The sequence below is a fragment of the Malus domestica genome, chromosome 17, assembly GCF_042453785.1.
Source record: "Malus domestica chromosome 17, GDT2T_hap1".
NCBI classification, from domain to species: domain Eukaryota; kingdom Viridiplantae; phylum Streptophyta; class Magnoliopsida; order Rosales; family Rosaceae; genus Malus; species Malus domestica.
The window spans coordinates 21,638,980-21,707,238 of record NC_091677.1 but is presented as its reverse complement, the minus strand read 5'-3'; the positions used below and the strand labels follow the sequence as shown (position 1 = coordinate 21,707,238).

The 68,259-nt window shown below is 38.4% G+C and overlaps 2 protein-coding genes and 1 long non-coding RNA gene across 7 annotated transcripts; all 3 read left to right on the top strand.

Moving 5' to 3' along the window:
* Positions 1–14,435: 14,435 nt before the first annotated feature.
* LOC114822525 (uncharacterized) lies at positions 14,436–28,356 on the top strand. Of its 5 annotated transcripts, none has more exons than XM_070816727.1 (4): positions 14,436–14,681; positions 14,778–14,824; positions 14,953–14,980; positions 15,857–28,356. In XM_070816727.1, the coding sequence occupies exon 4, from the start codon at positions 20,191–20,193 to the stop codon at positions 27,496–27,498; it is 7,308 nt and encodes a 2,435-aa protein (XP_070672828.1). In that variant the 5' UTR covers positions 14,436–14,681; positions 14,778–14,824; positions 14,953–14,980; positions 15,857–20,190; the 3' UTR covers positions 27,499–28,356. The 5 variants fall into 5 exon arrangements, with proteins under 5 accessions (XP_070672828.1, XP_070672827.1, XP_070672826.1 ...); XM_070816726.1 differs by having other exon boundaries at positions 14,953–17,324; positions 17,508–28,356; XM_070816725.1 differs by having other exon boundaries at positions 14,953–18,181; positions 18,675–28,356.
* A 128-nt stretch (positions 28,357–28,484) lies between these two features.
* LOC108174731 (serine/threonine-protein kinase 54) lies at positions 28,485–29,599 on the top strand. Its single transcript, XM_017336095.3, has one exon. It carries the CDS (start codon positions 28,525–28,527, stop codon positions 29,494–29,496), a length of 972 nt encoding a protein of 323 aa, XP_017191584.3. The 5' UTR covers positions 28,485–28,524; the 3' UTR covers positions 29,497–29,599.
* A 734-nt stretch (positions 29,600–30,333) lies between these two features.
* LOC139193842 (uncharacterized) lies at positions 30,334–46,669 on the top strand. Its single transcript, XR_011578346.1, has 4 exons — positions 30,334–34,549; positions 34,641–34,764; positions 44,752–44,883; positions 45,300–46,669. It is a non-coding gene; the product is annotated as an uncharacterized lncRNA (long non-coding RNA).
* Positions 46,670–68,259: the final 21,590 nt, after the last annotated feature.

Sequence of the window (68,259 nt, the reverse complement as noted above, 5' to 3'; positions counted from 1 at the left end):
GGAATTGAGCATACTAAATTTGTGTCTAAATTAGGCTCGTATATCAAATTGTGCGTTCCAGTTGTAGTATCATGTTGAGGATTCAATTTCTATAATAAAATTTGGTAAAGTTGAATTTACAACCTAGGGGGTGTATTGTATATGGTGTTTGATGGACTTTGCTTGTTTTTGAAATTTAGGTGTATTTAATACCACATTTTAAGGAGTCAATAAAAGTCACTCTGTATTGGATAAAGACTTTTATGACTCTAGAAAGTCTATGAAAATTTTGTGGCATTCAATTATGACTTTTTGCAAGTTACAAAATTCTAAGTGTACTTAAAATTTCATTGATTTTAAAGGATTTTAATAGACTTTGAGTGGTTATAGTATGTTTATTGTCATTTCAAATCCAACATCCACCCTTAAAATTTTGATGGATTTCATTTTTTTTCATTTTGATAATATACTCCACCATCCACTATAATGTAATGTTTATCCTTCCACCACCATGCTGCCACCACCACCTTACCGTGACCATCTCTCCAGCCCAACCGTCACCATTATCATGATCATCTCTCCAGACCTCCTCGACTACTACCACCTTACCATGGCCGTCACCATTGTCCCATTTTCACCACCATACCACAACCTCCTATGACTACCTTTTTATTATCATCATCACCCCTACCATGACCACCACTGATATCATCTTTATTATGACCGCCACCTCTACCACCATCATCACTACCGCCCCAACCCTACTCCACCACCCCAACCCGCCACTATTTCCACCCGTATGATTATCGTAATGACCAAAGACACTACTTTACTACCAACATATTGCCAAAAATCACCACATGGCACTTCCACAATCTCATAAGACCATTTTGTCATGGTCATAATCATCATTTCAAATAGTGTGAAATGTTTGAAAATAACCGTACTTTATTAATAGATTGGTTATTAAAAAGTCCATAACAATCCACATAACTCTATTATTCCATGATCAAAGTCTCAAAAACTCTATTAAAGTCCATGTAGAATTCAATCGACATACACATGGATTCTATGTAAGTGATGCAGTATATAATATTGAAAAAAGGGAACAAACTCTAGAACACAATAAATCCTTAATTTTTGTTGATTCTCATAGATGAGAATATCCAAGAACAAAGGAAACCTATGCCATGTTGATTCCTACAGAATACCCAAATTGATAGAACGAAAGAGAGTAAACTCTTACTTGTAATTTGACATCCAAAAGTTGTCTTGATGTTCATCCCCCATCCCATGCATTGAACTCATCACCCAAATTAATTTGATGCATGAACCCAATTTATCCCAATACAATGAGCCTAGTACAAAATACTTATGATGGCTCTTAGATAATCCTAGTACATGGAATATTATTTAAGCCAAAATTACTTTTTAATGCACTGTATGGACTTCCTCGTACATGAATATCACAATTATTCATGTATGTAAATGCTACTTTCTCTACATCACCAAGTCAAGTATACTTCTTCAAAATCTATGTGTTCATAATTCTATGAAAATCCATCAAACTCAATATACAATTCATTCCCCCCTAAGCTTAAATTATATTTGACTTTGTTGATAGGGCTAATCGATGCTCTCTAACGCGCTCATAATTTAAATGAATTGGTGTTTAACCCCTCAAGGTTGTGGTCCTAGTTATGAAGGGCTACAAATTTTTGAATTAAGTCTATTCAAACGTTTCATCATTTAGATTGATGTCTTTCACGGAAATTTTCTTTTGTTTGGTTCACATTGCAGCTAGACGAATTTTCCAGCCCAAACGCGGAAGCTTTTATATCGACGAGCACTGGAGTTATCGCATCCCATACTCGTAACTAGGCCAATGAGATGACCCATCGCCTTGCATGGTTCGCATTGAGGTGGAGGGATTTTGGTCGTGGTTCAAGGAACCACCGGTTTTGTTAGCTGATTTTTTTGTGATTGCATATAATGGTGAGGAGACTGGTCTTTGGTCTTCGGCCTCTTTTTGGTCTATTCTATTGTGTACTCAGCCCTTTTTTTTTTTTCCTGAAACGAAATTCTATGGCTGCTCTTCAAAAACTTTTTTGTTTTTGTTTTAGATCGGATCACTTTAACCACAAGTTTAATTATTAAAAATTCTTGCATTGTCACGATGAGTTTGTTGGATTGCTCTTTAACTATTATTGATCATCACACAACTTGTAATTGATGAATAATTATATGTAAGTATTTTCGTTATTTAGAATAATTATTGATCATCACATAACTTGTAATTGATGAATGATTATATGTAAGATTTTTTTTTTGTAATTTAGAATATAAAATTATCTCACATATTTAAGAAATGATGAATTTTTGGGGACCAATAAGTAGTTAGGATAGATTTTATTTCAACTAGACGTAGGGCTAGTTTGGTATTGTTGTGTTTAAAAAAAAATTGTTCTACTGTACTGTGAAAATAAATAACTATAAAATAAAGTTGAGTGTTTAGTAAATTTTTTTTTTGTAAAAGTACTTTTAATAAAAAAAAATGTGTTCGGTAAATTTTTTCTGTTAATTGCCTTGAATATGTTAAATGACTAAAAATGTATGATATTTAATGTGATATAATAATTATCAAAGACAAAAATGTAAGGGTAGAAATTGTAATTTTGTAAAATATGTGAGGGTATACTTGCTATTTGAAAATTTCATTAAATGAGCATTGATTACCATGTTTTAAAAAAAAACACTCATTTTGGAAATATGGTAGACCCTTTATGCTTTTCTATGTTTTTCTACTTTCATTGACAGCAATTTAAAAAAAAAAATTTATAACCAAAACACATTTAATATTTTAAATTTTTTAATAAGTTGTGTTTTTTAAAGTACCACGATCCCAAACCAACCTGTAGACTATTGAATAAAAGGGAAAGAAAAAAAAACAAGATGCAGTTTGAAAATGAAGTTTGGATCAAAATATTAAGAGAAAAAAAAAAGATTTAGATTGAAAATTAAGTTTTGATCAAGATGTTAATAATTGCTATTAACCAAACAATTAAAATAATTTCCAAAATACTTCTATAAAAAGGGGCGAGGGTAAAATAATTGCTAAACGAAGGCTGGTTTTGGGAAAGGAGGATGGGCACAAGTTGCGAAGAGCTGGCAAAGAGAACGACAGTTGGCCGGGTCCCACGAATATGGCGCCAATGTCTCAAAAACTCGCCGCCGGCGATTCCAAGGTCATATGGATGAAAATTCGTTGACTCTGGCCTATTGACCACCGAGTCACCGACAGTGACACATTTTAAGGTACTTAGTGTTCACACCAAGTTAAAATACAACAAAAAATTCAGAGCCGTTTGTTTACATGGAAGATGGAACAAAGGGAATCTAACCTAGTGATGAATGAGTGGAGATATTTACACTCGAGTAATACTAGATATATCAATTTATAGATTAAATTCTCAAATCAAATAATATGTTACCAATAATAAATAAGTACGTTAATCAATACTTAAGTAATAACTTAATTATCAACTTCAATGTCACGTCGTTTACAAATTTAGAAGTTTTTTTGCTCATCACCATAAGTATGGTGTATACTCACCATATACATAATCATTTGTTACGTGTACTTTCACTAATCAACATTCAATGACATAAACATAAATTCATCAATCATATGACATGTACAAAACTAGATAGTCTCCTTATCATTTTCCAAAACGAATTAATCTTCATAACAATTCTCTTTTTGTCTCATGTGAATGGAAAGTTATTCAACATAATAAAATAATTTTGAATAAACTAAAAAATTAATCACATCCATGGCTTATTGTTTTATATAAAAGAAAAAAATAACTCTTGACTCTTTAAAAAATTGTAAGGATGAAAGTGTTAGGCTTCAGAGATGGTCCAACAGTCTGCTATTAATTATATTGATATTTTATTTAACTTAACTACCAGTACTTCAATAGGCTTATAATTTTATCATAAAAAAAGTTGGTACGATTAGTAGTGAAACTAGTTGATATAATATATATATATATATATATATATATATGTCCATCATATTTCTGATATGAAACGTTGTTCAACAGAAAATAAGGGGAAACAATCATAATTTAATTTTTAATTACAACATTTGCTTTTTCGCCGATTGGCTAGGAACATGATCTAAAATTTGGATAGTGTCACCGAAATTTCCAATTAATCCTTTAACAATTTATTTAAGAAATATGAGACATCAAATCGTCTGTGTACCTCATTTACTGATTAATAAGAAGTTAATAAAAATTAGATTTATAAATACGTATCAGTTAATGATTAGGATCACAGAAAAGTCACACTCATTTTTAATGCAAAAGATTTGATCTACACGCATGCATATCTCGTGATCATCTCTCTAGAGCTGATCACTACAGTAGTATCGCAGGTAGGAAATACCTGCCCGTTGCTAGGCGATCTTCTAATTGAAGGGAATAAAATCGGAGAGGTTGGGATTTGACTGGGTAGGACCGCAAGTGGGTAGGAGACAAACTGTAAATAAAATATTAATGATTATTGGGTGCATCGTGCATGGGACAGAGTCATGCACAGCAGCGCGAGAGAGAGAGAGAGAGAGATACTAACCTGGAGCAAACGCCAGAAGATATGATATTAGTAAAACCCTAATCCCCCAAAAGAGGAACACTAATTATTACCTACTATAACTGTGTAATGCCGTACTATCTGCTTTTTTTTACATGTCCTTTCAATCTTCCACCCTTTTCTTTTTTCACGTGGGTTAGGGTTCTTGCCAAGGGGTGTCCTCATGTTTTGTGTGTCACGGTTAAAGCACGTTAATATTTTATATTTTTTTTATATAGATAATAAGACAAAAAAGAATAGTAATATAACATGTTGACGTGATTTAACTGTGACCATACAAACAGGAGGACACGAGAAATAGGAGGGCAGAGAATTTGCCTCCTCTTGCCAAATAGCCTCCATCTCATTTTAGAAATTAACAACTAGTACGATATAATTACATTACTTTTCATTTTTAAATGAGATAGATCTTAGGTTCAATTATCGTCAAAGATAAATTTGAATTATATTATTACTAATCCATTATGAGATTTAGTTCACTTCTTCACTCTCTTAATATATATAATATCATTTGTTAAAAAAAAATAAATTAAGAAGTTAACACTTCATGGCTGAATTTTAGAGTTATGTCCAACAAGTATTTTGAAAATCTCTCTGCATCCTTGAGGAGCTAGGTAGAACTCATCTAATTATTGTTTAATCTATTCTTTATTGTTTACCAGATCAGTTAAAACTACTAAAAAGTTGAAATTATTTAGCCATTTTACTTAACACACGCAATATGAAATTTCTCTCCATATTTTAAAAAATAAATAATATTAGGTAGACTAAATTTATAAATTATGTGATGTAGCATTAAAAAAAAGTACGTTAACTAGCATTTAAGTAATAACAATTACCCTTTGAAAAATGATTTGCATACTATTTTCACTTCTTGCATGCTTCTTGTTTGAACTAACTTAGATTGAACAAATTAAAAGATAATAAACAATTATAATATTTAAGAGAAGTATACACGAAGTGAAAAGAGTGCAAAATTAAGAATAAATACGAAAATTCAAATCATATGCCCCATCATTTTCTACAATCATCCGAATGCGAGTTTTTCACAAGTAATTCTCCTATGTTTGAATGCAGTATACAATTCAAGTTTTAAATAAAAAATATTTCTAACAAGCTCATCGAGTAATATTTACTATTCATCCATGAGTAGTGCTATACTTATAATTTATTTATACCATTACTTGTACTATCTTTCTAATAAAAGTAGAGCCTCCAAATGCATGTAAGTCTCATCTTTATTAAAAAAGTGTTATAAATAAATAATAAAAATTATACTTTTGCTTATCAGTATTATGAAACGGGCTTGAAAGAAACGAAAATTCCTAAAGATACCGTTTGGTACGCAGACGGGACGGAACATGATGGATGGAATGGGACGGGACGGGAAGGAACAAAGATTTCTTGTCATGTTTGGTACTGGCAAGATGGAACAGAACGGAACGAGATTAAATGACTAATTTACCCTTTTTATTTGTCTGTCTCTCTCCCGTTTCTCTGCTTTCTCTTCTTCCGTATGTGTTCTTCGCATGCCCAGATTGTTCCCAGTAAAAATCAATCTCAGTAAATCAAACCCATACTTTCTCTTCATTTGATTTTCTTTCTCTTCAATTAAAACCCATATTTCTCTTTTTTTTTAATTTCTTTCTCTTCAAACCAGACATAGAAAAATCCCAAATTATTATTATTTTTTTTCAATTTACAGAGGCTTCGTTGAAGTGTCGGAGAAGAAGGTGGAGCGCGGAGGTGATGGCACCAGAGAAGAAGGTGGAGTGGGACGGAACTATGAGCGCCTGCAAAACCCTAGTCCGTACATCTCTCTCCTTAATAACCTCCACCTTCCGAACCAATCGAACCACCGTCTCTCTCCTCCATTCCCCCTCCCTCCTCTTCACTCCGTGGACTCAACCCTAGAATCGCCGGAGAACCCGACTTAGGAAACAGTGGAAGAGCTTATGAGGAAGAAAAACGAGGTCGCGCGCCTGATGAAAATGGAACACCGCCACGAGTTTGCACACTATTGTCGTTCTGTGGGACACGCATTCCACATAATTTTTGCGCATTCCACATGGGACGGAACGCGTCCGTCCCATCCCACGTACCAAACGCACCCAAACGTTAACCTAATTGCTTAGGCATCCAGCAGTGAAGAAAACCAAACACAATGATGGGACCCGTTCGGCAAGCTGGATGCTGGGAGCATGTGGATTTGGTTTGGTTTAGTATCTGTGTACTCAAGTAATTTATTGTATGAATTAAAATTAATCATTATTTTTGTACTAAGCAATCAAAATCCAGACTGGCCGCCTTGTACTTGAGAATATTTCTAAGCTTGCATTGCTGATTTGATACATGAATCTCTGCCCAAGGCCCCACTACTTTTGGATCTTGTCTATGTTTTGGCTTTACGTTTCAAATACGAAAATAATTTACACATTTTATTTAACTTTTTACATTTGTTGGGTTTGATTTATTCAATTTTATGATAAATCTCTTTCTTGTAAATATTGTAGCAATGCTTTATTGCGTGTATCAAATTTGTTAATCTTATTTACTCTTAAGTATATATGAAGTGCTGTTACATCATCTATTAAAAAACTAAAACCAAAATATTCTTAAGTGTTTGGACTTAAATTAGGCATTGGGCCTGCTCAAGGCCCACCTCGTTGAAATCACTAAATTTTTTTATTGGGTATTTAATTTTGGAACATGTGAACAGTGTGTGGACCAAAGTTTAAAGGGTGCTTTATGAACGGCAACACTGAAGGATGGTTGTTCAGTTGCGTTTTACAGAGAAAAAAGTGTTTTTTAATGGCAATTTTGTAGTTCAAGAGGATCAAAACTCAAGTATCCAAGTGGAAACTCATCCTTAATCACATCAATCACTTGGACAAGCAGGACTGAACTGAGAACTTATTCTACAAGAAAGAAGCAATTATGTAAAAGGTAGCGGAAAGGTTGAAGAAAAGGACACTTAACTCAACATACAAAAAGATCTTTTTTTTTTTTTGGACAAGCAACGATAGATTGGTATTTCATTAATCATCTCAAACAATACATAAGTGCCAATTGGGTATAAAACTCCAGTGACCAAGAAAATGATCTGGAGGTGAATTTGCTCAAACAAGACAACATAGTAAACCCCTTAGCAACTACCACATGTATGAAAACTTCACAAGCCACCCATATAACAGACTTGTATTAGCAATTGTAAAAAGGTCACTGTCGAATAGCGAGGCCACATAAAGTCATCGCGGAAGCAAGACCACATAAAGTCATCGTAGGTAGACGAGACCATATAACACATCACTAAATGTGCAAACTATATCCAGCCATCGTTGCAGTGAGGCCACAACACTCACTAGGCGAGACAACATAACTAACTAAGCAACACTAAATTAAACTAATCTAAATCAAACTAAACCAGACTACTCCAAACAAACTACAGACTACTTCGAGAACGGAACCACATGTCGCCTAATTCGTGGATGGATACAAAACCTAGACAAGAGCCACTTGCAATGGCACAAAATGAATCTCCACCCTCAACAATTCAAAACAAGCAGCAGAGCCGCAAATATTGAAACTCAGGTCGGAGATTCCAGATCTGAAATTTTCATGCGACGAGGCTGCCACAAATGGTGCAACCTCCAGATTAGCATACCCAAGGCTATGGTGCTGCGGCGCAGAGGTGTTGTAGTGGTGCACAAGGTGTCACAACATATTTGGGCGTAGAAGGCAGGGTACCACAGAAAACGTCGATGAGAGTACCATAACACCGAATCAGGTAGACGGAAGTGGATCCGAACCATCAACAATCCCAATCCGAACCCTAGACCCGAATCAAACCCAAATCAAGAAACTGAGAAGGGCAAAACCTGGATCTGGGTAGGAGACACGAAGCCCTAGAACTGTAGTACACAAAATGGTAGGAAAGAACAAACATGAGGGAGAAAAGAAATCGTGTTGAAACTGAGATGGGGGAAGAAGGTTGGAGGAGGAGCGGAAGGGAGGAGAAGGAAAGCTAAGTGAGGAGAGGAAAGAAAGGGAAGCTAGAGGGAGACATGGATGGGTTGCTACCGTCCCCAAGCCATGGCAAGAGGCCGGCGGCAAAAAGACTTCAACAAAGCTATGCATCCTACTTTTTCATATATTCCTTTTGTATTCCAAGCACTCTTTATATTTATAGCTCTGCTGCTTCCCTTATAGTATCAATTTTTAGTAATAGAATTTTCTTTCTTAAACATATTCTATGCTTGCAAGAACTTGCTCGATTGGCTGTTAAACTTGTTCGAAAGGTTTAAACTTTGTCTGAATACTTGAATTTGTCATTTATTTCCACAATTTATTGCTCTTTTAGTTAACATTTGGCAAGTCTTTGCAAGTTCCTTATATTCAATGTTTCACTTATTCTCTATTTTGCTTTACTTTCTGTCGTTCTCTTTACATAAGGGTTACAAATTGACTTGGACTAGTTCTAGGCAGTTTGTGGGTTTTTCTTTGCATGAACATAAGGAAAATATAAAGCCATTGTCACCAAGGCATATAAAAGAAACTAACATAGATTTAACCCCTCCTCATGGTACAATCTTTTTATAAGAAGCTTAATTTACTTGTGGTGAAAGCAAATGACCTAAAAACAAACAAACTAATCAATCATTTGTTGGTCTTAGCCAACAGTGGCACGCCTGAAAAATAAATGTGTAAGAGAGCCTAGGAGCATGCTAGAGGTTTTGCTAAGGCACCTTCAAATTAACACATAATTCATCTTATTATGTGTGCGGATCTCACAACCAACACTAAGCGTCACAGGTAAAACCCATGAAAATTATGTCTAGTGATACTCGGTGGGATCATGAGTTCAAATTTTATATTAATAATTATTGAGGACAACAAGAGGAAGAAAAGCTTATCAAAACAAAAATGAAGGAGCATTTTGTTCTTTCAGTGACATTACTTGGAGCTTTATGTCTGCAAAAAGTACTTACCAAAGTTCTTCAATTGCATGTTAGTGAATCTTTCATTTTTTTAGCTTCAATACGGCATCTCCTTTAGCCAAAAAAAAAAAAAAATAAAGGTTTAAGATTCCATTATGAAACTAATTGGCAATATAGAAAGTAGCTTAAATCCTTATATATATGTCTATGCAAGATCCTTTCTTCCATATATGTGAAATTCATTCTCAATAGTTTTATATCTTTTATTCGGATTGCTAGGTCTCGAGCTATTTATTTATTTATTTATTATTATTATTATTATTAGGGTAATTCTATTAACACCCCACAATCTTACGAAGACACCCCACATTTAAGTTTGTCATGTGAACTTCCTCTTTTACCCCTATTTGAATTAAGGTGAGGAAACAAAAAAAATCCAACCATCCAATTATTTGCCGGTAGCCTACCATCTCTTACCCATCCACTTCCCATGGCACCACCTTCTCTAAAGCTCATATTCTTGTTCAAAAAGCTCATCTTCTTGTTCGAAAGAATTCTCTGTAATTGATATTTGGCATCAATTGTCAAGACAACTAGTGCTTGTTGATTTGATATATGCTTCTGCACTTCTAATTTTCATTTTGTAGCTGCATGTTTCTACAATTCTCTGCGAGTATAAAACCTCTAAAATTTGGGGATTTTCATTGCTTAATTGAAGTGAAGGACTAGTGCATTCTTTTTTATTTTCTTTGGAAACGGGGTTGTCGTCTTTGTTGAAATGCGGCTCTTCGATTCCGATTCCGATTCCGATTCCACCGCTGGCCTTCTCCGTGGCCGTCGAGCTTTTCAATACATTCGTGAGCTTAATTGAATTTCCTCTATTTCCACAAAGTTAAAGCTTCCTCTTGAGCTTAATAAAAAAAAATTAAGCCTGATTCTCTACCTATTATATAATCAATTTTCTCTCTGCAATCAATTTCAAGACCGAAAAGGGCAAAGAGGGTGGTGAGGGTGCAAGTTGAGAGGTGGGTTAGGGGTGATGGGGGCTGAGATGAGTTTTGGGGGATTAGGAATTGGGGGTTTGTGGTGAGAGTGTTGTTGAGGGTTTAAGGGAGAGTAGGGATTGGGTTGTATTGGATTTGGTTTTGAATCCGAGAGTGGGAGTAGGAGAGAAGAAGGGTTTGAATTTAGGGTTTGGTTTCAGGTTTGAATTCAGAGTTTGGTTTAAACTGAGAGGCCCACTCTTTTGTATTTAATTTGGACATAAAAATGTATTATTTTAAATAAAAAAAATAATTTGAATGGCACAAGTGGACTGCCACGTCAACAAATATATGGACCCTCTATTTGCCAAATCATCACTTAACAGCCAATTTGACGGAATCACTAACGGAGGTCTAACATGGCAACGAATTCATAAATTGAGGTATGACATTGCAATGTTTAAAACATGAGGTATGAAATTGTGGTGCAACCCTTAGTTGAGGTAATTTTATGTAATTTACCCAATTTTTTTAAAATTTTTAAATGTACACATATTCAGATGTACCAATTTATTATATGTAAAACGTGCCAATTTTTTAAAACTTATATGGGTACATTCTTTTTCACCAATTTGAGAAGCAAAAAATAGTCAAGAAAAATATGGAGGTGACATGTGGATTTTTGGGTAAAAAGACAAAATTATACTCAAGACACACCGGAACTCCCACGCGCAAGCAGCGGACAATAATGGCTCAATCAAGGTCAAAGGTGATCAAAATAGGTATTTATTCAAAACCTAATTCATCAATCCTCATTATATCCTCCCCACAAGGTAACTCCCAATTATTCTTTCAAATTAGGATTGATTACCAAAATTAATTGATTAATTTTCTAATTGATTTCAAAATATTATTTTGACATAATATCTTGCAATTAGAGCCAAACCACCAAAAGTGGCTGGACCCATTTTCTCCAAAGAGGGCCAGCCATACCCCTATAAATAGCCCTTATTTCTCCAAAAAATATAGTCCAATTCACTTCTAAAATTCTCCAATTTCTCTAAACACTTTTCCCTCAAATTCTAACTTTAGCATCGGAGGTTGTTCGGCCAAAGCCCGCCCCCCCCCCCCCCCAAAAAAAAATCATTGTGGGCGCGTGAGACTCTTGGCCTTGATTTTGCAGGTGCATTTTCGTCCAAGAAGAAGAAGGCGGAAATTTGCATCCACAGTATCCATGTCAAGTTTATTAGAAGAAATTTACTAGTGTTATTAACCTTAATTCTATTTTTTTTTTGTGGTTTTGAAGAATATACCCATGGTTCGGGTTTGAAGAAACTACCAAACGTTTTATGGTACTATAATTTTTAGTTAATTTTCATGAATATACCCATGTTTATATATATATATATATATATATATATATATATATATATATATATAGGAAGCTGTTATTAACACTCCTAAAATCTCAATCCACACTTCTTCTATATTTTTAACTTATCTATTTTAATTCTTTTAATGTGATTTCCGATTTTGCCTTTATATTGTTTTTAATGTGCACAAAATTTTGAAAACCTCATTAAGTATAATTTTGATGACTTAAATAAATTGTAGATTTTGAGCATGTTTTTCTTTTCTTGAAAGCCTTACTAATCTTTCATTTGAAATTGATTTTGCTTACAAAACAAAATTGGAGGGATTTCTGGTAGATTTGTTTATTTTTTCTAGATTTGCTCCAATAATGAAAAAAATTGATACAAATTAAATCAGAAACAATGACCCCAGATTTGAAGTTCTACACAAAAGAGAGAACAATTTCCAAAATCTGAACACTATTACTAGAATCCCAAACAGATCCTTGAAAAATATCAAAAGGAAACAAAATATGATAAAATATAATTTGAATTTCAAATCGCATAACAAATAACAATCAATGTAAGTAAAATCCAAAGCAGCAGCCATCAACCCAATGGAAAAAAACTCCAACACTTAATTTCCCGCGAAAACAATGAAGAACAAAAAATGAGTGGGAAGGTGTAAGTAGGCTCATTGTTTATGGTAGATTTGATACAGAAACAAAAAAAAATTATACAAAATAAAATTGTTGCTAAGCGAAGGCAACAAGTAATCTTTCTAAAATACAACATAGTAGTTTGTGGTGTCATAGTTCGTATCTTGAACATCACAATGAGAAATAATCTCAAGTTTTTTCCTTTCTGAAATTTTAACCATGGAAAAATTAAACAACTCACAAGAACTAAACATAACATCCAAACAAAAAAAGAGAGTTCCATTGAATCGTTCTCGATCATGTCCAAATTCTCTGTATGGATTTCAACAGCTTAGCTATATATATATATATATATGTGTGTGTGTGTGTGTGTGTGTGTGTGTGTGTGTTCAGAATGGTTGTGTTAGTCACATAAACCTGAAGCATGTTTCCATTTTCATGATAATCACACTCTAATTCTTATGTAGGCCTTAGAGTCTTTTGCACATAAGGTCCACTGGAAAACCTCAAAGTAAACAATTGTAAAGCCGACTTGCTTCTAGAGCACAGAAGGTCTTTACAACTCCCTATAAATATTTATGTCATCATACTTAATGAGGTTTTCAAGATTGTAGACTTTAAAAGTAATATAAGGGTAAAATCGAGAAATCACATTAACAGAATTAAAATAGATAAATTAAAAATATTTTTTAAATGGGGATTAGCTGTGGGCCCATTCCACATTGAACTTCAACGATTCGAACCGTTTATTTTGTAAGTCTCGATTTATAGATCATCCTTGAAAAAATTCAATTCAATCCAAAACCATTTGCCTATTTAATTATCAACATAAAATTTCATTGTTTCTTATATAACAAAGTATTCATTAATTTTTTTTAACCCAATTAGATGTCTTAAATATTTCTGATTTGGCTAATATTTTGCAAGGATGATCTATGAGGTGTAACTTGAAAAATAAACGGTTCGGATCGTTAAAGTTTGATGTGGTGTGGACCCCACAAATAATGCTCATTTTTTTTTTAAAATGGGGATCCCTTCCCTTAAAGGCTTCCTATATATATATATATATATATATATATATATATATATATATATATATATATATATATATATATATATATCCTTTAACAAGAGGGATCCCCATTTTTCTAAAAAAATGGGGAGCACCCTCTTGGCTGTTGGATTAGCTTTAATAAAATTGTATGGTTGAGATTAAAATCTTCTTTATCCTTTTTTTCCTTTTCTTTTTTTTTTCTTTTCCCTATTTCCTTTTTATTTTATGGTTCTCTCCTCTTCCTTGCTACACAGACCTTCACTATTTTAGGTGAATAAATTGGATATTGGGTTGAACAATTAGGGTTTATATTTTTCGAATTCTAAACACCAAAAACCTATTTCCGTTCTGATTTGGGATGGTTTCAGTTTCGAATGAGTCCATAAATTTGGTGGTTTTCTTTCGGGGTTTTAGGGTAAAAACCTCACTACAAGAATAGTGATTATTAGGGGTGGTGGATTAGAGATGGATATAATGATTTGCCCCTATTAATCTTTATTAGGGGTACAAATATAGATTTTTCTCTATTAATTGTAATAGGGGCCAAACAATAAATGCCCCTATTAGTGTTACCACTTTTAGGGGCGAAAAAAAACCACATGTACAAAATTTAGTTATTAGTGGCAGATAAATGAGCCTCTAATATATATATTTTTAACTTAAATTATTTTTTAATTTAATAATTTACATTAGAAGCATTTATCTCCTTATATTTAACTTGTTTTTCTTAATTATTAATCAAATAAATAAGACATTTATCAAAACCTTAATTCTAGGATAACCAACACACACATTCCCCATATTTCTCTCTTGATCTTCTTTCACGGCACAAACTCCTCATCTCCACTTGTTGATTCTTCATACCACATTCCATTTTTCTTGTTCCTTCATATTCTTCTTCTCATCTCCATTTTTCTTGTTCCTTCATATTTTTATCCTCCTTCTTCACTTTTTGTTCTAGATTTTATATTGTTTTCTCTTCATTTCTATTCTTTCTTAATTTTCTACCTTTCAATATTCCTTTTGATGAGTCTAATATATCAAAAGAGAGATTTAAAAAGGTTTGTAGTAGAGAAAAAAACTAAACTTATTTAGTAAAAAACTAAACTTTTTTAGTTTGATTGAAGTTTTTTTTCTCTCAAACTGTTGTTTTGCAGGTAAATTTGATGGTTGCGTGTGAAAATTTGGAAGTGAAATTAGTTAGGTGTGTTCTTCATACATATTTTTTTTCAATTTATTTTTGTATAATATTAGGCGTGTTATCAAAATGATAAATTACATCATAAACCCCTATTGACTTAATTTAGGTTTGATTATTTGTTTGTTTTGCAGGTTTTATTTTCTTGATGTTTTGTGAATGGTAGGTACATAATTTGATTGTTTTAGTTTGTTCGTTTCTTTTCATGGTTGTGAGATCTACATAATTTGAATGTTTCGGTTCTTATTTTTTCTAAAAATAGTTTTACTCTAATTTGCTTTTACCTTCTGTGGTGTATCTACAAGATGGATCATGGAAGACACATGCTTTTAACTTTTCATCATTTCGGTATTTGAGATGCAGAAGATTGATTAGACATATAAATTTTGTTTAGACTACCATTTGTATCTAATAGGCTTAAACTTCATCATGTTACTTGTACCATTGGTATATAGTCAATGAAGTATGAATCATTTTAATATTAATTTTTTTTATTGACAGTTTATTTTTTCGTCTAGGGTGGTGGGGGAAAATAATAATAATCGTAAACATATTTGACCCTAAAAAACGTTTTTAATTAATATAATTCCCAAAATGCAATAATAATAAATATAAATGCATTAAATATATAATAAAGTAGGGGCCTTAATAATCGCCCCTAATACTACAAAACTATTAGGGGCGGAAATAAGTGCTTATTTGCACCTATTTATTAATAGCAACACTCTTTTTAGGTGCAATTTCAATATCCGCCACTCCTAACTATTAGGTGCGGAAATCCTCAAATTTTGCCCCTTATTTCTAATTAATAGGTGCAAATGCATTGGTCTCTACTTGTTCATAGTTTTGTAGTGCCTTTTGAGTTCTAATTCAAATTGGTTACAAATTTGAATGGGTCCATAAATTTGGTGTTTTCTTTCAGGTTTTAAGATAAAGACCTTTTGATTTCTAATTCAAATTTGCTTACAGATTTGAATGGAATAAATTAATAGAGTATGAACTTAGGACCTTATAACCTTTTGGGTTTTGATTTTGCAGGGAAAGCCACCAATTGGCAAGGACTTGCTATTGAGGTTGCCATTTTCATTACTAATTAAATTGTTTTCCATTTGCTTTTACTTATTAAATTGACTGTGTATATGCCATATCTTGCCAATCATGCCATTTGCAATACTTGTTTGAACATTTGCTTTCTATTGAGGCTACCATTTGCTTTTGAGTATATTTCTTAGATATAGTTGATCCTTTGGTGTTCTTCCCACTAGAAAATTATCTATCAAACAACGCGAATGATTTTGCTTGTCACATTTTTTTTGCAAGAGCCCTTCAAGTATTTACTATGAATATGGACTATTCATGAATAATCACTTGCTGCTTGATCAAGCAGGAGCCTTTCAAGTCTTTACTTATCGATTTGTGTAAATTGGTATTGTTTTTCATTGTGTATGAGAAGCATTGTAAAAGAATTGGATTGATATTCATGAAATCAAAAAAGGCATTTGATGTCTTCCAAGTTGCCTCCAAAGTTGGTATGCTATTGTTCGTTGTCATTGAAATATAAATTTAAGAATAAAGTCATACAAAATACTTGAATTCCTTCAAGTTCATGCAATTCCTCCAAATTCATAGAATAAACTTATACAAAGCAGAGGAACCCCATTAACACAGGAACAAAAAAATGAGATTAGCTTCCTGTAGATATTGAGTGCTCATCATCTTGTAGTTAACCAAAATGGAAATCATAAAAATGTTGATTAAAAATAATAATGTTATTATATCTACAAATAATCCTGGAAGGGTTACTTGTTATGAATAACACTTTCATGGAACATTTTGGTCCACAGTGGCCATTCTACATCAAAAACAATAAACACATTTCAACTATTGATATATTAATTGCATGATATACATAGAAAAACACGCGGAGTTTGTATTCTTACCGATTGTGGAGCTTCGGACAATTTCTTTTGTCATGATTAACTCCATATTGCCCACACCCATGACAAAGGTTACCATTAACCATTTTAAGTCTTTTTCCAGATCATTTGGTCTTAATAGGATCAGGTTCAAGAAAACCAACATCATCTACTATCAATTCTTTTTTTTTTGCAGGATGTTCCATATCTTCTTTGGTTGTAGAAGTTTCCACGTTTTCATTGCTACTACCAACTAATGGCTTAATCTTTTCATTCACAATATCCATCGCCTCACAAAAGAGTTTAATTGCCTCATCATTTAGAATCACTTTATCAATCAAATGCGAATATTGTTGGAATAATGTACCACTTCTTTCAAGTACGGATTTGTCAACATATATCTTCACACCAGAGTTGTCTACTGTAACCGAAGATTTTGCAGATTTAGTCCATCTATTCAAAATGTATTCATCCGACAATATCTCAAGTTGACGTATTTTATGCAAATATGTCAAAAAATTCAATTTCACAATCTCTCACACCTAATCTCTCACACCTATCCCTCACGACTTCACTATCAAGTATTCAAGGTATGGATTGAACTCTTAATCTTCCTCAACAAATCTTTTCACTTTTTCATATGGGTTATTTTGATTTTCAGAAAATATTCTCTTTCCAGGGTTCAATTTTTTTTTTTAATTTTAGTTGTTTTGTCCTAATTTTGATGATTAGATTTTGAAATATATTTTTTCCCTGAATCCACATCGACATAGGTTTGTGGTTGTTTTAAGGAAGTGGAAGAAGACAATGGCATCTACTTAACTCAAAGCTTTTCTTTCAATGGTTAATCAGTAATAAGCAAGCGTGTATGAGGTTGGAGGAATTAGCAGTTGAAGTTGAGGCACTTGCCTTTGAAGGCACAAAGAGGGGGTGCTTGGTAAAAGATCACCTCACCTCACTTTTTTTTTTTTTTTTTTTTTTTTTTTCTGATTTGGATTTTCAGATTGAGTAAAGTTTGATGCTTTATGTGAGTAAGCGTGTGATTTTTTTTTTTCAGGGCATATCTTAAGTGATTAGTTTTTGTACATGGTATGAGTTAGTAAACATAATGACAGGAAGAAGACTATGGTTTAGATAAAACATGTTAATTTGCATTCTTCTGTTAAGATCATCTGTATTTATAGTGTTCTAAAAAGATTATGTCTGTTCCTATTCTTTGCTAGAATGTTTTTGTATAAATTTTCATACATTTATGCACATCTATTCTAATCCCATGTATATTTGCTTGCAGTTTTGTTGTGGAATGAAGATAGATCATATCCGAAGTTTATTACCTTTTTAGTCTAATAAGAAAATCAAAGTCTGTGTATGCAGAATTTTGAGACCTAAAGTTATAGGAAAGGATAATACGTTTGGCGGTCTTTAATGTATATTGGTTGATGAAATGGTAAGAATTTTGCTTTTTTAGGTTTTTAATTTTGATAATACCATGATCCATGAATTTATTAATAATGTTGACCTAAATAAGAAATGTAATCACTCTGTCTTAAAAACATATTCCTGGTCATCATTGCCAATGTTTGAATTAGATAGGAAGGAATGCCTACTAGATTTCTCTTCAGATCTCATATCACCAAAATAACTTTACACCAGTGTTGCTCGACTATCTCTTCACACTCACTTCACTTATAGGATTGGATTTGGAAGGTCTACTTGATTTATCATCTTATCTCCTATTACACAAATAAGGTGTTTTATCAGGTTTTGTTACAATTTGCACCTCACTTACATACACATTAGTGTTGCTAGACTGTCTTTTCGTTCTGACTTCACTTACAAAGTCATGATTTTATTAATTGTTGTATGATTTTTTTTACTTTAAATGATGTACTGTTCATATTTATCTTCCTAATTTTTTAAATTTATTTTTAATCATGTAGAAAGATGCAATTCAAGCCTCTGCAAAATGGATTACGAGTACGTTGCTCCAAAGATTAAATCTAATCATGTTTATGAGATCACACACTTTTGGACCAGTTGTTGTAAACCGTCTTACAAAATTGTCCCCCATGATGCACAAGTGTGCTTCAATACAATTTTTTGTTTTGAAAAGTTATCAGGTGTTCATCTACACATTCCCTCACATCAGTTTTACTTACTTGATTATTCTCAACAGTCTTCTCGCATCGATCGATATGATATTCTCACAGGTAATTGTACATATATATATATATATAAATTAATATTAGTTTAGTATCATTTTGTCAATATTTTTAAGCATTTTGAGATCTAATTACAATATTTGGACAAATATTGAAATGTTTTGGGACGCTGTAGACATCGAAATTTCGGTAAATAAATGTTGACCGATAAATCAAAGTTTCAACGCTCATGTATTACATAAATTTTACATGTAGCGTGTGACTCAACAAAAATTGAAATGAGTTGGAAAAGTCATCAAATAGGACACGTGTCAACACCTGGCAGAAACGACTTATTTCATCTGGAATATTATATTCAAAATTAGGCCTTGGAAAATTCTATAAATAGAAGGCTAATTCATTCATTTAAGGGACCAATTCATATTACACCTTGAAGCTCTGAAGCTCTGAAACTCCGAAGCTCTCAAGCATCCAGGTTCCCGAAGAATCAAGAAAGCCTTCTTCGTTCTTCGTTCATCGTTCTTCCAAGATCAAGCCCCGACGGCCCTTGAAGAAAGTGTTCTTCGTTCATCGTTCTTCCAAGATCAAGCCCCAACGGCCCTTTGGATCAACAATCATCCACCAATTCAAGATCAAGCCCCGACGGCCCTTGAAGAAAGTGTTCTTCATTCTTCGTTCATCGTTCTTCCAAGATCAAGCCCCGACGGCTATTGGATCAACCATCCACCAATTCAAGATCAAGCCCCGACGGCCCTTGAAGAAAGCACCATCGTTCATCATCCGTTCATCCAAGATCAAGCCCCAACGGCCCTTTGGATCAACGAACGTCGACAAATCCATACATCCAACCGCTCTTCAAGATCAAGCCCAAAAGCCCTTGAAGACCCGTTCATCACTGTTCTTCAAGATCAAGCCCAAAAGCCCTCGGAGATCCGTTCATCACTGTTCTTCAAAGATCAAGCCCAAAAGCCCCTTTGAAGATCCGCCCAAATCCACCTTCAAGATCAAGTCCACAGCCCTTGAAGAAACGTTCATCCTTAGATCAAGCCCAACGGCCCTTTGGATCAATCATACACCCACAAATACACACCTTACGGAGATCGAATCAGAGGATCAAGATAGAGAGAGATTGTAACCCAAAATCATCAAATACATAATATTTGTTTGTGCACGTCGTTTCTTGTCTCTTTCGTTTCAGGAATTTTTCGTGTTCACAAATTGGCACGCCCAGTGGGACGTCTTTACCTCTCATCTCTTCCTCCGTTCAAGGAATATAAGCACACTTCCAAAATCAATGACGTCAAGGAAGGCTCAAGCTGTTCCCATAACCGGCGCAAAGAACAAAGGCGCCCTCGTCGCAAGTGGTGTCACGTTGGGTGTCACGACTCGAAGCAAAGCAAAAGCTACTTCTGCCACCTCTTTCACCTCTGCATCAACTCTGCCAGGGGAACGAGAGTACCCTAGGCATGAGCCTGTGATCACTTTAGCCTCACTAAGGGCACCAAGGGGGGAAAGACCAAGGGAATACTTCGAATCCATGCTCTCCGATGACGATTCAAGCGGCAGTTCAGCCATGCAAGTCATGACCGCTGGAGCAACTTCAGTCGAGGAACAGCTTGCTCAAATGAATGAAGCAATCGCAAGACTAACTCGAACTGTGGAAGAAAAAGACTTGCAAATCGCGGCATTAGTCAACCGACTGGAGGCGCAGGACAGTGAGAAACCCGACCCAGAGGATGATCCGCTAAAGGGAGGAGCTGGCGGAGACGAAGAACCCCCGGTGAAGAAAATCGATGGGAAGCCGAAACCAGACCAAGCAGCGGCACTCATGGGATCCCTTTCTATCCAGCAGCTGCAAGAGATGATCACCAACACCATCAAGGCACAGTACGAAGGGAGCTCATATACATCCGGGTTGTATTCAAAGCCATATTCAAAGAAGATCGACGCCTTAAGGATGCCGAGGGGTTATCAACCACCAAAGTTCATGCAATTTGATGGAAAGGGAAACCCGAAACAGCACGTCGCCCACTTCGTTGAAACTTGCAACAACGCAGGAACCGAAGAGGACTACCTCGCCAAGCAGTTTGTGCGCTCGCTGAAAGGAAACGCCTTTGAGTGGTACACGGATCTGGAGCCGGAGTCCATCAACAGTTGGGAGCAACTGGAGCGGGAATTCCTCAATCGCTTCTACAGCACCCGCCGCACTGTGAGCATACTAGAGCTAACAAGCACAAAGCAGTGGAAGGACGAGCCAGTCATGGACTACATCAACCGATGGCGTAATCTAAGCCTCGACTGTAAGGACAGACTCTTCGAGATTTCTTCAATCGAGATGTGCATCCAGGGCATGCAATGGGGTTTACAATACATCCTTCAAGGTATCAAACCACGAACTTTTGAAGAATTAGCCACCCGTGCCCACGACATGGAGTTGAGCCTCGCCCACCATGGAAAGAAGGAGCCAATCACCGATTTCAAAAGGGATAAGGTGTTCACTTCAAGAGCAGACAATCATGGGAAAAAGCCCGCCAAGGAAGCTTTTACCACCAATACCACCCATATCAAGACCTCGTCCGCGCCTGTCAAAATCTCTTTCAATAAAGCAAGGGAGATAAAAAAAGGTGAGCCTTCCCACACCCAAGATAGGTACAAAAACACCTTGAGGGAATTGAAGCAGAAGGTATACCTTTTTCCGGACTCCGACATGGACGCAATGCTGGACGACCTACTGGAGAAGAAGGTGATTGAGTTACCTGAATTCCAACGCCCTGAAGAAATGAATCGCATCAATGATCCCAAGTACTGCAAGTACCATCATATCGTGGGTCATCATGTGGGCAAGTGTTTCATCCTAAAAGAACTCATCATGAAGTTGGCACAACAAGGACTGATTGAGCTCGACCTAGAAGACACAGCTGCGACGCACACCACTACGGTCGTGTTCAGATCCTTTGATCCCGTGTTTCTTCAAGAAATGCCTGACCATGCTCGGCAATACTCAAACCACACTGCACATTCTGCACCACCGTCACTGGGGGCAAGCAACCAGGACGTACTTACTGACGATGACAAAGGATGGACATTGGTGACCTATAAGAGGACGAGGAAACCAAAACTGCAAGCTATAAAGCAAAAGGGGGAACAAGGGAGAAAGCACCGCCGTCGCGGCAATAGGAAGCCTAAGAGAAACATAAGAGCTGCTAAGCCAATATATGTTGGGGAACCTGCGGAGCAAAAGCCACGCATTCCCGTCTCATTGCACGAGTACTTCCCGGAGGACTTTTTCCAACATTGCACTATCACCGCATGTCACGTGGTCGAAGTAAAAATGGAAGAACCCTCAAAGGGCAAAATTGTCGCCGCTGAGGGAGAAAATACTCCGACACCTGAAGAAGGTTCGCCAATACACTTTAGCATCGAGGAAGCACTACAATTGCCAAAGAAGATACGAAGGGCATTGGCAACGGTTTTAGCGAGTCCAAACGACCACGACGTGCAAGAAAGCAAGAACGAAGGCTTGAGGCCTCGGCCACACGAGTGTGCCACATGCTGTGCCACCGAGGACACAATCCACTTCGCCGACGAAGACTTGTTGCTAGGATCCAAGCCTCACAACCGACCTCTCTTCGTCTCTGGGTACGTAAGGGAGCATAAAGTCAGCCGTATGCTTGTGGACGGCGGGTCAGCCATAAATATCATGCCAAAGTCAACAATGACCGCAATCGGCATCAAGGTGGATGAACTATCCCTAAGCCGTCTACTAATCCAAGGTTTTAACCAAGGAGGACAAAGAGCGATGGGCATGATCCGAGTGGAGATGACCATTGGTGAACTCAAGTCAAGCGTGATGTTCCACGTGATTGATGCAAGAACTTCCTACGGTCTGCTCTTAGGAAGGCCTTGGATCCATGCGAACGGAGTGGTACCGTCCACCCTTCACCAATGTTTAAAATTTTACCAAGAACGAGTGAAGGTGATCTATGGCGACACCAAGCCATTCACCGAAGCCGAATCACATTTCGCAGACGCCAAGTTCTACATGAATGAAGACACGGTGCCCAAAACTCTTCCAAAAGAGATTAAATCCATGAGCAAAGCAGCGCCTAAAAAACAAGAGTGGCAGGCTATGCCCAAGAAGAAAGAAGAAGAAGAAGCTATGCCATCTTCAAGCAAAAACGACGATGAGCTTTCTAAACCTGCAACGACCAGAGGAAGTAGGACGACCTCAAATGGACCAAGCGTACCCGTCTTCCGGTACATCCCGACGTCGAGAAGAAAGAATGGTCAATCCCCGTTTGAAACTGCAGCGAGCAAAGCCGATGCACGGCGGCACATAGATAATGTAAAGTTGCTCAAAACGAATGCAGTCTTGCCTCTGACGCAGCTAGGCGACACCAAGGTTGCAAAACCATCACATGGCTTCATAAAAGGCCTGCCAAAGGGGGTAGAACCAAGCTTTCTCCCAACCAAAAGGACCGAAGAAGGTTTTGATCCAAACGCCTACAAACTTATGTCGAAAGCTGGGTATAACTTCACCTCCTCTGCAAATTTGGGAAAGAATGATTTGAACACCGTCAAAGACAACGAACGTGATCTCACTAAAACTCAGAAGAAGTTGGAGAAGCATGGTTACGGGGTTAGCAACAACAAAGCTGGACTTGGCTTCACACCAAATGCACCGGTGAAGATCTCCAGCAAGGCAAAAAATGCTAGCGCTCAACACATCAGCGTAAGCATTATACAAGATAAAGAGGAGCCTCAACCTGCCCCCCGGACATCAGTATTCGATAGAATGAACTGTTCAAATGCCAGAGTTTCGGCACCTAAACTCATGAGCGGTCAAAACAAAACTTCCGTCTTCAAAAGGCTCAAAACGTCAGCATCTCGAGGCTCTGTTTTTAAAAGGTTATCGAAACCTAAAAAGCAAAGCAATAAGACTAGCTCCCCTCCACGACAGTCAGTTATGGAAAGACTTGGAGAAGCCAAAGAGCCTTCCAAAAGGAGAAAGACGACACCAGAAGCAGAAGAGATCGATCGCCTGGCGGAAAAGGATGACGTCCGAAGTTCCATTCCTTCAAGAATGAAGCGCCAAGCAATTTTGGAGGTTAACACAGTCGGATCACTGAAAGTGAAAAGGCGCACCATCATTCGCACTGGACAATCTTCATGCCAACTAGCTCGAGAGGATAACACCAAAGAAGAAGCCCAAGACGTCTTCCACATCACAATCCAAGAAGGTGAAGAAGAAATCCTCGAGGAAGATGTCATGGCGGCACCGTCACAACTCGAAGATGGGGGGCAAGCCACGGTTGACGATCTCAAAGAACTCAACTTAGGCACAAGTGAGGAACCGAAGCCCATCTTCGTGAGTGCATTATTAGGTGCGGACGAGATAGAGAAGTATTACCAGCTGCTATTAGAGTACAAGGACGTCTTTGCTTGGACCTACAAGGAAATGCCCGGCCTCGACCCTATCATTGCGGTGCATCATCTTGCAGTCAAGCCTGGAACGCGACCAATAAAGCAAACTCAAAGACGCTATCGATCCGAGCTCATCCCACAAATTGAGGCCGAGATCGACAAGTTGATCGAAGCAGGCTTCATTCGAGAGGTGCAATACCCCAAGTGGATCTCCAACATCGTCATAGTCCTTAAAAAATCTGGACAAATACGTGTCTGCGTGGACTTCCGAGACCTCAATAATGCTTGCCCAAAGGATGACTTCCCCTTGCCAATCATCGAAATCATGGTGGACGCAACCACTGGCCATGAGGCACTGTCATTCATGGACGGCTCTTCTGGATACAATCAAATTCGCATGGCTCTTGAAGATGAGGAACTAACAGCCTTCCGCATTCCGAAAGGTATTTACTGCTATAAGGTGATGCCCTTTGGTCTGAAGAATGCTGGAGCTACATATCAACGCGCGATGCAGAAGATCTTCAATGACATGCTACACAAGAACGTAGAATGTTATGTGGACGATGTGGTGGTCAAGACAAAGAAAAGATCAAATCACTTGAAGGATTTGCGAGTAGTGTTCGAAAGGTTGCGAAAATACAACCTCAAGATGAACCCGTTAAAATGTGCATTTGGCGTCACATCTGGAAAGTTCCTTGGCTTCATTGTCAAGCATCGGGGCATTGAAGTAGACCAATCAACGATCAAGGCCATTCATAGCATGCCCGAGCCAAGAAACCTGCACGAGTTGAAAAGTCTACAAGGTCGGCTAGCCTTCATCAGACGCTTCATCTCCAACCTTGCAGGGCGTTGTCAACCGTTCAGTCGACTCATGAAGAAAGATGTTCTGTTTGTATGGGACAAAGCATGCAACAACGCTTTTGAAAGTATAAAGAAGTATTTATCAAGTCCACCTGTCCTGGGGGCACCTGTACCAGGGAAACCGCTCATATTGTACATTGCTGCTCAGGAAAGTTCAGTTGGAGCACTCTTGGCACAGGAAAACGAGGCCCAGAAAGAAGGAGCGCTCTACTACCTCAGCCGAACGCTTACCGGCGCTGAATTGAACTACTCCCCAATAGAAAAAATGTGCCTGTCCTTGATGTTTGCCATCCAGAAGCTCAGACATTACATGCATGCTTACACCATCCACTTGGTTGCTAAAGCTGACCCGATCAAATACGTCATGTCTAAGCCAGTTTTGACAGGGCGACTAGCTAAATGGGCATTACTTCTCAATCAATACGAGATCATCTACGTCCCAGCTAAAGCCGTCAAAGGACAAGCGCTAGCAGACTTCCTTGCCGACCATCCAATCCCAGCCGATTGGAAAATCGCAGACGACCTGCCCGACGAAGAAGTGTTCTGCATCGACATATTCTCGACATGGACGATGTTCTTTGATGGATCTGCACGAGCAGACGGAGCGGGGGCAGGAGTAGTATTCATGTCGCCACGAAGGCAAGTACTACCTTATTCATTCCAGCTAAGCGAACTATGCACCAACAACGTCGCTGAGTACCAAGCGCTGATCCTCGGACTCCAAATGGCAATCAACATGGAAATCGCAGCCCTTGAGATATACGGCGACTCCAAGCTCATAATCAATCAACTCCTGACGGAATATGAGGTGAGAAAAGACGACCTTGTCCCATACTTCCGGCTGGCAACGCAGTTGCTACAAAGGTTTGAGGCCGTAACACTAGAACACGTGCCAAGAAAAGAGAATCAAATGGCAGACGCTCTCGCCAACCTAGCCTCGAGCATGACATTAGGAGAAGACGAAGCTACAAACATGCCAGTCTGCCAAAGATGGGTAATCCCACTTGTCACTGAAATAGTACTAAGTGATACAAACGTTATTTCAATACTTCCGGTCAACGTTGAAGAATGGAGACAGCCTCTGATCAACTACTTGGAGCATGGGATGCTTCCAGATGATCCGAAACACCGCTCTGAAGTACGTCGACGAGCACATTGCTTCCTCTATTACAAAGGGACACTCTACCGGCGATCTTTTGAAGGGGTACTTTTGAGATGCCTAGGCGAGGAAGAAGCCAATCAAGCCATGGAAGAAGCACACTCAGGAATATGTGGAGCGCACCAGTCCGGACCAAAGCTTCATTTCCAGCTCAAAAGAATGGGTTATTACTGGCCAAGCATGGTAAAGGACTGCTTAGAATACGCCAAAAGGTGCCAAGCCTGCCAATTTCATGCCAACTTCATACACCAACCGCCTGAACCATTACACCCCACAGCTACTTCATGGCCGTTCGATGCATGGGGATTGGATGTCGTAGGACCAATTGCGCCAAAGTCATCTACAGGGGAGGCTTACATCCTGGCTGCAACAGATTACTTCTCTAAGTGGGCTGAGGCCATACCCCTGAAGGAAGTTAAGAAGGAAACTGTCGTCCGTTTCATCAAGGGATATATCATCCATCGATATGGGGTGCCTCGCTACATTGTCACCGACAACGGAAAGCAGTTCTCAAACCGACTCATGGACGAGCTCTGCGAGAAGTACAAGTTCAAGCAGCGCAAATCCTCCATGTATCATGCTCCGGCCAACGGTCTTGCAGAAGCATTCAACAAGACATTGTGCAACCTCCTGAAGAAGGTAATCGGTAGAACAAAGAAAGACTGGCATGAAAGAATAGGCGAAGCCCTATGGGCATACATGACAACATATAGAACGCCTACCCAAGCCACACCTTATTCTCTTGTATATGGCGTAGAAGCTGTTCTACCACTCGAAAGTCAAATCCCCTCGCTAAGGATGGCTATACAAGAAGGCTTGACTGATGAAGAGAATACAAAGCTACGTCTTCAAGAACTGGAGGCACTGGATGAGAAAAGACTCGAAGCCCAGCAACACCTGGAGTGTTATCAAGCGCGACTTTCTAAAGCCTTCAACAAGAAAGTTCTCCCTCGGTCTTTTCAAATGGGAGATCTCGTCCTTTCATTGCGTAGGCCTATCATCACAACTCACAAGACAAAGAGCAAGTTCACGTCAAAATGGGATGGACCATACGTAGTACAAGAAGTCTACACCAATGGCGCCTACTTAATCATGGCGGAGGACGGCTTGAAGATCGGCCCTATCAATGGCAGATTCTTGAAGTGCTACTACCCCTGAAAAGCAACAAGCTCCTGCTCCTTGTTCGCACGAGCCTAAACTGCACGAACCGAAGTTCCTCGCCTGCACGAGCCTAAACTGCATGGCACAACGCTCCTTGCTTGCACGAGCTGAAACTACAATACGGCACTAAACGCTCCTTGCTTGCACGAGCTGAAACTGCAATACGGCACCAAATGCTCCTTGTCTGTACGAGTTGAAACTGCAAACGACACCAACACTCATTGCCTGCATGAGTTAAAACTGCAAAACGGCACAAAAAGAAAATACCAAAAAATATGTATGTATTTGAACTACGTTACGACTTGATCTCTTCTTTGGAGGGGTACGTAGGCAGCTCGAATATTCAAAATTTGAGTTCAGTCACACCAAAATAAGGAATAAAGATTTAATTAAAAGTTTTGATGCTATTACAATTTCTTTGTACAATTTCTTTGTACAATTAAAAGTTTTGATGCTATATATATGTATGTATGCCCTCTATCTAGCAGCAATAAGCCCATCAAAAGGAGGTTGTCCAAGCCCAAACCTATTATCTAAATCCAGCTCCAAGAAGAAGAAACCAAAATCCCAGTCCCATCTCTCTCTCTCTCTCTCAATCGGCCATGAGAGCTAAACCAAAAAGCTAAAACTCGATAATCTTTCACTTCAATTTTTAATTTTTTGATTTGGGTTCGATCGGATTATGGAGAACAGCTTCGGGAAAGTGAGCGGGTGCTTCACCGGCGTCAAGGAAGGCCGCCGTCACGGCAGACACGACGAGTCAGTTTTAGAATCGAACCAATACGACGAAGGACTCGGCCACTCCTTCTGCTATGTCCGACCCGACCCAGCTTGGCTCGCATCCACCAAAGTCACCGGCGACCACCGCTCTGCCCTCCTCCAAGTCATCGGCGTAGTCCCCGCCCTCGCCGGCTCTGACCTCTCGTCCAAACCAGGGCTTCTACGTCCAGCTCTCCGACTCCCTCAACTCCACCTACGTCTCCCTCTCCGATCGCGACACCGACCACCACCTCCACTTCCTCCATGACCCTCTCCATCCCCAGGCGCCACCGCCAGGAGTGGGAGATCGACCCCTCCAAGCTCCTCATCAAGTCTGTCATTGCTCGTGGCACCTTCGGCACCGTCCACTGTGGCATCTACGACGGTCAAGATGTCGCCGTTAAATTGCTTGACTGGGGCGAAGAGGGTCACATGACAGACTCCGAGATTGCTTCTCTAAGGGCAGCTTTTACTCAAGAAGTTGCTGTCTGGCATAAACTAGATCATCCTAATGTTACTAAGTTTATTGGGGCGACAATGGGTTCATCAGATCTACAAATACAGACAGAAAATGGTCAAATTGGCATGCCAACAAATATCTGTTGTGTCGTTGTAGAATATCTTCCTGGGGGTGCTCTAAAATCGTACCTCATAAAGAATAGGAGAAGGAAGTTAGCTTTTAAAGTCGTTGTCCAGCTGGCACTAGATCTTGCTAGAGGGTTGAGCTACCTACACTCACAGAAGATTGTCCACAGAGATGTAAAGACAGAGAACATGCTTCTGGACAAGACTCGTGCGGTCAAGATTGCTGATTTTGGTGTTGCTCGTGTTGAAGCTTCAAATCCCAATGACATGACTGGGGAGACTGGCACACTAGGTTACATGGCTCCTGAGGTCCTCAATGGCAACCCGTATAACAGGAAATGTGATATGTACAGTTTCGGCATCTGTTTATGGGAAATATATTGCTGTGATATGCCATATCCTGACCTTAGTTTCTCGGAAGTGACTTCAGCTGTGGTTCGCCAGAATTTGAGACCGGAGATACCAAGATGTTGTCCAAATGCGCTTGCAAACGTAATGAAGCGATGCTGGGACGCGAACCCAGACAAGCGGCCTGAGATGGATGAGGTAGTCACAATGTTGAAGGCGATCGACACATCGAAAGGCGGAGGTATGATCCCTCAAGATCAGTCTCAGGGCTGTTTTTGCTTTCGAAAGAAAAGAGGACCGTGAAGATTTATTCATTGAAAGACCAATTGGGATATGATTGTTTTTAAGAACAAAAGAGTCCAATTTGTACTTAAGATAGCAAACAGAAGAAAATATATCTGGAAAATCAAAAGGAGCTCCATTTCGTCAAAACCTTCCGCGGCTGCTTCTAGCTTTGGTCAGACTCTCAAAGGAGATGAGAAGAAGAAAGCAGCAGCTCCGGCGAAGCCTAAAGTTGCAGCGAAGGAACAAGTGTTAAGGCTATGAACACTTGGTGGTTTTCGTTGGCGGCGGCGACGTCCTCCTCTGTTCTCCTCACCACTGCGCCGCTGCCTACAACTCCAGCTCTGCCACGACCGGCAACCATCGTCACAACAGCTGCGGTAGTCGCGAGCAGGACTTTTCATCACCATCTCTGCAGCAACGGCGACGGCAAAGTCTCCGACCTCAAGGCTGCACCGCTATTCTCTTGCACCCTCCTCCGTCTCTTGCCTCGCAGCTGCCAACAACTTCAAAGACCGCTGTCAAACGACTAGCCGGCCGAGAAGCGCTTCCTCAAACTCCAGCTCTCCGTCCGTCTTCGTCCGCTCCCTACAAATTCCTCTACCCACCATCCTAATTTATACAGAAAAAAAAAGGGTGGTGGTGCGTCTGGCACCACGTGAATAAAGAAGGGATGGTGGAGTCTTTGGTGCTCTGGCACCATGTGAAAAAAAAAAACGGAATCTTGATTCATCATGGCACCATGTGTGAGTACCACCGAAGAAAAAAAATATATATATATATATATATATATATATATATATAAAGGAGAAGGAATGGTGCCTCTGGCACCGCAGGAAAGTATAATAAAAAAAATAAAAAAAAAAGAAAAAGGAAATCTGGATTGATCTGGCACCATACCTAAAAATAAAAAAATTAAAGAATAAAAAAAGGGAAAGCAAGTAGGAAGGTGGGATGGTGCGGATTGCACCATGTAAATATACATATACATGTATGTACATAATATATGTATGTATATAGCAAAAAAAAAAAAAAAATGCATCGAGAGAAATAAAGTCCGTTTTTATTTATTTCTTTCTGGAAATTTTTACATAAATTTGCATTGTACATACCAAAAAAAAAAAAAAAAAAAAAAAAATCAAATTTACAAGAGGGGATCTTCAAGGACGATCAGGTGTCACCTCACCACTCGGTAGAGCTCCAGAAATGAGAAGCGCTGGAGGTTGATTGTTTGAAGCCTCACCACTCGGCGGAACTCCAGGAAGAAGAGCAGCCAAAGGTTGATCATTCGGAGCTTCACTACGCGGTACAGCCCCAGAAGACGATGGTAAATGTTGTTGGAACAAACCCACAAACCTCCGATGATCAAGTAAAATCTGACCATCAGATTCCTGCATCTGGTCAATCTTCCTCTTCATGTTTGTGGCATAGTTGTGTGCGAGCTTGTGCAACTGTTTATTCTCATGCTTGAGCCCCCTAATCTCCTGTTTGAGACTCATCACTTCAGCCGCCAACGATTCAACTTGACGGGTTCGAGCAAATAGGCGTTGGGCCATGTTAGACACAGAACCCGCGCACTGCACACTAAGAGCCAGAGACTCCTTAACAGCCAACTCATCAGACCGCCTGGAAAGTAGTCTGTTATCTTTGGGGGTGACAAGGTTCCGGGCCACCACCGCAGCGGTCATATCATTCTTCATCACCGAATCCCCAACGGTAAGAGGACCAGTAGGGGATATGAAGGATGGGCGCCATATGTTATCTGGAGAAGACGGGACTACCTCTTCATCAAGGTTCAAATCAAAACGACGATCAGAGGGTCCAGACATTTTCAAAGGTGTTGAAGAAAGAAGAGGTCGGACAAATCAAGATCTTAGAAGTGCAAGAAGGGAGTTTCTACAAGCGAAAATTCAAGTGTGCTTTGAAACGAACTGCGTGCCTCTATAAAAAATCAGCACTTGACGGGATTTCAGAGATCGAATAGGTGAGCTCAAAGTTCGAAAATGCCGATTCAAAAATCGAAGAGGCAATCTCAGAAATCGGAGAAGCATCTTGCTTTTCCAGACGCGTTAGCACCCGTCACAAGCAAGCTCAGCTTTGCGGAAATCACGGGCAACTTGTTAAAAGCGCCAATCCCAGGTATCGAAGAGGCGTCAGTCTTTTTCAGACACGTCGGCACCCGTCACACGTAAACTCAGCTTTGCGAAAATCACGGGCAATTTGTCAAAGCGCCGATCCCAGATATCGAAGAGGCGCCAGTCTTTTTCAGCCACGTCAGCACCCATCACACGCAAACTCAGCTCTGCGGAAATCACGGGTAATTTGTCGAAGCGCCGATCCCAGTTATCGAAGAGGCGCCAGTCTTTTTCAGCCGCGTCAACACCTGTCACATGCACACTCAGCTTGGCGGAAATTACGGACAATTTGTCGAAGATTTCTGATAAAGAAACAAGCACGTGAAGCCATATAGATCAATCACGCATCGGTTGCCGACACGAGTGAAATAATAGTACCTCTACAGATATCAAAGAACTTTCTATAATTGTCTACCTTCGCTTTCCATAGCAAGGCAGACACACAGAGCCTCTCTTCATCTCAAAAAAATGTTTTCCCAACGAAACCTCTCGAGTCATTCAGTGTTCCTTATTCCTTGGAGTACCTCTGCAAGCCAATGACTCCAAAGCAAAAGTATCTCATATCACCAGGGTAGAAAGCAAGAGTATCTCATATCATGCACTCTTCCTGTCATTTCCTTTGTCCTTGTTCCTACCTACAAAGACAAGGATAAAGAAAACAATATGCCGGAACTTCCACTCAAACTCGGGTAAGGAACCGACTGCTTGGAACCCTTCCCTGATTGCCTACCTAGCACTGCTCTCGAGTACTCACCTTCCACTACTGCTGTACTTTCAAAGAAGCTGCCACATCTGCTTGGAGGGCAGATAAGGCAAGTGAAAATGATACCTTGCAGCATGTGGAGACAAGGTGCAGAAGGAACAAGCAGAGAAGAATGCGGTCTGCACGATCAACTCAGCAGAAGGAGTCCGAACTGAGGAACTCGAGAAGCTGCCACATCTGCCTAAAGAAACAAGCAGAGAAGAATGCAACATGCACAGTCAACTCAGCAGAAAGAGTCTGAGATGAAGAACTCGAGAAGATGCCGCATCTGCCTGAGGACGGTGAACTCGTTTTGACCCTCAAATTCTTGGGTCGACTTACTAGGCGTTGTGGGCTGCACGTGCCGATTCACCACCCTTGAATCAAATCCTTAAAGACCAAGTCACCAATTGGAAGAGGAGCCCATCAATCTCGGAGATCATACCATTGACCAAACTACTCAGGTGTGAATTAGAAAGATTGAACAAAGCAACAAGTCGTCACCTTCACCTCGTGCCTGCTTGCCGTGTGTTCGAGTCAGCCTTCAAGAATCAAGCCTCAACGGCCCTTGAAGAAGCTTCCAGCCAAATTCAAAATCAAGCCTCGACGGCCCTGGAAGAAATCACAAGTTCGATTCAAGATCAAGTGTCTACCACCCTTGAATCAAATCCAGTTCAAGAATAAGCTGTGGAAAGTCAACAATTGGAGGAAACTAGAAAATCCTCCAACCCAGTTCAAGAATAAGCTGTGGAAAGTCAACAATTGGAGGAATCCAGAAAGTCCTCCAATCCAGTTCAAGATCAAAGCTGTGGAAAGTCAACAAGTGTGACAAAATACGTGCCGATTCATCCGCTACCAAAGCCAAGGATCATCTACCACATGAAACTCCTTGTGGTCCAATCTCAAGACCAATTCAAGATCAAGCCTCAACGGCCTTTGAAGAAATCTCCAGCCCAATTCAAGATCAAGCCTCGATGGCCCTTGGATCGACATCTACAGTAAGGGATTTCAAAACGCATCTCCTACACGTGACAAGCACATGTATACGACGCGCCTTGAAGTGGGGGCATTTGTAGACATCGAATTTTCGGTAAATAAATGTTGACCGATAAATCAAAGTTTCAACGCTCATGTATTACATAAATTTTACACGTAGCGTGTGACTCAACAAAAATTGAAATGAGTTGGAAAAGTCATCAAATAGGACACGTGTCAACACCTGGCAGAAACGACTTATTTCATCTGGAATATTATATTCAAAATTAGGCCTTGGAAAATTCTATAAATAGAAGGCTAATTCATTCATTTAAGGGACCAATTCATATTACACCTTGAAGCTCTGAAGCTCTGAAACTCCGAAGCTCTCAAGCATCCAGGTTCCCGAAGAATCAAGAAAGCCTTCTTCGTTCTTTGTTCATCGTTCTTCCAAGATCAAGCCCCGACGGCCCTTGAAGAAAGTGTTCTTCGTTCATCGTTCTTCCAAGATCAAGCCCCAACGGCCCTTTGGATCAACAATCATCCACCAATTCAAGATCAAGCCCCGACGGCCCTTGAAGAAAGTGTTCTTCGTTCTTCCAAGATCAAGCCCCGACGGCCATTGGATCAACCATCCACCAATTCAAGATCAAGCCCCGACGACCCTTGAAGAAAGCACCATCGTTCATCATCCGTTCATCCAAGATCAAGCCCCAACGGCCCTTTGGATCAACAAACGTCGACAAATCCATACATCCAACCGTTCTTCAAGATCAAGCCCAAAAGCCCTTGAAGACCCGTTCATCACTGTTCTTCAAGATCAAGCCCAAAAGCCCTCGGAGATCCGTTCATCACTGTTCTTCAAAGATCAAGCCCAAAAGCCCCTTTGAAGATCCGCCCAAATCCACCTTCAAGATCAAGTCCACAGCCCTTGAAGAAACGTTCATCCTTAGATCAAGCCCAACGGCCCTTTGGATCAATCATACACCCACAAATACACACCTTACGGAGATCGAATCAGAGGATCAAGATAGAGAGAGATTGTAACCCAAAATCATCAAATACATAATATTTGTTTGTGCACGTCGTTTCTTGTCTCTTTCGTTTCAGTAATTTTTCGTGTTCACAGACGCATCACCGTAGTAATAAAGCCTTTGGAGGACAAAATGATCGGTAATGAGAAAATCGAGAAAACATGCGAAGTTAAGTTGCAAAATATCAGGTAAACAACATATCAAAACATCTAAATTTCTTAAAATTGGTGCACATCTTATTCAAAATACTAATTTTTTTCTTAATATCCATTCACTTAGGAAAAAAGATGTTAACCTGATGTTGTGGGGTGACACTAAAAGGACCTTTGATTTCGAAGCTTTGGAACACTTGACACCACCAGTTTTGGGTGTTTTTACAAGCCTTAAGGTTAAATGATTCAAGGTATGAAATTCTTCTGTTCTATTTTCAATTGTTCATATTTATTATATAAAATAATGATTTAATTCCTCATCTATAAACAACAAAAAACTATTGTGTTGAACAACAATATTTCCACAATGATTTTCATCAATCCAGACATTCTCGAGGCAGCCCCTTACAAAACAATGTCATTTCCTAAGTTTCAAATTGTTGATGCACAAAATCAGCGAGGACTTTGGTACAACAGAAAATGTTAAGTTTGTGACCTTCGCCAGATTGCTCTAGTCACTAGTGTGGATAATTATGTAAATGGATAGAGACAGAGAAGCAAACACAAGATGTACGTGGTTCACCCAGATTGGCTACATCCACGAAGTAAAGGAGTTCTCATTAATTATGAAGGGTTTACACAAGTACATAGGTTCAAGCTCTCCTTTAGTGAGTCCTAGTGAATGATTTAGTATAAATGACATTAGGAAATATTGTGGGAGAATGATCTCCTTTTATAGAAGAGAGTTTCTAGCATTGTTCTGACATTGACACGTGTCGTGTTGTGATTGGCTTCTGATGTTGACACGTGTCGCGCTATGATTGGCTTCTGATGTCGACACATGTCGCTCTGTGATTGGCCTCCTGGTTGGAGGGAAACTCTTCAGGGTCCATGACGGTATAACGTTGACCGGTGCTCGGTAGTTTCAGGATTGGTCAAGTATGGTACAAACAGTTCTCCCTTAAGTTCCTGAGTAAGTGAAGCTCCTCGGTTGGGGACTTGCAAAATCCAAGCCGCTGAGTAATCACGAAACTTCTAAATACCGAAGTGTGGTATCGTCTTCACTTGCCTTATATGTTTTATATGTAGATGTGGCATCTTCACTGGAAGTACTTTTCCTCCATCTAGGGGTGGTATCTTTAATCGATGAAGATGCACAAGGTAATGTATCAATTTCACTTGAAGCTTACTTATAGTTTCGGGCTTGGTCAAGTGCGATACAAACCTTATAGTAGGAGTCCCCCAAGTCGCCAAGCTAGGAGATTTGCCGAAGGAGGTAACAGACAAGGTAAGCAATCAGACTTCCAAGCAAGCAACCTGGATCGGAGGCTCTACTTCGGCTTCCGGTTGATTGTTCTCCTTCTCATTGTGTCGTCAACAGCAACAAGGATAAGGAGAAGCAAATGGATAAGAGATGATATAAGATACTTTTTCTTTTCAAGAAGTAACTTTCCACAGGCTTATTCTTGAATTGGGCTGGAGGGTTTTCTGGTTTCCTCCAGAGTATAAGGCCGACTCAAGAATTTGAGGGTCAAAATAAGTCCATCAAATCTAGAGTACGTTCGACCCTGATGATATGGGATACTTTTGCTGTTGACAAAGTAGTGGATGTATCAGCACGTGTTCTGTTACGATTGTCTCCACATGCTTCCTTGTATCTTTCTCACTTGCCCTATCTGTTCCTTAGGCAGATGTGGTATCTTATCTAGAAGCATACGATGTTGAGGATGAGTACTCGAGAGCAATGCCAAGTAAGTAATTAGGCAAGGGGTTCCAGGCAGTTAGTTCCAGACTGGAAGCTTGATTCCAAGTACTGACTGATTGCTCTCTTTCTCCTTGTCTTGCAGATAAGAACAAGGCCAAAGGAAAAGACAGGGAAAAAGCATGATATGGGATACTCTTTCTTTTAACCATGATGATATGAGATACTCTTGCTCTGGTGTGGCTTGTTTGCAGAGGTATTATCGGGAGGAAAAGAAGCTGAGTATTTCGAGAGACTCTGTTGAGAGTGCCCTCTCAGATGTGAAGAAAAGTTGAGCATTTTTTTTATTTGCAGGTCTACCTGGCTGTGGAGGATGGAGGTCGGCATATATAGGAGTCTCCCTAACAACAAATATTAGTGCTATTCTTTTACCCTTCTTGGTCATAGTAATGTAGTGGGAGCTGCAAGCTTCACGTGTTTTAACTTTGTCAGAGCACTTTGAAAAAGTGGTATGTGGTATCTGGAAAGCTGATGTTGCATGTGAAGATTGCAGACAAGCTTTATCCAAGGAAATCTGGCTCTCGATGTTCGGAGAGCGGTGCCTCTTTGGTTTTCGAACAAGCAATTTTGTCGGGGATCTGGCTCTCTAGATTCAGAGAATGGTGCCTTTTCGATTTTTGAGAAAGCAATCCTGTTGGAAGTCTGACTCTTGAGATTCGGAGAGCAGTGTCTATTCGATTTTTGAGAAAGTAATCCTATTGGGAGTCTGGCTCTCGAGATTCGGAGGGTGGTGACTCTTTAATTTTTGAGCACATAATCCTGTTGGGAGTTTGGCTCTAGAGATTCGGAGAGCGGTGCCTCTTCGATTTTTGAGAAAATAATCCTGTTGGGAGTCCGACTCTTGAGATTCGAAGAGCAGTGTCTCTTCGATTTTTGAGAAAGTAATCCTGTTGGAAGTCTGGCTCTCGAGATTTGGAGGACGGTGCCTCTTCGATTTTTGAGCACGTAATCATGTTGGGAGTGTTTTCTCGAATGTGAGTAAAGGTTGGGTATTTTTGCCAGTCTGCCTTGCCACAGAGCACGGAGGTTGACACACATTGGAACTTTCTAGTTATCAAGCAGTGGTGTTGTTCCTTTACCTTTGTGGGTAATAGTAGGGTAGCTAGACCTTTAAAATTTATATGTTTAACCTTTGTCAGAGATCTTTGGCAAAGTTATATGTGGTACCCGAGGAGTTGATGTTGCGTGTGGAAAGTGGTGCCTCTTCGGAATCCGGAAAGTGGTGCCTCTTTGATTTTTGAACCAACGACCCTGTTGCCCTTTCTTTTATAAGGGCACCAATTATGTGCAAGAAGTACATTAAGAGATTTATTGCTTGTAGGAATTTTTCCCTTACTTCAGAGATTTATTGCACCTCATTTCTCCTTCATCATTTGTGAGAATGTCTAGCCCATCCGACTGTCGTTTTGACTTGAACTTTGGTGAAGAGGCAGCCATGCCTTCTCAAACCAACATATGGTGCCCATCCTTCTTATCCCCTACTGGTCCTCTTACCGTTAGGGACTCTGTGATGAAGAATGATATGACCGATACAGTGGTGGCCAGGAACCTTCTCACTCCCAAAGATAACAGACTACTTTCCAAACGGTCTGATGAGTTGGCTGTTAAGGATTCTCTGGCTTTCAGTGTTGAGTGTGCAGGTTCTGTGTCTAATATGGCCCAACGCTTATTTGCTCGAACCCGCCAAGTTGAATCATTGGCGGCTGAAGTGATAAGTCTCAAACAGGAGATCAGAGGGCTCAAGCATGAGAATAAACAGTTGCACAGGCTCGCACATGACTATGCTACAAACATGAAGAGAAAGCTCGACCAGCTGCAGGAATCTGATGGTCAGATTTTACTTGATCATCAGAGGTTTGTGGGTTTGTTCCAAAGGCATTTATTACTTTCGTCTTTTGAAGTTGTACTGCGTAATGAAGCTCCAAATGATCAACCTTCGGTGCCTCATCCTTTTGGGGTTTTGCCTAATACTGAGGCTCCAAATAATCACCCTCTGGTGCCTTTTCGTTATGGGGCTCTGCCAACTGCTGAGACTTCTCCTGAGCAACCTTTGTGAAGGCTATGTCTTGTTTGTTTATTTTGATTCATGTATATGTACATATTTGTAACTTATCAGAGATATCAATAAACAAGCTTTGCTTCATTTCAACGTATTGTGTTAAATACACCAAGGCCGTCTTCACTAAGTTCTTTGAATTTTTCCTTTTGTTGAAGCTTGTATGTTGAAGTTTTGTGAGTGAAGCATGTAGGTTGAGGTAGTGCTCCGTTAATTTCCTGAGTGAGGAAAACTTCTTGTTTGGAGACTTGAAAAATCCAAGTCACTAAGTGGTCATGAGACTCTTGAGTATCAAGGTGCAGTAGCATATGATAGGAGTCCCCCAAGTCTTCGGTCGAGGGAGTTGACGAATGAGGCTTTTCCTTTCTAAGTGGTAGCCCAAAACTTCTTCTTCATATATATTTGTTATGAAAGTTGTTAGGCCCAAAGAAGAGAAGGCCTATGCAATTTTTTTTTTCGAATTTTTTTTTTTCGAATTTTTTTTTGAATTTTCTAATTTTCAAATTTTTGAATATATATATATATATTAAAAGCTTTGTAGGTGAAGCTTTGATGTTGAAGCTTTGTACGTGGAGCTTTGATGTTGAAGCTTTGTAGGTGAAGCTTTGAGGTTGAAGCTTTGTTGGGTACCATGAATTGATTTTGCTTCACACTATCTTGATCAAGATAGTGTGAAGTTTTTGTAGGTGAAGCTTTTGTGTTCAAGCTTTGTAAGTGAAGCTTTTGTGGTGGGTGAAGCTTTTATTGGTGAAGCTTTTGTGGTGGGGGAAGCTTTTGTGGGTGAAGATTTTGTAGTGGGGGAAGCTTTTGTGGGTGAAGCTTTTGTTGGTGAAGCTTTTGTTGGTGAAGCTTTTGTTGGTGAAGCTTTTATGGGTGAAGCTTTTGTAGTGGGTGAAGCTTTTATGGGTGAAGTTTTTGTGGTGGGTGAAGCTTTAAGCTTTTGTAGGTGAAGCTATTGTGGGTGAAGCTATTGTGGGTGAAGCTTTTGTAGGTGAAGCTTTGGAGTTGAAGCTTTTGTTGGGTACCATGAATTGATTTTGCTTCACAGTATCTTGATCAAGATAGTGTGAAGCTTTTGAGAATTTGTAGTTGTCCTCCATTGATGAAGCTTTTGTTGGTGAAGCTTTGGAGTTGAAGCTTTTGTTGGTGAAGCTTTTATGGGTGAAGCTTTTGTTGGGTACCATGAATTGATTTTGCTTCACACTATCTTGATTAAGATAGTGTGAAGCTTTTGAGAATTTGTAGTTGTCCTTCATTGATGAAGCTTTTGTTGGTGAAACTTTGGAGTTGAAGCTTTTGTTGGGTACCATGAATTGATTTTTCTTCACACTATCTTGATCAAGATAGTATGAAGCTTTTGAGAATTTGTAGTTGTCTTCCATTGATGAAGCTTTGTTGAATTTCCCTTTTTTTTTTTTGGGAAACTAGAAATTTGAAAATGTGAGAGAGACAACATATACAAATTTTGCTTCCACACTGTTGAGCAAGAGATTGTGATGCAAGCCACACCTTGTAGTAGTCGAAGGTTTGGATGAACCATATAAATTGAATTTTCTTCGAACAGTCTTGAATTTGCTTCGAATGTTTGAGAATTGTAGTTGCCCTCAATTGATGAAGCTTTTGTTGGCACTATAAATTGGTTTTGCTTCACACTGTCTTGATCAAGAGTGTGTGAAGCTTTTGAGAATTGTGTTTGAACTCCTTTGATGAAGCTTTTGTTGGTACCATAAATTGGTTTTGCTTCACATTGTCTTGATCAAGAGTGTGTGAAGCTTTTGAGAATTATGGTTGCCCTCCATTGATGAAGCTCTTGTTGGCACCATAAATTGGTTTTGCTTCACACTGTCTTGATCAAGAGTGTGTGAAGCTTTCTACGAGTTGTAATGTTTGCATTGTTACAGAGGGGAAATGTCTGAAGCAGATGCAAGAGGGCTGAATAGCTTGATCTTTGTATGCAATGCACTGAAGTTGTTGTTGGCTTGCAATAAGACTTTGTTGGTGACAATAACTCTTGTTGGGCATAAGTGCTCCCCTAGTTGAGTTGTCAAGCTTGAGGGTTTTTTATTATTTGTGAATGCTAGGAGTTCACATGTACAAGTTGTAACACTCATCTTCTGGTAGGTGGAATGAATGGTGAGTTGCTTTCATCACTTGGTTGGTGGTACGAATGTGAGTTCCTTTATCACCTTTCATCACATTTCATCACTTGGTTGGTGGCACGAGGATTAGTTCCTTCTTCACTTGGTTGGCGGCATGAATGGCAAGTTGCCAAATGATATTATAGTACGGGTTGTACATTTCATCACCTAGTTGGTGGCATGAAAGAAAGTACGGTTGTACATTTCATCACCTAGTTGGTGGTATGAAGATGAGTTCATTTTTCACCTGGTTGGTGGCATGAGTGGCAAGTTGCCAAATGATATTAGAGTACAGGTTGTACATTTCATCACCTGATTGGTGGCATGAAGGAGAGTATGGGTTGTACATTTCATCACCTGGTTGGTGGCATGAAGATGAGTTCCTTCTTCATTGGTGGCATGAGTGGCAAGTTGCCAAATGATATTAGAGTACGGGTTGTACATTTCATCACCTGGTTGGTGGCATGAAGGAGAGTACGGGTTGTACATTTCATCACCTGGTTGGTGGCATGAAGGAGAGTACGGGTTTACATTTCATCACCTGGTTGGTGGCATGAAAATGAGTTCCTTCTTTACATTTCATCACCTGGTTGGTGAGAATAAGGGTAAGGTGTCTAGGCACATTGTAGCAAGTGTCGAATAACACAAAATATGTTGAACCCTTTCGAAGCACAGTTGGCTTATGTATTGATGTGTTGGAATGTATGATGTTTATGTATGAATGTGTTGGAATGTATGATGTTTATGTATGAATGTGTTGGAATGTATAATGTTTATGTTGATTGATATGAGTGATGCTTATGAATGTTTTGCTATGCATGAAGGGATCCATGCTTTTAATATGTGAACCATGTTGGTTGTAACCCTTAGTATCACATACTTTGTGTCAAAGTACGCATGTTGAAGCTCTGAGTTGGAGTATAAGGGTAGGTCAGCGTAGACCAAATGTTCCAGTGCTAGGAACGTAAAAGACTCAGAAGAAGTTGTCTGAATTCCCTTTTCTTTATATATTTGTCGATTGGCTTGTGTGAGAAAAGATCCCAAGCGGTTGAGAGTCAAAATATTTATATGTGTATGCCTTCTTATAATAGCATTTCCTTCAGTACCTAGTTCTCCACTTTGAAAGAGTGAGGCTTGGCCCCATAGTCATAATAGTCGACGGTACGTTCACTCCTGGTTGTCTTGATACGAACTTTTATCCCTCTTGTTGTAATGGGTTTGCTGAGAGTAAAAATCATTCCTCTTACCAAGAGACAGATACGTTTGGTGACTTAGCGAGTAGCTAAATGAGGCAGGAGATGATGCAATGGGTGTCTGAATGGCCAAGATCTCCTCATTTGGTAGAACTTAACTTCTACTTCCCACTTGTTGATAAGGGTTAACCATATGAGGGTTCCCTTGGTATGTCATTGCTTCGGTGGAGGCATGGTTGTAAGCATGTGCCATCACCTCAGAGTAAGTCTTCCAAGTGTTGGCATTGATCATGTACTTGAAGAAACAATCACGTAGGCCTGCCGTGAAAGCCTTGAGGGCTTTCTTGTCATCTGCCTCAGCGCAGTGAGAATACTCATGGCGGAAGCGACCGGCATACTCTTGTAGTGACTCATTCGGCTTCTGGCGAATAATGTACAAGTCATCTACAGAATGCAAGTGATCGGTCTGGAAGATGTGTTGAGAGACAAACAGTTTCCTCAGTTCCTTAAATGAATCTACTGTCTCAGGTGGAAGACGACAATACCAGTTTAGAGCTCATCCAGAGAGGGTGGAGGGGAAGAGAAGACATCGTTATTCGTCAGTGCGCATCTAATATGCCATGGTGGACTCAAAGAGGTTAAGGTGTTCAATTGGGTGCTCCCTTCCAGTATAGAGTTGTAAACCAAGCTTTTGTTTTGTCTTCGCTTGAAGGGGGTGTCGAGGATCCTCTTTGTGAGAGGGCCAGGCCTGGGTTAGTTCCAGTTAGGTATCTCAGCCTGACGTTCGGCCTTCAACTTGTTTACTTCCTCAAGGAGCTATAGGACAAGGGAGTCCTGAGTGGAGTCATGTACCATTGGAATTTTCTTTTGTAAGTCTCCATCGCCTCTTGGAAGTAGGAAAGTTTGAGCAAAAGTGTGTGGTTTTTCCTTGGACTCGCCGTACTGACTTCTAGGGCGAGTCTGTATGAATACCTGAGAGTCTCATGTACCTTCATGTTCCTCTAGGACTTGTCGTTTATTCTCTAGATTGGCAGCTGGCCTGGGTCGTGGGATGGAACTGAGTCTTTCAGAAACCCTTGGGTCATTGATCTTCGAGCATATGTGGAGGGGATTCTCTCGACGTTGCTTTAGGAAGCCTTGGCAGTTGCGATAAATGGCTTTCGATCCTTCCAACCCTTATGCAAGGAAGTGTCTTCCTCCACTTCTCCTACTTCAGGTCGAAGCATCTGGGTTTAGAGAAGTCTCATGTTGATCAATGTTTTGATGATTAGCTCGCTTCTCATCAGGGATACCCATGTCGAAGGGAGGTGACCCTCCTGCAAGGAGGTGCCTTCCTCCACTTCTGCTACTTCAGGTCGAAGCATCTAGGTTGAGAGAAGTCTCATGTTGATCAATGTTTTGATGATTAGCTCACTTCTCATCAGGGATACCCATGTCGAATGGAGGTGACCCTCCATGTTGGGGGGCACCCAGATGATGGTTGATGTCCACAGGGGCAACGAGCTCGCGTGTTAAAGTACGCCTAGTTTTGTGGAGCGTCTCAAAGAACTTCTCATACTGCTCCTGAATGACTTCATTGTTCATTGCTATCTTATTGTTCTGAGCTTCTAGCTCATTGACTTTAGCTTGAAGAGCAACCTTCTTTCCTTCCTTCATTTGTTGCTTCGCACTAGGTGCAAGAGGGGTGTCATTCTGTGTGGTGTGGCTTCCTTCGTTCCCTATGTTGGAGAGGGATGCCTGGTCAAAAGAGAGTGTACGAATGGTGGAAACCACCTTGACAAAGCTGAAGAGAGTGGGAATAAGTGTCGTTTCCCACAGACGGCGCCAAATGTTGATGCACAAAATTAGCAAGGACTTTGGTACAACAGAAAATGTTAAGTTTGTGACCTTCGCTAGATTGCTCCGGTCACTAATGTGGATAAGTATGTAAATGGATAGAGACAGGGAAGCAAACACAAGATGTACGTGGTTCACTTAGATTGGCTACGTCCACGGAGTAGAGGAGTTCTCATTAATTGTGAAGGGTTTACACAAGTACATAGGTTTAAGCTCTCCTTTAGTGAGTACTAGTGAATGATTTAGTACAAATGACATTAGAAAATATTGTAGGAGAATGATCTCCTTTTATAGAAGAGAGTTTCTAGCCTTGTTCTGACATTGACACGTGTCGTGTTGTGATTAGCTTCCGATGTTGACACGTGTCGCGCTATGATTGGCTTCTGATGTCAACATGTGTCACTCTGTGATTGGCCTCTTGGTTGGAGGGAAACTCTTATGGATCCTTGACGGTATAACGTTGACCGGTGCTCGGTAGTTTCAAGATTGGTGAAGTATGGTACAAACACAAATAACTTAAAATATTTTTTTTCATGTTGAAATTGAGTATGAGGGAAAAAAATATGGATATACATGTTTACCAATGATATGCATATAAATATGAAATTGTTATTTCAAGTAAGCACATCTGGAAATACAACGTTTATATATTTATTTTTAGTTTACATGTTTCTAAAATTAAAAAGCCTATGATCTGGCTTTTTTTAGTGTAACTTTGACCAAATACTTTGCTACAACTACCTAAAATTGTACGTTACAAACTAGTAGACCTATTGTAAACTTATGCAAGCTATGTGCAAACTTGACAAGGTTTGTCAGGTTGACTAGAATTATTTAAAAAAGGATGATACTGCACATTGTTGTTGTTGCTGTACAGTAGATGAAGTGAAATTTGTTTCCCTTTAAGGTCAAAATAGATTAGTTTATTAAAATTCATGAGATTTTTTTTCTTATTCGCAAAAAAAAATCTCTCATAAGAATGTGTTCATTTTAGTCTGCCATAACAACATTTGCATATACATTTGGACAAACTTTTGAGAGCCCACACTTTAGAAACACAAGCCATGTTTGTATATGCATTAGATAGTGATGCAATAAATTTATAGAAGTATGAAAATTATTCCTTCAAATTTTTGATGGTATAATATTTAATTTTTTTTTTCAATTCATCAATGCTTAATGAACACGTTGTTAGTATCCCTTCATGGTTTAGATTCTTATTCTATTTTATTTGAATACAAAAATATATGCAGCTTTGTTGGTCTGACTCATTCTGTAAAAATGTTGTCAACGTCAACAAGGCAACTAATGGGATTAGAAGAACTAGAAAACGCTGAAAAATGTCTGTTCAAGATCTGAATGTTTTGGATCCAGATTTGTACAAGGTAAACAAACTTTTCTCAATGTTTTAGAATTTAAAAGTAAAGTATTTCCCACATGAATCTAAATAAAAATCTAAATGTAAATTATATTCCTCGTATGATATATGACAAATTAATTGAGTACATATCATTCTTAGATTTTAAACTTTGAACATAAAAAACATATAATTGAAAGAAAAAAAATATAATTTAGATTTGGTTTTTCTTTTCTGTAACATGAACAATATGTTTCACATATACATATATCTCAAAATTGGAGTGATGCTTTTGCTATATTGGCTATGCACATACTATTAATCATTTCCTATGAACGTATACATATATTTCAAGATTGGAGTGATACTTTTGATATATTATGTTCCCTCACTACATTATCCATATATTAATCACTGGATGTACACATACTCAGAATACTTTAGTCTTATGTAGAGCAACCATTATGCGTTTTGACAAGCATGCTGGATGGTGGTACAAAGCATGTCCATGCTACTACAAACAACTCAGAAAGGATGAAAATAATGACGTGCTAATTTTTGTAAAGCATAATGTCCAAATTCCCCTCCCTTGGTAAGCCAAATGTTTATAACTAATTTCATAATATTTAAGTACCCTTCCCTGGTAAACCAAATGTTTATAACTAATTTCATATGCTTTATACTTAAATATTGTCCTTCATATACTTAGGTTCAAAGTAAGTTTAATCCTCGAAGACGTCAGCAATGAGATCAGTGCCATTATCATTGGTAAACTGGCTGAACGTTTATTTAGAACTTCATGTTATGATTTAGTTGTCGAAAAAGGGTTTACTGATCAACAAGAGTTACCATATGCAATTCTCCAATGTCGAGGGAAGATAAAAAAAATTTAACTTTGATTTGGAAATTTGAAAAATGATTTCAACAGAAATGATCTTTTAATCCAAGCGATTTTCGACAACAAAATACAAGTTGTTCAATCAAGCTCCAAAACTTCTTATGAATCAATGGCTGAATTTGAGGAGTAAGATACGGCAGCTTAGAATTTTTCATCTATCCCACCACTTTTTTAAAAAGGGTTAAAACATATCTCTTCCACTATTTCACCCACTGTTGTCACAACATCGCCTGCAAAAAGTTCAATTCGGAAGGGTATTTTCAACTCTGAGACTAGAAAAAAATAAAAAGGTAAGAGCTTTCACTGTAAGTATCTCATTTGTATCTATATTTTCAAATAACCTGACATTTAGTAATGCATTCATCTCTCTTCTGTTTATATGGATTTAAGGAAAACTGAAATTACCAAAGAAATAGATGAACAAAACGCTTTGGACACTGAAGATTTTCTCATCAAATCTCTCAGGAACAAAGTGTCTCTAAACAAATATGAAATAGTATTTACTGCTTCCAAAACTCAATATGTTACATCTATTTGTTATTAATGCATGTACTTTCATAACTCAAATTTTATCATATTTCTTATACAAAGAATTTAATTTCAATCTATAGCAAGAACAAGTGCAAAGATGACTGAAGTTCTCTGTAACAATACAGAACAAATGGAAGATTTTTTGATGAGCCCAAGGAATTTTTGAAACTGTATATATTTGGGACTTGAAAGTCCATCATCTTAGTCGTTCAAATCTGCTTTTTTGGTTGTACATAGAACTTTTAACGTAGACTTAGTAAAATACAGGTGCAAAATGAACAACTAATCAATGTGGGACACTTTTGGAAGTGTATATAAATGTAACTTAGAAATTTCCCCTTTGGATTGCAAATATGCTTTTGATGTAAAGTAAATAGAATGTCATGTAACTTGAAAACCTATTTTACCCTGTTTGTTTAGCTGTTCTATTAATTTATAAAATGTTTTGGAATGAATGTGTTGATTTGTGTATAGTAATATATGTGTTGCAACATCAGGTTCAACTTTGTCTCAAATATGCATAAAATTATTGTTGATACCTATAGTAAATTTTGAGTTAAGCTTTGATACAAGTTACATTATCACTGAGAGATTTTGTTGCATCACCTCTTTTTCTACTTATGTTACAAGGAATCATGACTCGATTTTGAGTCTCTCATTTTAGCCACATCACCACCAACTACTACTGCACCTTAGATACCAATTAAACAACCATTACTCTCAAATTCATATGAAAAACTCATCATATGAATTGTATATTGCTAGTACTTAGAAATCCGATATTGATGAATTATTTAGAAATAAATGTGTTAAATTATGATTATGGATTCATAACCCACATCGAAGCGCGAACAATTATAGCTAGTATCAAACTATATCAAATGGTGTTGTATGTAGTGTTAAAAATGACCACATCACCATAAAACTTGTATGCTTGCCTAGAACTTGCATCGGCCCAAAAACATTGAGTAATCTTGTGTCCTTCATCTACTTGAATTTTGAATGTGAATTCAGAATTTCATTCTTGCTCTAGCAAAAAATGATTATGCAATATTTTTCCATCATGCCCTTTCATTTGGTTTCGCACTTTTGTTCGATAGTTATATAAATCTTCTTGTGTACAACCAATATTTTCAATTCCACCTACCTGCAATCCAAGAATGTCAAATTGTTTGTGTGGAGGTATGTTTGCCATGTCTAACTGATCAACTAATATTTTATGACACTTGGTAACTTTGCGATGAGACTTTATCAAGTAGCGTCTTCGTGGGGATGCCATTGGATGATTATGATCCTCGTCCAATATAGTGACTACATACCCACCAAGTTTAGATCTCACAAATATCAATCTTTCTTTACAACCTTTTTTGGTTAATCCACGATGGTTTTGTTTATCACCAATCCATTCTTTTGTATTACTTCTCTCTTTGTTGCACACAAACTTCTTTTTTGTGTTCTCACCATCCTTATTTTTCTTACTTGAATGCATTTAGACACTAAACCCAGCCTCCCTTGCATAGTTCTAAAATTCAAGCACTTCGTCTAATGTTTCGAAATGTTGACCTATGGTAGGCTTAAGCTCGTCCGTTACTTGAGGCTAGAAAAAACAAATACCAGCTACATTTTTTGACTGATTTTTCATGAGAACTAGAATTTCATTAGCTTTCATAACTTGAATAGGCATTTCGTCAGTTTCCGTAACTTCAATAGCCATCTCATCATCTTCCATAACTTGAACATGAACATTAGCACAATCAAACATCCACATCAAAAAGAATAATAAAAAGCATCAACAAAACTTGAAAAGAAGAACAAAAGTCAAATTATTCAACTACTCCACCAACACATTCAAATCTGTAAGCCAATTTGAATTAGAACTCATAAGGCTTTTACCTTAAAACCCTAAAGAAAACCTTAGAACTCAAAAGGTTTTTACCCTAAAATCTGAAAGAAAACCACCAAATTTATAGACCTATTCGAAACCAAAACCATCATGAATCAGAACGGAAATAGGTTTTTACGTTTAGAATTCGAAAATATGAACCGCAATTGTTCAACCCAATATCCAAATTAATCACCTAAAATAGTGAATGAGGAGGAGACCCATACCTAAAATCTTAAAGGTTAGAAGTGATGGCTTGTGATTTGGCTAAGCACGAAGCTTTGTTCATGGAAGATGGACAAAACTACCTCAACTATTAGGCTAGTCAAAATTTCATACCCCATCTTTAAAAAATGTCAGTGTCATACTTCATCTTACGAATTTGTTACAATTTCATACCTTCTGTCAGTTTGTCTGTTAATTCTTCTGTAAAATAGTGACGTGGCTTGAGATGGGCCCACCTTCAATTCCAACTAGATTAAAAAATTAACTAAATATTAAAAAAAAAAAACCACACCCACACCCAGATACTCTTCCTTCCCCTCACCTCTATGCAACTCCCACTCTCTCTTCTTCCATCTCCACCTCCCTCCTATGTCGCTCATTCCCCTCCCCCTCCTACACACCCATCTCTCTCTTCGCCCAGTTTTCACTTCAGTCTCACTTCATTCTAGCTCCTCCATTGGTTCAATAAAAAGGAAAATGTTGGCAACTAAAACCCTAATAAACCCATTGCCATCACTCAAGCTCCCAAACAACCTTTCGCAAATCCCTATTTTCTCTCTCGATCCGCAACTCTTTCCCCTAATCCCCGTCGTCTCCTGATCTCACTCTAGGACAACTTCTAGTTGACATCCTTGCCAAGTATCTCCCTTTCATCCAGAAATTCTGAGGCAAGACCATCGTTGTCAAGTATGGCGGCGCCGCCATGAAATCCGAGTCCTTCCAGGTCTCTCTCATTAATAACCACGTCCTCCTCTCATGCGTCAACTTTCGACCTATCCTTGTCCGCCATTGCGGCCTTGAGATCAACCTCTTGCTCTAGCGGCTAGGGGGAGGGAAGCGGCGTGGTTGAAGAAGGTGGATGAGCGGGAAGAGAAGCTGGAAGTGGAGGAGGCGAAGGCGAGTGAGACATAGGTTAGGTGGTTTTGATTTTGGGTTGGAGGAAGATGGGAAGAAAGGTGAAAGGGATAAAGGGTGGGTCCTTCATGCAAAAAAAAAATTGATTTTATTGTTTTAGTTTTTAATATTTAATTAATTTTTTAATAGAGAGTGGGCCCCTTCTTAAGCCATGTCACTGTTTAACAGAAGAATTGACAGATAAATTGACGGAAGGTATGAAATTGTAACAAATTCGTAAAATGAAGTATGACATTAACATTTTTTAAAGATGGGGTATGAAACTGTTACTGACCCAATAGTTGAGATAGTTTTAATCTTAACCACACAATTTCATTAAAGTCAATCCAATGGTCAAGAAGGTGCTCCCCATATTTTTAGAAAAATGGGAATCCTTCTTGTTAAAGGATCTGTATAAATATAGGGTGGATTTGTGGCACCATAGTTTTTACACAAGACTTGACACAAATTTTAGATTATTAGATTAACCCACTTTTAATGGTTGAGATGTCATGACAATTAATTTTCTCTAAGTGTTTAAACAAATATACATTAGAAATTAAAATCTGAATTTTTAAATTATGACTTTAATTTTCTCTCTCTTCAATAGTTAATTGTGTTTAGACTCTCTGATAGCTTCCTTTTTTTCGTCTTCTCTATCAATCCTCATATTCTTCTATACTTAATCATCGAGTCAGACTCATCTATTCTTATACAAACCCTCAAACATGGCAGGGAGCCTGACACGGAAATTGGGAGTATCCTTTTTGATATTAGGAAGATGGTTCTGCAGATTGAGTCAATTTCCTTCGCATGTGTTCCTTGGTGAAGTGGTTGCGGTGGCAACTTAGGTGGTTGGGGGGGGGGGGGTTGGGGGTTGGGGAATGGGGAATTGCGATGGGGTTTTTCATTTCCCGATTTTTTTTTTGTTTAATATTCTTGTGGAATACATAAATCTCTCTGTTCGACTTAATGACATGAAAATCTATCATTTGACAAAAAAAAAGAAAAAAAAAAGGATATCATGCATGTTTGAACAATACTATGAGAAAAGAAGAACAATTCTTACCACCACTAAGCTACCATGTAAAGTGGTGGGTTTGTTTCCAAAAACTGAAAATGATTACTAGGCTGCAACTCTAAACAACCACATATGGTGATAAAGGACAACAAAATTACGTGGACTAGTACAATAAAATATTAACTAGTTCTTGAAGAATTTCAACAAAACACATGAGACTGCAAGAAATTCGGAGATGACGAAGAGACAAAAAACAAAGAGAAAATTGCAAACAAACAAGAAAGAGATCAAGCAGACCATATTAAAGGGAACAAGAGAGAATGAAACATAATTAATATATAATTAATGATATAGGGCAGAGAGAAATTATACTTGGAAAGTTCAAAATTTTATTTCCAATATGTATTTGTTTTCTTTTCTTTTTTTTTTCTTTTTTTTTTGTTGAGAAAGCTGGATAGATTAACCAGGAAGAAAGGAAAGTCGATAGGAGACGGCAAATACAGCGAAAAAATGACGACAGGGCATACAAGGACGCAGCCAAACATGGCACCAGCGTCAACCCTCCCCCATGATCCAGAAACAAACTACAAAGGACCAGGTAGTCCATCTTTATTCAAGATTCTTACAAACGAAGATGAGGGTCTTTCAACCCAAACAGAGTTGCTCATCTCTGTATACTGAAACGACGCAACAAAATTCACCGCTTGATTCCCTGATCTTGGTACCCAAGACCAGGTGCAAAGGGGTAATGAATAACTGATATCCATTATCCGAGACAAAATAGGGTATGTCTCCCATTGAGCATTTTACAGACTATCCAACAAGCAAGTGATTATATGTTTGCAATCAGATTCCACTACTACCTGGGACATATTATGTTGTTGGGCAAGCATACAACCTTCCATAATCGCCATTGCCTCAGCTGCATACACACTTTGTGTAGCAATGTCCTTCCTTCTTACCGCTAAACACCTGCCTAAATGATCCCTCATCACCACCCCAATAGCTCCATACCCACAATCAGCCTGCCAATTAGCATCAACATTTATTTTTAACATGTGTGGGGGTGGAGGGGTCCAAGATTAAGGGTGTTATGGGGGTCGAGAACTAACGACCGAAGGGATATGTGCCAGGGCTTTGGCCTTCAGGAACAACTCCACTTCACCAATAATGACCTGAATAGTTTGGAGCGAGGATGAAGGCTTTTGATTAAAAATTGACTTACATCGATCTTTCCAGATATGCCAGCAAGTAAAAGCCACAATCGTAAAGAGAAACATCGCGTCAACCGAATTCCTCGAACACTCCTTAGAATCATAAGTATCTAGGCATCAAGAGTTGTCACTGCCATCGGATCCACCTTATAGTTTAATGGGCCTCCAAACCACACCTGAATCGTCCATGGACAAAGCAGGATAACATGCTCCACAGTTTCTTCATGTTCGTTCCATAATAGACAAATTAGGGAGAGGGAACATTTTCCTTTAAAAAGATTTAGCTGTGTCGCCAATGCACCCCGAAGCCCTCTCCATAAAAAATTCCTAATCTTTGAAGGAGCATTGATTCCCCATATACACTTCCACACCGAGGGATCTATAATTCTGGATAAGAAGGGCCTCCGAGATCTTCAATGTTAAGCTCTGTCATAAAGCCACTTATAACCAGACCTAACAGAATACACCCCCTCCTAACTGCCGGCCAAATCAGCCTATCAGGTCACGTTGAATTTCCAACATAAGTTAAGGATATAGCCTCCTGCTCTGCTTCAAGGACAATGCAGTCAATGGCTTCCCATTGTCATCCCCGAGAATCCAATTGAATAATGGAGGAGACCCTTTGGAATACCATGAAGAGGAGTGGGATGGCCAATAGGAATTTTGGGAAGCCATCTATCAACCCAATTACGAGTTTGGTCCCCACTCATGATCTGTTAGTGGGCTGCTCGCAATAACAGTTATTTTCCCTCTAGCAGACTCGACCATGCCCAAGAAGCCCTACCACCATTTTTTACTTCCAAAAATGAAACATTGGGAAAGTATCGATCCTTGAGCACTCGAGCCCATAAAGAGTTGGGTTCATGAATCAATCTCCAACATTGTTTCGCAAGGAGGGCGATGTTAGATTCCTTTAGATTTCGAAAACCCAAACCCCATTCCGCTTTAGCTGCTCCTATGACATCCCAACTGACTTAATGGATTCTCCTCTCCTCTCCTTATCTTGTTGGCCCCACTAAAACCTTGTTATAACCACATTCATATCATTGCATAAATTTTCAAGGAGTTTAAACACATTTATGGGGTAAGTTAGCACAACTTGTGTGACTGCCTTAATCAATGTCTCTTTTCCAACTTGTGATAAGAATTGTTGCTTCCACCCAGTCAACTTCACCATCATCCGGTCCTTAACATATGCAAGGGCATCTTCCCCATATCATCGAAATGCCAAGATAATTCCCAGGATCATCCACCTTCAGCATATCCAGGATATCACAAAGCTCCATAAAGAGCAGTAATGAAGTATTAGAGCTGAAGTACACTGTGGACTTTTGGAAGCTCACCTCCTGCCCCGATGCATGACAATATAAATCAAGGAGCTTAACAATATTGGTGCAATTTGTCTTTGTGGCCTTGAGGAAAATTAGTGTGTCATCAGCAAAAATGAGGTGTGATAAGCATGGTCCTTGTCCACTCATCTGGATGCCTTGAATGTAACCTAACTCCGAAGCATTCTGGATAGTAACGATAAGACCTCACTAACAATAAAAAATAAGTAAGGCGACAATGGGTCTTCCTGTCTTAGACCTCTAGTCGACTTGAACTTCTTTCCAGGCCTCTCATTGATTAACATCGCAAAGTCGACCGTTGTAACACAATGCATCACTAATTGGATCTATATATCATTAAAACCTATCTTCTTCATGACGGCTTGAAGGAAATCCCACTATACTCAATCATAAGCTTTATTCATATCGAGTTTCATGCCTAACTCAAATCTCATCTTGGCTTTCCTCAACTTCAAGAAATTGAAAGCTTCGTGAGCAATAATAATATTATCCTGGATTTATCGACCTTTCACAAAAGCGTTTTGGCTTGGAGAAATAATAGTTGGCAAGATTTGCTTCAACCTGTTGGCCAGGATCTTTGAAAGGACCTTATAGGAGTAGTTACACAGGCTAATAGGGCGAAATTGATTGACCAATTCAGGATGAGGATTTTTTGGAATCAACACAATATGCGTCGAGTTCTGATCACGTATACTGTTTTCACCATTAATAAGCCCAATTGCTAAACCCTGAACCTCTAGCGAAATAATCTCCCAGAAAGATTGGGAAAAAACACCTTATAACCCATCAGGTTCAGGTGCTTTCAGTCCTCCCATCTAGAAAACAGCATGCTTTATCTCTTCTTCTGTAATAGGCATGGTCAGATTTTCATTCATTTCCCTGGTAACAACATATTTCACACAATCCAATAGGGACCCCTAGTCATGGCCCATTGGTGGTGAATAAATTGGTGAAATGATCATCCATTGTACCCCAAATACCCTGCTCATAATTCATCCATTGACCATTTGCATTCCTGATTTTTGCTAACCTATTGTGTCTCCGCAATTGGACCATAGATTGATAAAAAAAATAAAAAAAAATGTTTGAATCACCAGCTTGCAACCACCTAATTCAGGATCTTTGTTTCCAGTACATTTCCTCTTGCGCTTCTAATCGGCTGACCTATGCCGAAGTGTCTTTTATCTGCTCCAAGTTTGTCTCTCAATCCATTTATAGATCTCTAAGTTTCTCTGTAAGACTTGCAATCTCCATTCTTGTAGCATTAAATTTGTCCTTACACCAAGCCACCAAATTACTTTTACAATTTCCTAACTTTCCTTTCCATCGGTATCCCTAACCTCCAACTACTGGAAGTTCCCGGCTTTTTTCCAGTACTTTTTTCCAGCCCTTCTCTTTGACCCAAAAATATTCAAAACAAAATGAGGTCTTCCCACGTGGCCTGGCTTGAATCATTGAGACAATCAGGGGGTAGTGGTCAGAAGCCCAGATCGTTTCATGGATAACATTCATACGCGGCTAGAGTTCCTGCCATGGGCCATTAACTAAACCTCTATCGAATTTTTCTTGAACTAGTTGATTGTTCCAGGTACCCTTCCAAGTGAATCTCGAACCATTGAAGCCTAAATCAATAAGCCCCATATGTGTTATGAATTCCTGCAAATACCGAGGCCTCATGTGTGAACCCTCACATCCTCCCAATTTCTCAAAATCCCACAGGTATTCATTTAGATCTCCCACACAAAACCAAGGTTAGTCCGAGGGTTGAAGCACAGTCATTGCCCACTTACAGAGTTTTTCATTCTCTGCCCTATAAGGGTTCCTATACATCCATGTAGCTTGAAACCAATCACAAACCCCTATAATTCACATTTCAGTATGGATCAAATTTTTTGATGACATTTTGATGTTTACCTCCACAAGATCATTCCACCAAAGACTGAGTCCACCTGCGGTTCCATCAGGCTAAACATCAAAGCCCATATTAAATCCCATTCGTATCTTGTCTCCATTTATTCTATGGTTTTTCATTTTAGTTTCAGATAGAAAAACCATATAGGGTCTGTGTTTCCCTATGAGCCTATGCAAGGCTCGAACCACCGTGTCCGATCCAAGACTGCAGCAGTTCCACATAAGGTATATCATGGTGATAATGCGGCTGTTGCAGGCCAGCCGCCACTACCTTGGGTTGATTTCCCCTTCCCACTAGTTGTACCAGGCTCAGACTTCTCCCCAATATTTCCTTCAACCAAGGTCCAGACTTCATCATTTTGAACAAGTACATTTTGTAAAGCATTTTCGTCAAAAGAGTTATGCACCCCACTCGCACCACCAGATTGGGTTCCTTCATTATTTCTGTGTCATTTCCCCCAACCCTTGGAAACTCTTAGTGATTTACAAACACCAATGGTCATACCTTCCCCATCCTCTTTAAGCCCATCATTTCATAGAGTTTCTCAATCTGTTTATTCCCTGCCAAGTCTTGGGTGCTTTGTATCTTAGTGGTAAAGGCAGAGCTCTATTGTGGCGTTAGGCCACTTTGGTGTCCTTCAATCCTAATTGTGGTCTGCTTTCCCACTTGGGTGCCCCTAAATTTCATGTTTTGTCGTTTTGGTTAAACCTGACTTTCACTGCCCAACTGTTGGGATGTAACCTCACTAGCTTGAGCCATATTGCCCATCCCAGCTTCATTCCAATCAGGAGTTTCACTTGACCCACGTCCACCATCTAATTGTTGCATCTTATGTGAGGTTGCTTCCCCAACGGGCATGTTGTAGGCTCCACTTGGGGAAGTAAATCTATTTTTTTTTCCTCTACGTGAGTGTTCAGCACATACCTTGTGCTTTGTACTTACCCCTGTGTTGGTGAAGATCAGTGGACCCACTTGGTCCTATTGTACTCTGGCTACACCCTTCCTCAGACATGAGATTACTCCCCCTCTAAACACTAGCTCTTTGTGCAGGCCAGGCCATTCCTGGTTGACGACGTTCAGAAGACTGGTTCATTCTCTGTCTTGGTTCCTCTTATTCCTCCTGAATCATTTTAGCCTTTGTCCATTCCCCATACAACCCACTTCCCTCATCTTGCTCAAAGGTACATTATCTGTCTGAATGACCAATTCGCCCACATTTAAAGCAGAAGACTTGCAGAAGTTCATAACTAAACTCTATCCAAGTATCACGGTTTTCATCCCTAGAAAGCCAACACTACTAGTGGATTTTTTGTATTGACCATTATTTTGACTCATAAGAATCTTCTTGCTTTTGCTAGATCTTTCAGTTCGATGAAATCACCCACCTCCCCTGCAAGTCTTCTGGCATTTTCCTCTGTACTTAAAAACAATGGTACCTCTTTCATTTGGACCCAGAAAGTAACCATCTCCATTGGAACTTCCTCTACTGCACAATCATTGGGCCATCTTTTAATCGAGAAATTCTTTTTCATCACACCTTATGGCTCCTGATTCAGAATCCTGGAGGTTGTTTCTTCATCCTTAACTATGATAATGAACATATTATCCTTCACCCAGTTAATCGTGACCTCCTTCAAATCGCTCCAAGCACTGTTAAGGATATTCCTTACTCCTTATTTGTTGGGCTATTGGTCTACCAGTACCGCACCGACCAATTTCACCCTTTGCTCTATAGTCGATAACTCTAAAGATCCTTCCAATCGTACCACCAATTCATCCACCAACGTTTATGCCATCACAGTGGATTCATAACTTGTTTTCTCCTTCCACCAACCCAGATCTTCCCAAAGCCTGAACTTTTTGGACCCCCAAAAACCTAACTGCAAGGACTAAATTCTTACCAGATGGTTGAAGTTCTTGTAACCGAAGCAGAAGCAAATCCCATAATCAGTAACACCAATAATTTGGGAATATTTTTCCTCTTATCTTGGCTTCTTCTTTTTTACTAGATCTGAAATTAAATGCACTTCCTACAGTAGATATCTATCTTATCGACTGGGTTTTGTTCCTAGTTGTCTTCATTTGTCTTTCCCCCAATAAAATCACCATTAAAGCTCTTAAGCCCAAATAATCCGGGTGGTTAAGGGTGTACTAGGTAATTAATTAGCAGACTAGGAACTGAGAGAAATAAATGAAGTTGAGGTTGGCTTCCAGACTCAGATTAGAAGTTTGTTATGAATATTCAATGTGCAAGTTGGCAAATGAGAAGAGAATTAAAGATGGGAAACTCTCAGATAGAGAGAGAGCTCTCACAGAGGATAGAATAATTGAATTCCCAATATGTATTTGTTTAATCAAATTAATTGACATGCGAGATTACCTCCCAACCATTGAAATGTACATGAATATTTGTTTGAAATGTATATGAATATTTGTATACAATATGATTATATATATATATATATATATATATATATATATATATATATATATTATCATAACCTGTCCCGAATTACTTTTATCGATGACGTGAAATGACTAAATTACCCTTGGACGTTGAGCTCATTATATAGTGTTGTTGTTTGAGTTTGGGTTTTAGACTAATCTAGTTAGTTCCTAAGTTTTGGGACTTAAAGTTAGTGATTTTAGTGGTTCTTAGTAACCCAAAGCTGGACCACACACACTCTATCACCCATACCCTTACCCGTTGACCTCTTTATCTCCTATCTCTTTCGGTTTTCATCCATTATCCGTACAATTGTACGAACAAAATTCAAACCAACCTTTGCATGCACGGATCAAGGCTATGAAGGTGGTCTTTGTGTTCTTTGTCAGCTCAGGAGCTCATCCATACCCTTAGTTGCGCGTGAAAGCTCGTAAAACCCGAAAATCAGATAACCTCAATCGTGAGCACTGTTCATGCAGTCGTGATTATGGACTTTTTAGCGAGTTTTAAGGTTATAGGAAGCCTTAAAACATCTTCACGAAGCTCGGGAAATGACTTTGAAGTGATTTGGACGTCGGGAAGCTAGGGTTCGACGAGTTGCAAGGGTTGCAGGAGTGTTCGAGGTTTTTCCGACGAGATCCTGTGGAGTTTAGGGCTTAAAATTGGTAAGGTTTTGTTCTTCTCGTTGTAAGCTTCATTGTGGTTAAAATTCATGAAATTTGGGTATGAAATGAAGAAGATATGAAGTTTTACACTTTTTCCTAGATTCCGGCGACGACAACAGTCTCCGGCGAGCGGAGGTAGACGAAGGTGAATATTCCATCAAAGTTGACGGAATATTCTTAACGGAGACTAACGACGTCAGGTAATTTAAACGGAATATTCTTTAACGGCGTTAGCTATTTCGTCCCCTGTGCCAAGCGAGTGCCTGCACGTGGGCCGCACGTATGGCCATGCCTTGACAGGCGCGTGAGGGTGCATGGGTGCTCGAAAAAAATTTCTAAAAATATGGGGGTGTTCCTGAGGTTGAGTAGATTACGTTGGTATATTCAAACACCTCATTTGAGCATTGTATGAGAAGTTATTAGCTAGTTTTGGTTATATGCTTTAATTAACGTTTATTTAGTTATTTCGCATATAGGTGAGACCTATCCTGAGGACGAGCGCCATCAATCGAGGCTCGAGGGCTACGACCATTCGACATACCAGTGAGTGGGCTTTTGGTTTTCCGTATATACTTATATATTTGAGATTTTTCCCAGAAAATGAATTCAAATGATTATACGTTTTTAAAATGCCTTGAAAAGTATCAGCCTATTTTATTTATGCATTAGTAGTTGCATATACTTATGATTGGTGTTGAGGACGCACATGTAAATGTCAGGTAAGTTCATAGATTAAAGATATGAGATTGCTTCAATTATGCAGGATATGATGTGATGTATTGAGAGCTCATAAACTTGCACCCCAGTGTTAGTGCTCCCACCCAGAGTTAGGGCACAGTCTTTCACGTGATGTTCACCTTCCGCACCATATGCTCACCTTGGATCCAAGTTAGGTGCACAGGCTATCGTACAAACCATTTTAGGTGGTTCCAACTCGTAGGTGACCTGCGATCATTCGCATAGTCTTCACGTGATCGTAGCACTAGAGCATATTTATGTTACACCTAGTCTTGTCGTACAGACCACGTTAGGTGGTTCCAACTCGTGTGCAGGATTTGATATGGTTGAGATTGGTTATGAGCTATAAATTCAGCAGTGCAGGTCACGTTAGGTAGAGCTGGCTGATACGATATCTGGCATTGATACATTTTACCTGGATTACTTATGGCATTTCATTGAGATACTTTGGCATGGTATATTTCTATGGATTTTCATCCTGAGCATGATTTATGTTATAGTATATATTATTTTCTGGGAAATTATACAGGTTTTACGGCGAGGGGTTAGAACTTTTGAGAAATGAAATAATTTTGAAAAGCTTTATTTTTGCGCACTCACACTTTCTGTTTTGCACCCCTCCAGGTTTTAGGTAGAAGTGCTTTAGTGGCTTACGGGGATTTCGACGGTAGTTCTGACAGAACATCACAAATGTAGGATCACATTTGGGTGTTGTATAATTAGTACTTGTCTAGTCAGACTGCACTTAGGCTATTTATGCTCTGATTGTGTATTTCACACTTAATCTCTCTCTAGCACCTTCTCTTAGCTAGTATTGCTGGTAACTTGGTTTTTATTTATTTGTATTTCTTTATATCTCTATTTCTTCCGCACTGTGCACATGGCTACGTCACCCTCACGTGACGGCTGGCATGCCTCGATCTAGGTCGGGGTGTGTCATATGTATATATACACATAGATCCTACTTTTTAGTTTACTTTGACACTAAAATAATAATAAAATAATTTTAAAAAAGACATGAAGATAAAAAAGAATATTATAAAATAATAAAATAACTTCAAAAATACATGAAGATGAAAAAAAAATTATAAAAAAAAATAAATTCACAAATAAAATGGAAAACAAAAATGAAAATCTGAAAATATCAAGCCCCTACCACATTAAAGCTCAACCTACAACCACCCAAGCCCCATCCCAACCTTTATATTCAAAACCCACCAACTGGGTATATCATCGTCAACATTAATATTAGTTGCCTCAAAATATAAACTTCAAACATAGATTATAAGGGAAATACCAAAATGGGACAATTTCTTAATCTTGGGACAAAAATAGGACAAAACGGTTATGCACAAGCCATGCACACCATGCACAAAACCGAAATTACTAAAACACCCACATATAAATGGGTTATTCCTCCCATTTTCTAATTTCTCTCTCTACTCTCTCTCCCTTCCTCTCTCTCTTCCTCTCTCTCTTCTCTCATTTTCTCTCTCTCACTACTCTCTCCCCCTTCCTTAGATCTCGCAACTCCGATTTCGAAGAGATGGAAGTCCAAAGAGAGGCGAGAAGAGTGAGTTGGGCTTTGGGTTCACCTTATACCTCTGATTTCAAACAAATGGATGCGAGAGCGAGGTGGGAAGAGTGAGCTGGGTTTTGTACCATATTTTCTATTTTGGCCGGATAGTTGATAGGAGCATATTTATACGACTTAGTTAGCTTGTTCTTGTGCATTTGTGTTCTTATTTCTTAGTTAATGTAGTATTTCAAGCTATTTTCGTGTGTTTGTAGGTCCAAAGGGTTAAAGCAGCAAGAAATTACATTTTGGTGCATTTTGGAGCAGTTATGGGCACTAAATGGATAGCACATGTATGGGCCAAGATGGATGGACCAATTTGGAGTTCAAAAGGCTAGGAATCTGATAAGAAGATGAAGGAATTAAATGCAAGACAAAGAAGATAAGGAATCAGCTCAAAAGAGGAAACATTATCCAAAACCTTATCCAACCTTATCTTATCCAGACTAACCTTATCTTATCTTATCCTATCCTAATCTTATCATGCCTTAATCCTAGCTGCAAGGGGACCTAAATATATATTTCTAGAACCTATTTCTAGAAGCATTCTCTTCTAGAAGTCCCAAATCAACCACAAAACACATTGTTTCTAGAAACCCTACAAAGGTGGTGCATATTCCCTTCTAAAAGGCCTTGCTTTGCCTTGCAAGCAATTTCCATTCCCTCCAATGTGTGCCGCACCCTTCCTCATCCAATTCCCCTTGGATTCTGATTTTGTTAGCCTTATTCCTTGTGGATTTGGGTTATACAAATCCTTTTATGAAATTAATTGGGCCAAACCCTTTTCTTGGTGGATTTAAACTCAATGCCGCACCCTAAGGCCCTAATACTTTTAATGTGCGGATTCATAACCCTAATCTGATTCATCCTAGGGTTTGTACCGTGCCTATATATACATATTTTCAGCCATAAATTCGTCACCACCCCTTACCATTCAGAAACCCTTGTGCCGCAACCCTAGACACCATTATACATCATTCATTCAATCCATTCACTTCCACAGACAACCTGCCATAACCTTTCACCCTCATCAGCCATCATTCATCATCCTAAACAAGAATACACCATCCATCACCCCCAAAACCACCAACCACACCTTGTGCCGCAGCAAGGAAGAATGAGGAGAGCCCTTAGACGTGCCTGCCATTCGAATTGGGGTTGCTGGAACATTTTAGGTGTAATCTTTCCTTTGTTTTCAATGTTTACATTCAATAATATTTGTTTTGTGAGTATGAGGAACTAAACCCCTCTTAGCTAGGGGGAATTTCGAAACCATGGCTATATTTGCAATATGATTTGATTACATCCAGTTGTGATTTCATGAATTGTGAATTCAATTTACTTATCTGTTTGAATTAAAACTTGTTTATGTATGTGAGTTAAGAGTGCACATTTAATTTGCATTATAAATTTGATGCTAGGATATAATGGAGTTTCACCTAATCGTTATGAATTTATATTCATAAGTAGTAAAGGTTGTTAGTCACAATCATGTTAAGTAAATTCCTGGCATAAGTATCATGCGCTTTCATAGTTACGAATGCCTTGTCAACACTTATGATTTCATAGAACTTAATGATCTTTGATTGTTTCTCTATTATGCGATTTCATGTAGGGAACTTTTGAGGAATAATTTGATTGCAATGAGCTAATTCCATTCAATTCAATGGCTAAAGGAAAATCTGAGGGTTAATTTAAGCGTACCTAATTAACTTGGGGTGTTGAGGTTTATGGTTCATTGAAAAAGCAACTGGAAATACTTTTGTATGCAAGTATGTCATGTGTGGAGAAAGACTCCTAGCTAGCCCATCAACCATCTCATTCCACCAAATTTGTGCAAATCTGCCTAGTTTTAGTTCTTGTTTTGTTTACTTTATTTTCGTCCAAAACCAAATCCCCCTTTACTTTAGGGTTTCTAACTAGTTAGGATCTGTTTTAGATTGTGTTTTTAAGTGTTTTGAGTCAAGGAAAAACTAAAATTCGCCCAAATTGGTGTTTGGAGTCAGAAACTGCCCAGTTTGTGTTTTAAGGCAGTTTTGAGTGTTTTTAGCTTATTTTGAGTATTGTGAACTTGTTTTGAGTCTTTTAAGTCTGGTTAAGTGTTTTAAAGCTTAGTTTTGTCTATTTGAGTCAGTTTAAGTGTTTTAGCAATCCCTCATAATCCCTGGTTTAAGAACGATCCCTACTTACATATATACTACAATTGTCAAAAGAGGGTTTAATTTGAGTGTGCTTATATATTTCACATCAATAGTTTCATTTTTCTCGGCGACTGAAGCTTCAACAGGCCTAGTAAGTTTCATTTTGACGTTCTACAAGACTGGGATGAAACAATTTCTGGTTCAAGTGTTCAACTCCAAAAATTTGAGAATATTTTCTGGTAACGTGCATGTGGTGTGCATATAGTGTGCATGGCTACATCTTAATATGAGAAGCGGAATGTTCACTAGTCATGATGCACGTATGTTGTGCCCCAGAATTTAGAGAGTATGACCATAACCTAGTTGGCCTCGGTGAAAAAATAAAATTAAGAAAAAACTTAGAGGACATTAATGGTCATGTGTGTCCGTGAAATAATGACAACGAGTATCATGTTTTCCACGTGCACGGTTAAGTGGTGGTTGATATACGTAACAAGACTTTTCAAACTGTCATTGTAGCCTTGTATACATAATAATTATGTTTTAATTGTATCTATTATACCAATACGTTGCCGTTAAAGTTTCTCTCATTATGTGCATATCATGTGCATGTGTTGTACATATTATGTGCATGTGGTGTGCATATGGTGTATTATGCATAGATGGTGTGTATTTACATCTTTGATACTCTTCGCATTAACATAGTTGACTTCTTTTTCCTTTGATTCAGAGGCAGGCCCTGCAAATACAAAAAAATGAACAAGTTCGTGAAACAATTTCCTTTGATTCAGTTGGGTTCTTTCGTGCCTGTTCAAACTACAATTTTTTCAAATCCTTGAAATATTTGAATCCAATCAAATTTGATACCAAATTCAAATGAATGAATCTTCGATTCTTCATATAAAGTTTTGGATCATTTTTCTGATTTCGAAGAGAGAGCTGTGAGCTATGGGTCTTTGGGTTGAACTCAAATATGTGAGCATAACATGTGCATGTCATATACATACAGTGTATGAGCGAGCTTAATACGAAGAAAGCGAACAAGTACACGAAACAATTTTGTCCATATCATTCTCTATTCCTTCTTTCCACTCTAATATCTCTATTTTCCCTCAAATTTATCTCTTCTCCAAAAGGCAACTGACCTTTAATACTTTTTTTTCATTTAATTGCAACAAAAGCTAAATCCTATTTTAATGCTTGTAAATTTGGATCAAGAGAGGGAGCATAGGGAGGGAGAAAACAAAAAAAATGAAAACCTACATATAAATCAGAGAAATGATAAAAAAAATCAAAAATAAAAAAGAAAGGATTTGGGTCTCCTCCAAGAAACATCAAACCAATCACTTCAACTCCAAAAATCCATCAATCAAAAAGCAAGATTAAGCAAACCCAGTTAACAAAACCTACTAATGAAAAGGTGAAAATCGAATAAGATGAGTGGGTTAGAGAGAGAACTCTTGTGCGTATTCAAAATGTAGAGAGAGATAGGAGAGAGAGAGAGAGAGAGAGCTTGGATGAAGAAGATAGGTGGGTTAGATAGAGCTCTTAGATGAAGAAGATGGGTGGGTTAGGGTTCTTCGAACTAGAATTAGGGGAGAGAGATTTTCTCCCTATCCTCTCTGTTTCTCTCTCTACAAAATGAGAAATGAGAGTTGGAATTTCTGTTAGATTAACTAAGGTTACTTTGTCTCCAATTTAAATTGAAATGTCAAAAAAAGTTGAAACCAATTTAAATTAACATTAAAAAGTAAAGGGATTTTAGGTACTTAACCTTATTATTACTAGAAGAGAAATCACTAATCAAATCTATCTGGTGTTTTCAATTATTACTAGAAGTCTTCAATTATGTGATAATTTTATTTGGTGTTTTCAAAAATTTTATATGACATGTTATTTTGTGCAAGGATAAAGAAAAGCAAGCAAATCACGTATCCCTTATCCACTTTAACAAAACTATTAATTTATATAGAAATGGATGTCAACGGGCCAAGGCCCAAATGTTTGCCATTTTTAATAGAGAACTTTATGAAAATCTTTCGGTACTGTTCACTTTAACGAAAAATCATATTTTTACACTAAAAAGTCAATCCTGGTACTATTCACTTTATCCTTTATTTTGTCCTTATCGTTAAAATTCAAAGTTTTCAAGTCATTTTCATTAGTTTTCATTTTTTAATATGAATTATTTCTCCAACAAGGCCAAAGTGTCCTTATTTTTTGGGAACTTTAATGAAAAGCTCCTAGTACTATTCACTATAACAAAAAACCATATTTTTACACTAAAAAGTCAATCATGATACTATTCACTTTATCCTTTATTTTGTCCTTATCGTTAAAACTCAAAGTTTTCAAACTCTTTTCATTGGTTTTTCTTCTTTTTTTTTTGTTAATCTATGACAACCAGTAAAAAACTTTTCCATAATAATATATATTTCATTTCTAAATAAGTCTCAATTGTTAAAGAAATAACAATTTTCCTTTATTTATTGATCAATTATCATGTATTTTGTGCCCTTTCAATGTCAAAAGTGTTACCTCAAAAAAAAAAAAAAAAAAAAGTCAAAAGTGTGATTAAATAACTGAAATAAAACTAACATGATATGATCATTCATTTATATACCATTGCAGCCTATATATGATAAGAGAAAATTAATTGTGGTGAATCCATTCCACGTTTATAACATTCAACTCCGACTCATTTATATATAAATTAAATTCGAGATATTGGAAGCAACTAAATTATATTCTAATTAAGATGGTAAATCACATGTCAATGGTGTAAGTGTCCTTTAAAAATTTAAATTTTGATTATTTATTTAGTTGAGGCTTCGTAATTTAACACTTTTGATCACATTTATTAGAATAATAGAAGAAGGGATGTGATATCCACACACCCCATTTTACTTCTAACACATATTTTTTTATTTTCGGATCAGATGAATTGAAGAAAATCAACGGATAAAAATTATTAAGGGTCTGTGAGAAGTAAAATGGGGTGTGTGAATAGCACATCACTAGAAGAAAAGAGATACACAATGATCTACGGTTTTTTATATTTCAATACACGTTCCAGTTATAAGATTTGTGCTCTTAGACATCCTTAGTTAGTGAGAACTAATTCCTCACTTACACTTTATGAGTCAATTTCATACTATATATTTTACATATTTTTAGTATTAATTATTTTGGTAGAATTTTGATACTTTCTTATGTATTTTCAATATAGGACATTCAACTTCCTCTTGAGGATAAAGTAATCAAATTGACAAATTTTGGAGTGAATTTAATTGGAGGATGTTTGTGAGTCTTTCAACATGATTGTGTCAAAATTTTAGATTTTCCTACCAAGCTGTTTGACCATGGCGAAGAACAGAAGGCCCAATGTGTAACTTTCTCAAATTGATGTTTTTAGACTTTTTGGGTAGTTGGAGCTCAAGATGGCATATTTTGAGGAATGTTCCTTTTTTAGCATAAAGTAATCAAATTGACAAAATTTGGAGTGATTTTAATTAGAGGATGTTCGTGAGTCTTTTAACATGATTGTGTCAAAATTCTAGATTTTTCTACCAAGCTGTTTGACTGTGGCGAAGAAAGAAGGCTTAGCGTGCAGCTTTCTCATATTGATGTTTTTGGACATTTTGGGTATTTGGAGCTCAAGATGGCATATTTTGAGGAAGGTTCCTTCTGAGGATTTGTTAGGGACGTCTTAAACTTTCAAGGGAGATCTTTTAGGACCAAATCAGAATTGATTTGGTGGATCAAAAGTCTGTTATTCTAAGAAGTCCGAATTTGACTTTAAATAAGAAACATTTTATTTGCTAGTTTATTATTTTATTATGTTTCATAGTTTTATAGGATTTTATCTTGTAGTAGTATAAATAAGACTATTTAGCCATTAGGTTAAGAGGTCAGTTTGGAGAATTTTTGCTTGGCTTTGAGGATTTATACTCTTGTTTCAAGGTTTTCTATCCATGTTCCTGATAATATTTTGTTTTATGGTTATTCATAACTAACTCCTTTTGCTAGGGTGACGCCACGAGCCTTAGCAAAAATATGTAGTTTCTTTTCAATTTACTTATGATATTATGCATGCATGTTTTGAATTATTAATCACCGTGTTTAAACTATCTAAGTGTCTTAGTGATTCACGACCATTTGGATATTTAGAAAAGTAAATTGATGCAATTTTGGTTGGAAGGTTCCCTAAAATTGGCAATGGCTTCTTGTGGTTAATAATTGTAAGTTCACTTAGGACAAACACCATGATTAAGGGCTGCATGGTTTTTCATAAAACTTAATAAGTCTTTGTTCATAACTCATCCGAACATCCGGACATGTTGCATGTTTGATATACATTCTAGGTTGGAGACCCAGGTAAAACATACTTGAGGAAAACCACCTTCAAATATTTATGGGTAATTCATAAGTAATTGGAAGAACTGTATAGGATTGCTAAGGTGACGGCGGAAACGTAGTACTTTTACAAATTGATTTTCAAAATCATTTTCTTTTAGTTATTTTCCTTTTGTCGATCTTTTAAATTGCAAGCATATTATGAGGCTTAGCCTATCCCCTCCCCTAGTATAGATAATATCATTTGTTAATATATATATATATATATATATATTTTTTTTTTTTTTTTTTTTTTTAAAATTCAAAATTTGTAATGTGATTGTGTAAATCCTATCATATCTGGGATATCCTTGTGGGATTCTGTCATATCTCTTGGACTAGATATTATCCTATTAGAGTTGTAATCCTAATGGGGTAAGGAATTCACCTTCCTTACTACTATAAATAAAGGCACAATTGCGTGAGATAACACACACCTCACAAATACACATCTCTCTCTTTCTCTCAGTGCCGTTGCTCCCCCTTTCTCTGCCCTTTATATTGTTTAGTAAATTAGGCCTACAACACGTCATCAGCATGCTCTTGAAACTACACTAAAGAGAGTTTAATTTTCAATAAGGGAAGTATTACGTTTTTATCATTATTTTTATGATTAATGTATTATTTTATTGAATTGCTCTACATGCTAATTATTCAATTTAATTTTTCTTTTTTGAACGTGATACAATGCATTGGAGATGCAATTTTGGCTTTTCGTGAATGATCTTCTACAAATTCAAAGGCTCAATTGTTTTCTGCCAATCAGGTTCTTTTAAAATAAATTAAGATATTTGGAATGACCATGAAGCATGAAAATATTCCCCATGATGCATGAACCCCCTACATTTATATTTTCCTATCGATATATATATACACGTTCATGCATAACACAATTATAAACCACTATGTAGAATTTGTGAGTCAAATAATCGAAATAAAATAGAAGCATGATTATTTTATTTTTTTGGTCTCTGAAAACCCTAGAAATAGAAAAAATCGAAAAAACAAAAAAGAAAAAAAAAATGTTGTTGGAGCCCTGCTCGCGCCAAGCTCAAGCCGAGATGAGTCGAGTCGCTAAGGAGCCGAGCTACTCTTGCCCCAAAACCTAGAAATGATTTCCCATCGTCACTGTCACCACATCATGGGTTCGCCTGAAGTCGAACCCCCTCCATCGCTTTCGACAATTGCATATGAGCCACGACAAATAGAAGTCGTCCCTGACCTTGAAACATCGAGATTCAATTTGAAATCTCGATATGTTTTGGAGATTCTTCGCGAATCTCACTGGTTTTGGACCACCTCCGATGTCCAGAAGGTTTTCTGTCATGATTTTAAGGGTTCTCGTTGAACCCCAACTCGACCTCCTCTAAGAAAAATACCAATCGTGGCAGCACCGTTCAACTCTCCGGTGATAACACACACCCAGCGAAGCTAGGGTGCTCAAATCAAACCCAGTTTGTTTAGGCCTTGTCCAAACTCAGCCCATTTGGGCTTCAGTTTCTTCTTTTGGGCTTGTT

Coding starts and splice junctions, on each gene's coding strand:
- LOC114822525 (XM_070816728.1), top strand. CDS start 20,191: ATGACGTCAAGGAAGGCTCAAGCTGTTCCCATAACCGGCGCAAAGAAC.
- LOC108174731 (XM_017336095.3), top strand. CDS start 28,525: ATGACCCTCTCCATCCCCAGGCGCCACCGCCAGGAGTGGGAGATCGAC.